Source organism: Vitis riparia, chromosome 7 (assembly GCF_004353265.1).
Source record: "Vitis riparia cultivar Riparia Gloire de Montpellier isolate 1030 chromosome 7, EGFV_Vit.rip_1.0, whole genome shotgun sequence".
Classification (NCBI taxonomy): Eukaryota; Viridiplantae; Streptophyta; class Magnoliopsida; order Vitales; family Vitaceae; genus Vitis; species Vitis riparia.
Window position 1 is genome coordinate 1,295,765 of NC_048437.1, and position 60,948 is coordinate 1,356,712.

Consider the following 60,948-nt stretch of genomic DNA (forward strand, 5'->3'; position numbering starts at 1 on the left):
TCATCAGAATAAAACCCATGCTTCGAGGAATCATACTTCTCTCCGTCTCCCCAAAGGGCGTACGCTTCCTCCCCGTGCACGGCGTCGTCGCCGATCAGCAGCTCCTCCTCCGGCATCCTCAGCGGAATCACTAACTTCACCACTATACATATTATGGAAGTCATCACTACGTTCCACGCGATGATGAAGGCGCCGCCGGCGATCTGCTTGAGGATCTGAATGCCGCCGGAGCCGCCGTAGACAGCGCCGCGGGAATTGGTGACGGGGAGGAAGAGGCTGCAGAGCTCAGGCTCGGCGAAGACTCCTGTGAGGATGCCGCCGAGGTAGCCGGCGATAGCGTGGGTGTGGAGGACTCCGAGAGTGTCGTCGACGTGCTGGAGGAGAGTGGAGCGCTTGTGGAGGATCATCATGGTGAACCATGGAACGCTGCCGGAGAGGATCCCCATTAATATGGCCGCCCATCCTTGAACGAGTCCTGTAAATACGAATGATTTATTTATTTATTTGTTCATTTTTTTTTTCTCCAAAGAAGAAAATGGAGAAAGAGAAACCTGCAGCAGGGGTGATGCAGACAAGGCCAGTGATCATGCCCTGAACAGCACCAATGACAGAAGGCTTCTTGAAGAAGATAACATCAAGCCAGGTCCAGACGAGGAGGCTGGTGGCGGCACAGATGTTGGTGTTGAGAACTGCCATGGAGGAGTCGGTGTTAGCTGCGTAAGGGTCTCCTCCATTGAACCCTGCCCATCCCAACCACAGCAGCCCCGCCCCTGCCAGCATCAGCAGCACATTGTTTGGTGGAAACCTCTCCCTGTCCCTTTTGGATCTTGGCCCCACCTGTATACATCACACCATCTTCCCCATCACCTTCACAGTCTCTATCATATACCACTACCAGGTGAAATGCAAAATGCAAATTCAATTTTTCCTTTTATTTTCAAAATAAAGCCTTTTTCAAAAAAATAAAAAATAAAAAAATCTAATGATGCGTATCATCAAGACTCAAGAGTAAGTGATCAAAGTTCCATGATCACGACCAATAATGGATGTGAAAAAGACCATTATTCTTGCTTTATCCTATTAGGGAAAGATTTTCAATCATGAAGATTCCATTAATCAAGAAAGAAGAAAAACGCGATTCAGACTACGAGAAAAATTTCTTGGAAACAAAATGATTTTCTTAGAAAATTAACAGTGAGCAAAAGAATATAAACAGTTTCTCCTTTCTTTAATATTTTTTTTTCTCTTTAATCTCTTCGTTTTCTTTCCCTCATAATTATTCATGATTCCTTAGAAACAAAAAAATAGCATGCATGAATGAATCATCTTAAAAATGAAAATTTATGAAAATAGTTACGTCTAATGATCGGACCGGGAGGGAAGAAAACAGACCCAGTAAGCAGCAGTGAAGCCAGCAATCCCAGATGAGACATGAATGACATAACCACCAGAGTAGTCCATGACACCCCAATGAAACAAGAAGCCACCACCCCACAAGCTGAAAGCCCCAACAGTGTAGGAAAATGTCAGCCACAGCGGCACAAACACCATCCACGCCCTTATATTCATCCTCCCCAGCACCGCCCCCGCCAACAGAATCACCGCCACCGCCGCGAACACGCCCTGGAACCATACCATCGACGCCATCGGATAAAATGGCGTGATCATCGCCGTTTCCACCGTGCCATTCTTATAGTGATGCGTTGTCGCCGGCAGCGCCGCTTGCTTTAGCAGGAACTTTTGCCCCAGCGCCGCCCCAGCCTTGCCCCAGAAGGGGAGGAGCTGGTCGCCGAAGGACATCCTATAGGCCCAGCTCACCCAGCAGAGGATCACCGCGGCGAAGCCGTAGAAAGTCATGAAGGCCGAGTTCACCGCCCACTTCTTCTTCACCACCCCACCGTACAGTATCATCAGCCCCGGAATGCCCTGCAAGCCCACAAGGGTGGCCGATATCATCTGCCATGCGTTGTCGCCCTTGTTCAACCAGTCCGGCACTGATGCCGACGTATTGCCCTGATAGGCGATCGGCACCGTAGTTGCCATAATTCACCAACCTAGATTTTCCTCAAAAAAAGAAAAAAAGAAAAATTATAATTCCTGGAAACACTTCCTGATTGATGTTTAGCTTTTATTGATGGAAGAAGAAACGGTAGAAGGTGCAGATTTGGGAGGGGCGTTGTGGTTTTGTTGTTAAAGAGAGACAACTGTAGGTGGGTTGGAATCTGTGTGAATCTTCTCCAGAATTAGAATCTCATTGTCGTATGGAATTTTTTTACGCGTTTCTGTTTGATTGGGAATGCAATCAGATCTTGATAACCCATTGTGTGTAATACTAATATAAGGAAAGAATACAAAGATTTTTAATTATAGAATATTATTTATTATTATAAAAAATTAAAAATTCCATTTTTTATTGTTTTCAATTTTTTATTTAAATTTTTTGCAATTGAATGGATGCAACAAATTGAATGCTAAAAAAATACAAGGCAATAGTTTGATTTAATGATATATATATTAAAATTCAAATTTATTTTTTCTTAAAACATTTTTTTTCTTTTCCTTCACACTTTACCATGTTCTTAGGCTATTTATAGAAAGAGTGAGGGAACATGTCAAAGGAAATCGATAAGAAAAATAGAATGAAAAAGAAAAAATAAAAATAAAAAATATATTTAAAATCAATAAATTATTTTTACATATTATTTTAAATTCATTTTTATTGTTTAATATAACAATTAAATAATTTAAAAATATATAAATTTTTAACTTATTTTAATTATATTTGATTTTGGGTAATATTTTACATACTACAAACAAAAAATGATAAAACAGTTTCAAGATGTATTTCCCATGAAACATACATTCTTTTTTGTTTTAGAAATAATAATAAAAATCAAAATCCATTTAAAATTACCACAATACCCTGTCTCTTTTCCAATGTTTGGTTTTTGTTTTTGTTCCCTTAGATTCTTCCAACTTTTTAATAATAATTATAATCATTATTATTATTATTACTGGATTTGAAGTGGACTAGGTGCTTATAATATAGAAGAGAAAAATAATAAAATAAGTGGTATTTATTTAACTCAAAAGAAGCCTATATAAAGCTCCCTTAATGAACAAGGGTAAATTATATTTAAGTTTGGGAGGAAAAAATTAACTCTATAAATTAGTAAAAAAAAAATCCATAAAATCATTGAATGTAAAAGAGTTAAATTAAGGGGTGTTTGATAAAATTTAATACTTGTTACTTAATAATTTAAATTGATTTTAATTTTAATTATATTTAAATTGTTGACTTAAAACTTATTCTTTAATTTCTACTTTAAGTATTAAATTTGTTTGATAAAATTAACTTAAAATCAATTCTAAACATCAAATTGACATACTCATCCTCATAAATTATAATTAGGGCAAAGACGGTCGGGTGGAAGTCGTGGAATAACAAAAAAGGATATTGTGGGGGTAATTAAGGTAAATGAGGTAAAAATGTAAAATGATAATGTTGATTTAAGAATAAATTAACTATTTTTACTTATTACTTAAAATTATTATTTTATTTTAAGTCATTCCATTAATGACTTAAAATTTATTTATAAAATATTCATATTTAAAATATTGTAGATATATGAAATTATCATAAAAAAAAAAAAAAAAAAAAAGAGTTATGGATGTGAAATCATAATTTTAAAATATATTGTTACTAATGTGGGAAAATAAGATAAGAACAAGTTTAACTACTTTTACTTGATAAAAATAAATATGGGTTAGAATTCAATGAGATAAATAAGTTAATAATTTAAAATAAATTTAAAATTAATTTTACCAAATAACCTTAATACTTAAAGTAAAAAATAAGTAATAAGTTTTAAGTTAATAACTTAAGAACAATTTAACTTAAATCATTAAATAATAAATATTAAGTTTTACCAAACACTTACTAAATCCAACCGATTTAAGTTAATTATTTACTTCTTTAAAAATTTATTTCTTCAATTTGATTAAAAAAAAACAAAAATTATTGGTTTGTCTTAAAACAAAAAATCTTTAAATGTCATAATTGAATGGAAATAAGTTACAAATTTTATTTTAGTTTTTTTTTTCTCTCAAGCTAATATTAACTCATTTCTCATCTTTTCTTTCTCACATTTTTTTTATTACAAAAATTGCAACATATTTTTTAGGTTATGAAGTTTATGTTAGATTATCATATTTTTTTCTAATATATACAACCCATATTTAGTGTTTTGTATTGCCATTTTTCACCAAAATATATGAGCAATTTTTGCTACACCAAATTGAATTGATGCTAAATCAAATCGGTTGATTCAATAACTAAAATAGTTCTAATGAGTTTCAATTTAATCAAAACTAACCAATTTATTTACTATTGATCTAAATAAAAGGATGCCACCTCAAATAACTCATAAGGCCCTTTCAAATGGTTTTTTTCTCCTTCCCATGAACCAAAATCCCTTATATGTGTTTCTTTGACTCAAAGATATAGCCGAAGCTAAATTTACTGTTTTAAAAGCACAATTTTAGTAATATGAAGATTTTATTGGGTTATTTCGAAAAATAGGTCAAAATACTCAACAAATTGCAAAAATGACTCTTTTAATAATTTTATGGATAACCGATTAAAATGGACAAAATTCCCTTAAAATTGCAAATGCAACCTCCTACTTTTAATAGCCTAAAAAATGACTCATTTCAAACAAAAATACCTTTATAGCTATCTTTCAGCCATTTCAGCCCATTTTCCCTCAAATTCTAATTTTCTATATGTGCCATTTCCTTAACTCTCAAACTCGTTTGTTCCATGCATTACCCTACAAGAAAGAAATTGTAGAGGACATTTCCATTCATTCTAAGAGAAAAGAAAGCCAACATGTGAGCGAGAAGCCAATATGAGAGAAAACACAGAGTAAGTTTCATTGTTTCCTTATTAGATTTCGGTTCTTTGAACTATGAATATGAACTTTCATGCATGAAGTGAGAAGAAACCCTAAGTGCCCTATTTCAGTTCCCTTTATTTTTTAAAATCAAACCCTATTTTTCATCTTATTAATATTGTGGGTTGATTTAGTTTATAATAATGGTGGAAGAAGAAAATTTGTTGATGAAGAATACCAAACCAAAGAGGTATAAAATCCTAACAAAAAAAAAGGAAGTGAGAGAAAACGATGCTCTAAAACCTCGTCATCATCATCATAAATGAGAGCAAATCAACTGAATTAGTAAACATTAATTTTCTATTTGAAATTTTGGGTTTGAAATATTTTTTATGAATTTATTTTTCATGAATTGATAATGTAATTGAAAAAAAAAAACTTCGATGGAATTGAAGTTGCAATTTTCTTTGTAAGGTCATAGTCCAAGGTGTGAAGTAATATATGAATGATTAGAAAAACTAAACTTAACTATTATCAAGTTCACTATCAATATGTTTTAAGTTGCTTTGGTTTTGTTTGAATTTTTTTTAATGTATTTATTTATTATGAATTGATAATGTAATTGGGTAGAATTTTTATAGAATTATTTTAACTAAATATTTAGAATTTTGATTTAAATATGTTAAATACTTAATGTTTTAATGATATCTTTATTTTTTAAATATTTTTTATTTTCTCAATCTTTCACTATAGTTCTTGATATTTAAGCCAATAAAACTTAAAAAATGAAATTGAAGTCAAGGATTAAAATATCGCAATGTTTTGATGATTGTAGACATAAAAAAATTAGTAGATTAAATTACCACTAATTTGGTCTTCAAAATGAATAAATAAATAAATAATAATAATAATAATAATAGATATCCTCTTATGCATAAATTTCCTTAATCTACAACTATAAAAATGATAATAATAATAATAAGAATATTATTATTATCTTATTGGTAAAACCTCCCCGGGAAAAGAAAAATTCCTAAAATCAAGGAACTAAATTCTCTATCTTCACCTATAAATAGAGGTGTCTTCTTTCAAGAAGGGGGGGGGGGGGGGGGGGGGGGGGGGGGGGAGGGGGGTAGAAAGGAAAATCTTAGAGATAAAATCCAAAGGCGACTTCATACGAGAAAAGAAGTTTCACAACAAAAGAAAAAACTTCATCAAATCTCCCTACAAGTTCAGTAAACACTAAAAGAATTGCTACACGCATTATTCACCATTGAACGAGTTTATTCGAGAATACGCCACTTGTGGCCTTCGATTGATCTTCGAAATCAAGAAAACGTCATCGTAGTTCTTTAAGTTGTGGTCAAAGCGAAAGAATCGGAGGAAAATATTCTTTTATAAAAAATATCATATTTGAGATTGTACTCACAATTTTTTTTTTTTAATTCCAATAAATATTTTGTTCGTATTATTTTCCTATTTGTTTTCTGCTAATTTTGCAGAACCATTTATGAAATTTGTGCATACAAATTTCTGGCACGCCCGATGGGACATCTCTGCCTCACATCTCTTTTAATTAAAAGATTGATCTCTACTATGTTGATGACGCCCAAAATAACTCAAGTGGTGCATGCTAACAAGGGCAATGACAAGATCATCATTGCGCAATCGACACACGACATCGCTACGGGCCGCATGACTCGTAGCAAAGCAAAATCAATATCTTCACTCTCAACAAAACAAACAAGTGAGTTTACTTGTTTGCTAAAACTGGTAAGAAAGCATGATGAGCACCAACCACTCATCACCTTGGTCTATCTAGGGGCAAAGAATCATAGTCCTCATAGAAGAGGAAAACTCCCTTCAACACTAAAATACTTTGGGGATAAATCTCTTTGCTCTACTACTGATGCCAACTCCAGTAGCCACTCACACTCTAGATCACCAACTGGAATGTCAAGGGAGGAAAACTACTCCAATTGTTCTGACTCTTTTACTTTTCCATTTTTGATGACTATGCCAGTAATGGCAACAAACACTATATCCATAGAAGAACAATTAGCAAAGATGACTCGCGTCATTGCCAAACTCATCAAGACGGTCGAGGAAAAAGATATGCAAATAGCCTTCTTCATAAACAAGGTTGAGGCACAAGTACAAAATACAGGTAAGTCAAGTCAAGGACTCAACCACCTTCCGAATGTTGCATCTCCTCTCGATGATGCAACACATGTGTATAGGATAGTGCAAGTCGAGAGACAAACAATGAAATCTGCCTCAGTGGTATCATTATTTATCCAACAACTTCAGGACATGATAACTAATACCATTAGAGTGCAGTACGGTGGACTCTCACAGAGTACGCTCATGCACTCTAAACCTTACACTAAGAGGATTGATAAGCTACGTATGCCTGTGGGTTATCAACCTCCAAAGTTTCAATTATTTGACGGAAAGGAAAATCCAAAGCAACATGTTGCCCATTTCATTGAAACTTGTAATAATGTAGGTATAGATGGTGACTTATTAGTTAAACAATTCGTATGTTCTCTCCGAGGGAATGCTTTCAATTGGTACGTAGACCTTACACCTGAGTGTATCGATAGTTGGGACCAAATGGAACGTGAATTCCTCAACCATTTCTATAGCACCCAATGAATTTTAAACATGATGGAACTTACTAACACTAAGCAATAGAAAGACGAGTTAGTTGTAAACTATATCAACCGTTAGCGTTCATTAAGCCTTGACTGCAAAGATAGATTATATGAGGTATCAACCGTGGAGATGTGCGTACAAGGAATGCATTGGGGTCTCCTATGCATTCTCTAAGAGAAACGACCCCATACCTTTGAAGAATTAGCTACTTGAGCACATGACATGGAGCTCAGCATAGCCAACCATGGTTCTAAGAAGGTCTTTACTATTGACCAGCAAAAAAAGAGACATAATGAGAAAAAGAGTGACAAGACCTCGAAGAAACCCATCCAAGAGTCAATGATGATAAACACGACTCCCGTCAAAATCTCAGCAAAAAATAAAAAGAAGGAAGTAAAAAAGGGTGGACCAACCTAGGAAAATGTGAGGCGTTGGTTCACCTTGAAGAAATTAGATGAGAAAAAGTATCATTTTTCCTGACTCTGATGTGCCTAACATGTTGGAAGACTTGCTCCAAAAAAAGGTTATTGTGTTACCTGAGTATAAGCGTCCAAAAGAAATGAGTCGTGTTAATGATCCAAACTACTGTCATTACCATCAAATAGCCAGTCATCTTATGGAGAAATGTTTCATTTTAAAAGATCTCATAATGAAACTTGCAAAACAATGAATAATTCATTTGGATCTAGATGAAGTAGTATAGTCAAATCATGATACGGTCACATTTGGGTCATTTGATCTTGTTCCATTACATGTTCCACTTAAGAAACTGGGGTCATGTGCCAGTACTATTCAATGCGAGTCATCGAAACCAAAGCAAACACAAGTGTCATGTTGAGATAGTCTTCTTCGCCTTTGCTCTGATAATAAATCAATGTCATATGACGAAGAAGGTTGGACATTTGTGACACGAAAAAGACTTTGCAAAAACAAGTGTCTCATTCATACTCTAACCTTCCTAAGAGGAGACGACATGAGTGGAATACTCGTCAACATTTGAAGAAGAAAGAAAAAAAAAATCCTAAAAGAAAACAAGTGATTAATTATACAAATAGATGACCTTTTGGTCTAGAAACTCATCACCCTTATCACCCTAGGGGAATACTTTCCCCTAGGGTTCTTTGATAAAATGGTGACAATATCAACTCATATGGTTTCTTGCAATGAGACTTCAAAAGAAGAGGGGTTAAGTGAAGATGAGGAAAACATTCTTGGTGTTGAGTCAAGAAAAACTAAGGAAGAAGATGGGGTAGTAGCAAGCCTACAACACCTACCCTCACTGTTTAGTAGCCACGAAATGTCACAACTTCCTAATGAGATGTGAAATGCGTTGATTCAAGTACTTAAGAATGCAACACTTTATGCCACTAAAATAAAGATGACAAAAAGACTTCGGGATGAAAGCCACAGTTGTGCCAAATGTTGTGCAACCATCACCTTTATCGACGAAGACCTTCAGTTAGGGTCAAAACCACATAATCAACCCCTATTTGTTACCGAGTACATATGGAAAGAAAATATCACTCGCATCTTAATTGATGGAGGGTCTACAATAAATATCATGCCTAAAGCAAGAATGAAACGACTCGGGATTGCTACGAAAGAACTAACTCAAAGTCGCCTAATGATCCAAGGCTTTAATCAAGGGAGACAACGAGCTATTGGTATGATTCACCTAGAGCTTGTTATAGGTGAGTTGAGTTCGAACACATTGTTTCATGTAATCAATGCAAAAACATCTTACAACGTATTACTCGGGTGACCATGGATTCATGAGAATGAGGAAGTCCTTCTTGCGATCATTCCCTCCACTAGGAAGGCTAAACTTAAGGGAAAAGTTGAGTAGTGTAGGTCAACATTAGCAGGAAAAATCTCACAACCAGTGATGACTCGAATCAAAGAAAAAGAGAAATTCTAAAAAGAAATCGACATTGGACTTTATGAGTGTCACTACTTCCCTAATTTTTAGGTACATTCCAAGATCTCGATGAAGTGAGAGTCAACCACCTTTCATAGACGACAAAAGCGAAGTGCGACCTTAAAGATTGGAAAATGGGAACCTTTAGGTTTTGAAAGAAGATGCGACCATTCCCCTTCCAAACTTACAACTTATCTCTATGGATGAGACACAAAAAATATGTCAAATCCTCAAGAGATCAAACAAAGCAAGAATTCTTCCACAAGACTTTATGTCCTAACAGTTATGTCCTAGTATAGGGTCATCTTAGCAATCCATTAATAAGAAGGTTATGCCTTAGTATAAGGTCACCTCACATTTTCTTATCTATCATGCTCTAATAGAAAGATTAGAATGGTTATGCCCTAGTGTAGGGTCATCTCAACAACCCATCAATAAGAAGACTATGCCCTAGTATAAGGTCACCACACATCTTCTCATCTATCATGATCCAAGTGATCTCTAACTAATCTCAAGTATTGTCCATTTGTGAGCTATCCAACATAATGCACGAAATCATAGCCTTAAGGTAGCCTTCAGACCTAGGATATAATGTAGGCTAGGGTAAAAGGGTGAAAAAAGCAAAAGGAAATAAGCTCAATAATCCCGATGGTATAATCCCCATTCCTCATACGTGAGATGTAATGCATAGAAAACCTCATGAGTCATGGACCTAGGGATATCCTATATGAATACAATGATGGTAGATGAATGAAGCATCAAATGTCAATAGGGTAAGCAAGAACAACCTATGAATGGTAAATGTAAGTTGAGCATCGAGCAAGATGAGAAAAGAAAGAAATCAAATGTGGAAGAATGAAAAGAAGTCATGAAACGAAGATAAAGGCAATCAAAGAGAAAGGAAAGTGAATGGTTGTCTACCTATATTAAGGCATGGAAATTAGTCACACTAGAGATGGATGGAACAATGAACAAGGCAAAAATCAAAAGACCTAAGGGAAAGATCACTCATTACTCTCTTAAACGTCAAAATGGCTCACACTCTAACCCAAAAATATATATCAAGATGGAATCGAGTAAAATGGGGATCTTGGGAAGCTCACATATGAACTCTCATCGACATGTGAACCAAGTGAAATAAATCTTCACATCCATATACGTGTTCCATGGAGAAAGGTATAATGAACATATATACAATGTGTCATTTTTTTTTTGTTTTTTTTTCTTAAATATAATTTTAAATTTTTTAGTAATCCTTTAGTAAAATATTAGTTCTTATAAATTAATTAAGTAGAGTTTATTTGAACTTATAATTTTACTACATTAAATAACTAAAAATATAAGATTTGTTTTAAAAGAAATTCAATTTTAACATTTTTAAATTCCTAGACATCAACTAAAACAAACTTTTTTAGAATTTTAGAATTTTAATTTCTTTACATCAAGGAACTAATAATAAAAAAATTAACTTTGAAAATACACATTTTAGTATAAAATTATTTAATAATAAAAATCTATATTTTAGAAATGGATAAATATAGAACAAAAGTTATAAAATTTTAAAATTCACCAACCATATTTATCTATAAGTGATTAGTCAAGTCCCTTTTACTAAACAAATTAATTTTTTTTTGGGTGGTAGGTGGGTATGTTTTCATAAGGATACCACAAGGATCTTGATTTGTATTGGAGAAAAAATGATCATAATTGTGTTAAAACAACCAAGTTAAATTCAATTGTAGATACAATTTCCTTAATTGGAACACAAGATTTACATCATGGGTTTCTAAAGCCTAATTAAAACCTTCAAGTTAAAATTCCTGTTTAATTAAAATGAATTTTTGAATAATAAATAATCTATACGCTTAAGCTAACCTTTTTGTAAAAAATAAGGTATTGAAGTGATACCTATAGAACTGAAATTTCAATGTGAGCTATTGATAAATAATAAAATATGAAAAAGAGAAAAGAAAAGAAAGAGATTTAGATAGAAACTAATTAGATCAAATTACAAACAAATAAGATCTAAAGTGTGTTTTTTTGCTATATAAAAAAATTAAAATATTTTGTTTTTATAGTTTAGCTAAAAATAAGTTGTTGATATTAATAACATAACTAAACTAAACCTATTGATAACAAGTTCACTTTAACTATGTTGATTGATATCAACATGTGTTACTTTTAGCTAAATAAAAAAAACCAAATATTTTGACTTTTTCTATTCAACAAAAAAATAACACCACCCTTACGAGCAAATGAAACTATTTTTTTGTGTGAACTGAGGCCCAAACCGAACTCTGAGAGTTTGGGCACAAAAGGAACTGTACATTGCAAATGGCTAATTTGATGAACCAAATTGTAATAGAAGACGGAAAAAGAAAAAAAAAGTGCAACTTATTAATAGTTTTTCAATGCATTTCCTGTGGTATCTCAATTGGCTAAAAATACAAGCATGGGAGACAATTTTGTGGTATATATTTGGGAAAAAGAATGGACACAACTTGACAAAAATAATACTAATAGTGATAATAATAAAAGAATGGAGGGGCTCTTCAGCATTTTATGAGTCCAAAGTATGATCCTTGTGAACTTGGCCAAAGATATCAGGACATGATTCCCACTTCCCAGCTTCCCTGGTCTCCCAATAACCGCCAACATAGCGGTATGCATTCTCACCTTTCTCCTTCGCAAACCATCTCGGCTTCCAACCTCTCTCCTGCATCTTGCTGGCCTGCATTACAATGACAACATTGTGTATTGGTATCCACTGCTTTTATCATGAATGGTATGTATGATCACAATGCAGATGCAGGTTCACATGAGTATAAGCAAAAATAAAAATGGAAAGTAAAAGGCAAGCGTTTTTGTGTAATGCGTATCACCTGACGCTGCTTTTGCTCCAGCCTCAACTTCTCTGAATTGGCCATTTCATATTGCCCGTTCTCTAAACATCTCTGATCAGGTCTGAGCCTTGAGTCTGTTGGCGGCAGCTTTTCCTGTGTTTCAAAGTTTTTATGCAAACTGAACATGGAAGGAAGGCTTCCACTTACACTTCCACACCAATGCAGATGAGTAAGAAACATACCTCAAGTCCTGGGGTGAGCTCGTTTAGGGTCATAGAAAAACTTGAAAAGTTATATTTAGTTTGGAATTTGGATGGTTTGCTCCGTTTCCAAAGCAATTGTGCCTCTGATGATGGATCTGATCCTTTTCCTTTCCCAGAACAGTCTCCATTCATATAATGCATGCTCTCATCCCACTTCCCAAACAATGTTGCTACTGTTTTCCCTTTCCTGTCTTGAACTATGCCTTGTACCTGCAATAATACTGACTCGGGTTACAAGAGTTCCATTACATGCTTGCAGAGTAAAATTTATGCAATGAAAATTCCAAAGGATGTTAAAACAACCTGTATAACACACAGGAAGCCTGAGCATAAGAACAAGGGATATGAGAGACAACAGGTAGCATTCATGAGAAGGCTAGAATAGGTGGCAGTGAGATACAAACCCAAGCTATTCCATTAGATGAAGTCTCTTTCTCCACAATTCATGCACAAGACACAGTGCTCATGACTCATGACTTTATAAGGCCTCCAAGGCTAGAATAGGTTATTGCTCGTTACTATTCATCTTTATTTGTAATGTGAGGTGATTACGACATTTCCTTATGAATTAAGATAACCTGTTAGTCATGCCATTATCAATTGGATGCCAATTCCATGGTGAGGAAGTCACATAATGGCCCATGGAAAGTCATCCCTGATTTGCCAAAGTTGATGCATTGTTGGTGATGGATTGAGAATTGAACTGTGGGAGGATCTCAAGCGTGGCTGCCCACCTGCTTGCCTCGCTTATTTTCTCTTAGTCTTTCATCAATTTGAGACATCAATTTCTAACATGCTCATTTGTTTGTTTGTTTGGTTTTTTTTTTTTTTAAATTTACTCATAATCCCCTTGGGAGGATTCTCCCAACTCTCCTCAATGCATGTTTATTAATCACCTGCATTCATGATGAAAGAGTTTTGGTCTTTGTCTCCAACCCAAACCCCTTTGGAAGACTAAGAATCCGTTTTGCAGTGATTTTAGAAAGGCTTCTAACCTTTCTAGTACTTGAAAATTTTCATCAAAAGAAATGTTTTCAAGTTCTAGAAAGGCTAGAAACATTTCCTAGAATCTCTACCAAACAAGCTCTAAGACTCCTCTAAAAATTAGGGCTGCCACTTGGTTAACAGGCAAATGAAAAAAGTGAAGAGTTGACACGCAGCATAGTGTTCAACCTTGACCCTTCACTTTCCACCATCTCTGTGGAAATCACAGGTGTATGGCATTAGCTGTTGATAATGCTTTTATTTTCTCACTACATTTAAACAAAAATATCAGCTCAAAACTAGGGCTTCCAGGACTGATTCTGCCTCTCTTGTTCGAGAGAAAAGGTTGAAAATCTAGAAAACCCAGCTCTTTTCCAGCAAACACTCTGAGTAGAGCCTTGAGGTTAGAAAAAAGGGTAAAGCCTTAGTACAATAAGGCGATCATTGACAATCTTAATGCTTACGTCCTGCTTCAAATTAGGAAACACTGCAAAATTATTAGCTTATGTATGAAGTTGGTAGCCTTTAGACAGCACTAGCTTCTAAGGCCTAATAATGGCAATTTTAGATTTGCAACTATGTAAGGTAAGACATATTACATAATCATGTCTTATGCTATTTTATTTTTTCCCCAAGTGTGCATTGTACAAAGTATTTCCATCAACATGCATCACAAGAATGAAGCCCCTTCTTAAACTTGCCGAAAAAAATCACATAACAGATCGGTAAATATATAGCAAAAGCAGAAAAAAAATATTAACGGCAAAGTGTGTCCAGCCATTGACCTTAATGTTTACCCATTTGAATAGCAACTTAAATTATTAAGATAAATGTAGCATAAAAGAATTATTTTCAAATGTTGATAGACGAGGAATTTGCTGCATGAAGAATATTTAATTTTTCCTAAAAAGAATGAGAATAAGAAAGGGCACCTGATGAGGATTTCGATCAACAATAGATTGCTCCTTGAATTTTATCTTACAAGAGTAGTCACGATTTCCTCGTATATGCATTGTGCCATAATGTTCACAGTAGAGTTTCCCTAAAATCAGGTTGTAGATGGATGTCGTTACCTGATATTAGAGTGTTCACTATTAAGCAGGAATGTTACAAAGAATGGAAGTTCTTCTGTTGTCATAAACATACCTTCCTATACTGAAAAACTTCTCCATCATCAAACTCCAAAGTCAAAAGACCTACAGGATCAAGCTGAATAGAACGGCCCCAGAATTTACTTTTTAGGTTGCTGTCTCCCCATAGTTTCCAACCATGACCCTCACAATGGCATGCAACAATCATAGGGTGGTGACTAACCTATATCAAGATAACCGAAGTGTAATTATTTAACCAGTATTACCAATAAAATAATATGGAGCATATATATATATTAAAAAAAAGGGAGCCAATCACTAATTTCAGTTACCCAAAAACAAAGTGGAAAAAAAATTAAAAAATGCTATATGGGAAGAGATTTCACTAGAACAAGCATCATACCCCTCTATTAGGTGAGATAAGAGTCCGGTATCTCCAGAACAAAATGCTCCACAAATTTATGGTGCCAGCAATAATGATTTGACCCATGGTAAAGAAGTTAATACTAATAGAGACCACAAAAGGCTTTAAGGCTTCCACGATTGCATTTAAAACAGACTAAAGTATTACAACCACTTGTTAATTCTGTTCAATATCTTCAATATTTGAAAGATAATTAGTCATACAATTTTTCCAAACATTCCAAACTTGTCTCCCTATTTTTGCATATGGTGTGTATGTAGGCAATATTTATTTACACAAGGACAATTGGGTAATGTCACCAGATTGAATTCTCCTATGTGCATGTCAAATGTCATATCTGTAGTTCATTCTGTGATCAGACATTTTATCTAACAGAACTTAATTCATAACTTTTTCCAAATACAACCTCAATATAGTAAAACAAATTATTAACTCAACATAAATGAGATCATACCAGATAGGCAACAGGTGAAAATGCAGTCTGTGTTATTTATAGAGTCATGATAACTATAAGATCAAGGTGAATTCTAAGAAAATAAGCACACAGAAAAAATTGTTCCACAAAGTTGGACAAAAATGAAAGAAATATGTTTTCAAGAAGCTTCTAATAATATATGTGATACCTTCTCTGAGATAAAACGCAGGCCCATATCTGGGTAATCAGCCTCATATGTCTCCCCCAATAATGGATTAAATGGCTTACAATTTCTACCATCAGTACAAGCATAGCCAGATACAGCAAATGCTGCTACATTTAGGATCCTCAGAAGGCTATTACCCTACAAAGTTTTACAGAGAAGGTTTGTAAAAAATCAGAAAAGATGAATACTCAACTTTGGAATTAATTGTAGGTAACTAAATAACTTAAAACTTGACACTTCAAAGTGAAACAAATTCCAAGCATATTTATAATCATATGAAATTTGAACAAAATACAAAATCATAACTAGAACAGAAATGTCAAGTACAAAATGAAATGACACATAAAACATTGCAGCCTATGTTTCTAAATTATGAGGAAAGAAAAAAACAAATTTACTAAATCTGTAGTTTCCCTCAAGCTCATTCATTTTAGCATCCTCAGATTTCTACATTAAGTTTCTTATTTAATTGAACATCATTTACCCAAGTTTTTCATAGAGTTTGATAAATAATACTATTTAAAAAAAATGCATTGCATAGAATAGGGGATCAGTTAGCATTGGTGAATCAAAGGAAACTTGAACAGGAGGTCTCTTGCACCATCTTGCTGCTTGCATTTTCTAGTCCAAGATATGTCTAAACAAAGCCAGCATACATCTTGTCTCCTGCTACAAGGAACAAGAAGCCGGTTCCTCAAAATAAGGATGATTGCATGCCACCAACTGCTACCAGATTTCTAATACAAAAATGGAGTGACCTGCATATCTTCGATCAGGTTTTGCCTTGCGAAGTACTTAGATATTCCCCAAAGAAAAAGGAAAAAACATGATTTTTTTTTTTCCTATATACTCCCAAAACTTGGAGGTTTTATTTAAGCAAAAATAGTAATTCAAGATTCTTTAACAGGGGGAACAGAATTTAACATAACTGAAAAGGCAAGCAGAATTGCTTTCCAATCCAAACGGACTGAAATCCTCCAATCATTTATTTCCATATCTCAACATTAAAGTCAATTAATAATTAGATTGAGGATGAAAAAGAGGTTTTGGTCAAGGACAGATGCAGCATATGCCAACATTATTTATTCCATAAGGTATCCACATAGTAATAAAAAAAACTATCTATACTGACTAGCACCAGTAGTGAAGTGGATACACCGGAGAAAGGGGCCTTTTTCCTTTTCTTGTAGACTTTTGTTTTATAAGATTCCTTTTCTTGTATTATTAGAGGTATTATTTTGCAATTTCCATTACTTCTGCAATAAAATTTCCCACTATTTATTTCCTTTGAAGAGTGAAAAATACCACCAGTTATACATACAAGGTTGATCTTAAACCCACCAAACAACTGTGAGAAAGAGTTGAGTTTAAATGAAAAATGTAAGTTAATGAAATGGTATTATATTCAAACAAGCTTGATAACTATGCACATGATTATCTGCACAAGTACAAACCCCATTTGGGTATTTCAAAGTTTGAATCCCAAACACACACACACACACACAGAGAACAAAAAGAAAAAAAAAGAAAGAAAGAGAAATTATGACAAACCATTCTCAATGACATCTTGATCCATATTCCTGAGAACATCTAGATTAACAATATCCAATTATTGGTATTACATTAAAAAGACGACACACACACTAACCAGAACTTGACAGCATTTATTATTGGATATAATCTTATTGAAATATAGTAACTTACTTTAACTAATTTGGTGAAGTAGATTTATTATAACACAGAGATAAGATATTTTGATGTTGAATGACAAAATACTTAAAGGATCAACACATGTGATCCGTGAGCAATGCAACATGTGTTTGATGCCATTACTAGAAAAATGTATTCACAAATGTCAAATATAATATAGAACAGAAAATTTGCTTTGATAAAGTGAAAATGAAATCCATATAAGTACCCTCTCCCTGCCATAGGTAATCCATAAATGCCTTCCCATCTCAAAGTTTATAACTTTATATAAGCATGGAAATGGCAAATAAGACAATGTCCACTTTAACTTTGATTTAATGTAAAGAAGAATATTTATTTATTTAAATATAAAAAATGTACAGACCTTGAAAATTGGTCAATCTCCAACCATAAATCTTCCTCTCACCATCAATTTCATTTTTTTTTAGAAACAAAAATGACATAAAGACAATATTAAAAACTTATAAATTTAAATCTCTATCTACTTTGCATTTATGAATTAATAAATTGTACAAGATACTTCCCCTTTTACTGATTAGGGATTTTCATTTCATCTTCTTCAAATTGCCTATGTTTGACTAGGGCATCACTTCATTTTCTTCAAATTTTCTGTGTTTGTTCTAGCTCACAGTATCATGTTTGCTTTTAAAGTGTCAAAAAATAAACACTAAATAAGTTTATGCTTTGAGATTAACCAACCAAGAAAAATGGTTCTTGATGGTAAGTGGTAACCAAGTATACTTTCCCAATTAACCAAAAAAAGGAAAAAAATCTTGTCCTTTTACAATATAGCTCTCTGCTAAAAACATAGTATCATTTTATTAACCTTGGGAATCTTCACAACCATCTTATCAGACAATTTCTATCCCTTGTTCATCTCTCCATCATCACTTCGTCCCAATTTATTTATTATTACATAACATATTAATTAAATCTTCCTTACTAGTAGCGGTTATGATCTCTCTCATAATTTCTCACAATGTCCTTACTGAAAAGCCTCATAACTTTTGAAATTACTCCTGATAATGATTTTAAAAGAAAAATGAGTCAAAGTTGTCATTTTTAAGCTACTAAATCAGATAAATCATTATTCTAATATCTCTTTAAAGACTTTCCCCCTCTTTGTCCCTAGGTCTCTAACAATATTTAGTGTTTCTTAATTTCTTAACCACCTCACTCTCCCTCCAACTTATTAATCATGAAATATTTTAGAGATAAGTTGATAAATTGACTGTAGTAAGTAAAAACTGACACTGTGCTGATAATTCCTCTTAACTTCTTTGTTGCTACCAAATTCTTACTAATCTAAAATCGAAAATAACAAAATTGCTTCTCTCTTGCATCTCTACCAAACTGTTTCACTCCTCTATGGTGTCTCAAAAACAATCTCTATCTCATGGCTTCCCCCAAAAAATGGCCTTTTCATTCTTCCCACTCTAATATTTAGTTATTTACTTTTAAGAGGATTTCTTATTTAGGCTCATATTAGCGTTGATATCCTTTCACGTTTTTCCTTTTCCTAACCTTTTATGTCAGTAACTTCATATGCCCCCTTGGTTTCCAATCAAAGTCTTCCTCCTGTTACTCAGAAAGCCAACTGTCTCATCACCTGGGCAATGTATAAGGCCTCCTAGGAATTTTACACCATTGGGACAACCTTATAGGTAGGTTTTCAAAGTTTTGGTCGAAAGAGAGCTCATCTCTCAACCATATATAGTGACTTCCTTCAATATTTCCTTGGGCAATAAAAAACGTTTCATGGGGTGGGGAGGAAAGAGAAGGTCGTGGTTATGTTTTAGATTTATTCTATAAAATTTTATAATTAAACTAATTAGAAGGATAAAATATAAAATTATACACACCATGTTCACCATTTTGCATATCTTTTTGTCCATAACAAATCTTCATGGGAAATTAAAGTTAAATCGATTATGTAACAATTAATTATTTGAATGATACAAGAGAGATGCATCATAAAAAAATAAAGTATTTTGTGAGGATGCTTTCATAAAATAATACAATGGACTTTACAAGAGTGGTTTGCTTTTATTTTATTATTATAGTTATTATTTTTTGATAGGTAATTTTTATTTTTATGTTTTTTTGGTCCCAGTTGGACTCAAACCTTGAACCACCCAAAACCCCAACCCAACTCCTCACCACTTGAGCTAGGTCTCTTGAGCTAAGAGTTTTACTTTGAGTCTTTATATACAATCAATTGGAAAAGAAGACACATTTACCACTTACTTGTAAGATGAAGTTCTCACTTACCATTAAGAACCATTTTCTTGCTTAGAAAATTTCAAAGCCACCAACATTTTCAGTTCCAATTTTTCTCAAGCAAAGAATGATACTATGAGCTTTACAATGAGTCTCAAGAAGATGAAGGAAGACCTAATCAAGTAAAGACAATTTGAAGAAGACTAACTGAAACCTAAAGTAAAAGGGGAAGCACCTCATACCTCGTATTGATTTGAAAATGAAAAGCAAATAGGAATATTCTCCTCTTCGGAAGATTTTGTAAGCAGCCATATGAATCTGCAACAAAATTCATAAAATGCTCAAAAAAAAAAAAAAAAAAAACAAAAACAAAAATCAATTGTCCAAAATTTATAAGCATACGTGCAATCTTCTAGGATATTTTTAAAAAAAAAAACAAAAACTAAGGATCTTTTCAAAGAATAAGTATTAGATTTGGAGTTGGAGTTCAACAAACATGATAGAAATGGATGACAAATTTACCAATTGAATTTCTTTGAATATGGAATTGAAATCCCAAGAAAGTGGAAACACTTGTAGGTAGTTGGAACTCTGAAATTTTTTAAATTTGGATTTGGGGAGTTAAGAAGATTTGAAAACATGGGAGGACAAATGGAAGTTTAAGGGTTTGTTTGGGCAACTGTTTTCAAAAACAATTTTCTGTTCTCCAAAACAAAAAAAAGGGAAAATACATTTGACAACTATTTTCTATTTTCTATTATTAAAAATAGAAAACACAATGTTTTCAAAGAACATCTTTATTTATTTTTACTTTTTTTTGGAGAGTTATTTTAAAAAATAATTATACAAATATGTCGAATGATTAAAAATAAAGCACTAGATATAAAATTTATTTTTAAAACATACCTAAAAATATTAAAAACATGTTAAAAACATTTCATGTTCCCAAACAGACTTTTGTTTTACAAAACATCAAAGAACAATTTGCAAAAACTGTTTTTAGAACTATTTTTGGAAATAGTTACCAAACAGGGCCTAAATTTTTTGTCGATTACCTTTGGAATTTTAGATGTTTAGGAAGACTATAATTGGTAACAGGATTAATTTTGGCCTTTCAAAAATTTGGAATTGGAGTTTAGAAGATGTGAAAAAGTAAGAAGACAGTTGGAAGTCTAAAATTTTTTGCATCGCCATTCACCTGTAGGAAGACTGCACCTAATTGTCTTTCTATAAGATAACTTTTGGTATTGGGTCTTTGAGACATCAAGTTTGTGTTGGCTTTCTATAAGATTACTTTTGGTATTTTAAGTCTTTCAGACATCACAATTTTTGTTGGATTTCTCAATTAGCATAGATGTTTTAATTATAAATGATGCACTACTGCTAATACTTCTCTCAAAATTTCATTTGGTATTTCCAAGTTTGGTATTACTTTCGGTCATTACCTCAAAACTAAAACCAAAATTGATAAATTGTGTATATCTCCATGTTTCTAGACCCTCAAATACACACACATATCATAAACAAAATATGTATTATATATGATAGTAAGTACATTAGAAGGATGAGGAATCCTACCCAAAAATACAAAAAGGGATTGAACTCCTCCATTATACTAAGGAGACCTCTGCATCCAAATTCTACCGCATGAGAATATGCAAATAAAGCATCTCATCAGTCAATAGGGTTCAGCTCATCTCCAACCAATAGAGACTAATAAATGCCCCTCTCCTTGCAATCCATACCCTTTTGTTCTACACACCGAGTTCCAATCGAGTTGAGCAACATTGAGAGGAATGCCTTTTAAAAGCAATGGTACAAGATGTCCATAAAGAGGAATAGAAATGAATTAGGTCCCAAAGAGTTTCAAAAGTTCTCCACTTATCCTCAAAGTTTCTACCATATTTTTCCCACCACACAATCCAAATCAAGGGGAGGCAAACCCTAAACCTCAATATCTCCATCAACATTAAAATTTAAGATCTTGGGTAACAAATATAACCTTCAGCAGTAAGAAATGTTGGGAGGGTTATGCAGGTTCGCGGAGAGATGAGGTGAATATTCCATTTTTGGCTGGACATATGACGTGGAAACTGGTTTGAGTGAACAATCAAAAATTCATTAGGACTTTCCAGGATGGGGAAGTGGTGGAGGAAATCTAACACCTCTTCAAGATGCTTCAAGGAGATAGAAAAGCAATGAAAAGAGGAAGATTTAACAAGGTGGAAGGCAGCAAAGGCACTTCACTGGTTAAATCTTATTATTGTGTTCTTTTGGGGGGAGGTAATGGATGGGATGGGCCCCATGGGAGGAGGTTTGGAAAACCCAAGCAAGTTGAAGGTAATCTTTCATTGAATCGTTTGCTGCTAAGGAAAGTGTTTTAAGTGATCAGACAATAATCTGAGGCAAAAGTTTTTCTAAAAGGCATTGCTTTTGGAACTGTGATGCAGAAATGGTCACCATTTGTTTGTGATTATGGGCTTAGCTTTCAAGTCATGATCTTTGGTGTTTTCTCTGTTTTGAGATCATCAGTGATGCTGGGGTCATTGTGAAAAATCTTTGCATGTTGACAGCAAAAATTTTCCTGTGGGGAGAGGAAGGAGGAGAGTAGAATGGTTCCACAATGATTATGTGGGGTATTTGGAGGGAAAGGATTATAACTGTTGAAGGCAAAAAGATATCTGTCAAGAAGCTGAAACAGAGGAGGTTGAGCATGATGGTCTATTGGGCAACAAGGAGTTACTCATTATCTTTGTAGGACTTTGGTGATGGCCATCTTGTGGTTGAATCTTAGGTGAGTGGTGTTTTTTATAATTCATTCTTCTTTTCTTGTTCTTGGGTGTTTTCTGTATGCAATGTGAATACTTGGACTCCACTCTGGCATGTGCTAGTGACTTTGCTTACTGCTTAAAAAATAAATTGTCAAGGAAACTTCCATAGCTATGATATAACACAACCAAGAAGAAAAAATATGTTATCAGGAAATTTGAATTTGATAAGAAATAATATTATAAAGAATGCTCTTGCTCTAGTAGCAAGCAAACCTACTTGCAGAAAAAGATGAAGATGAATCCTTATATACTATGTGAAAATTACCATTTTACCGCATTCATACGCTTGATCGAGAAGGTATGAGTATTCCAGATCTTCAAAACATTTTTGTAGGGAAGAGATGGGCTCATTGAAGTAAACTGGAAGACAAACTTTGGTGAGATCCTTGCCAATGTTATCTTTGATTATTGACCAGAGACTGACTCCTTTCTCTTTTTCAACTGCATCAGGCAATTTATTTCGGCGCCTAACATGAGGATAATTAGTTCCATTAGATCTAGTGGAAGAATCAATATCATCCATAGAATTGAGAGGTTCTTGGTCATCAGTATCAAATGACAATCTCTGAAAATCAGATCCTCTGCATTTTAAGGAACTTGATGAGAGGAAATCCTGAGTATCAAAGAACTCATCATCATCATCATCATCTGTGTCTTCCTCTGCAGCATCATGTCCATCATTGTCGACATCAGAGTCACTTGCACTTCCTTCTGAAATACATTTCAATGATAACAATAATAATAGCAACAGCAAGAATAATAACAATAACAACAACGACGACGACAACAAAAGAAATATTTATTGAAATAAAAATAGAAAACGAAGTTAAATCATGGTACCATCATCTTGGTGTTGCCTAGCAGTTGAAGAAGCCTCTTGCGCCTTAGATTGTCTTTGGCTCTCATCAACAAGTGTGTTTTCCAAGTCCACTTTTTCTGCCTAGAAGATGAAATATAGGTTTTAGTCAACATCCCAAACAAATATCCAGATCAGATATCTTATGAGTAATAATAAGATAGAATGCATGATAAAGCTTCAAATATTTCCAAATAGAAGTACAGGAAAATATATTCAATGAAGGTCATCACTAGGGATTGAAATTTGGAGATGTTATAGAACTCAATTTATGGAGACATAAATCACCTGATATGGAAATTTCCAAATTTGAGGATATCTAAATACATTATGTTGTTATCTAAGAAATAATTTGACTTCAATTTCAATAAATATTATCACTATTTTGAAAAGCCAAGTCATGTAAAAAGCTAAGTGGACACAGTTACTAAATCTTATGTAGATATAACATATCACTACCTACATAAAAGACAAGACAGTAACTTGTAGGTCCAAGTGTTTATCCAACAAATTTATAACCTGAACACAAAATTTATTATTAATTCAAAAGAAATTCCACTCATAACCATGAGCTCATAGTTTAGAGATACAAGTATGAAGCAGTGATATCATTTATCTTATCATAAAGACAAAACATAGGTTCAGGTTTAATTTAAAAAAAAATTAATACATGTGTTTATTTTCAAATATGGATGCACATTTGTGGAATAATACATACCTAAACAATCCCTATTTTCAAATAAACCCTGAAAAATAATTCCTAAAGCAAACTAGTATATACTTGAATACCCAGGACTAATAGCGAGTCCAAACAAGAAATCTCATTGTAGAATATACAATTCAAAAAACCAAAAAAATGCAATAATTGATTTTCCTCCATCAAAGACAAAAATGTATCTATTGAGTCGGATAAATGAATATAATAAAATAAAGACTATTTCCTACAGAAAAAATATCAATAAAGACTCATTGCAAATGATATGCACAGTTATCGCGGAGTTCTATTTGAATTACCTCTAAGTGCCTCAATGCATCAACAAGGATCACCTGCCTTTGCTTGAGAACCATAAGTTGGCTATGCATCTTGGTAAACTCGCTCTTCATGATCTGCTCACTGTCCTGAATTGCAGACTCGGAAATGCCCTCCTCTGACAACCGTTGCCTCAACTTCTCAGTCGAGACAACAACATTTTCAGAAGGAGCCATAAGCTCATTGTTTGACACGCGAGGGAACAGCTCCTTCATGGCCCGCAATGCCTCCATCCATAACATCCGATCCTCCCGAGTTTCTGCCCTTAAATGCAGCCTCTTTGTGCCAGTAAATATTGAAAACCTCCTGTCATCTGTTCTGCTCTCCCGTATAGAAGAAACCTGTGAAACATTTGCAAAATACAATCAATAACACCCACTTCTTCAATTTCTGTATCATAGTGGAGAAACCAATATTGTATTCGAAATTCTGTCAAATAAAACAGTGCACAAATTAACATTTGAATATACATACAATACATTCTGAAATCACATGGTTTGTCAAGAAGAAACCTACAATCTTTTCTTTAATCTCAATCAATAAAATCATTACAGAAATTAAAATTCAAAGAAATCAACAACACATTTACAAATCACAATCACAATAAAATGTACAATACATTTAGAAAATGGCAATCAATTATAGGAAAAGACTGATAACATATTCTTGAATTAAAATCAATCAACATATTCTTGAAAGCACAAAAACAAAAATTTCTAATACAATTAGGAATCGAAATCATAAAATAATCACAGAAAATCAAATTTGAATCACAAACGAACCCTGATACATTTCAAAATCACAATCATAAAATCATTACAAAAACTCAAATTTGAATCACAAATGAACCAGAATTGAATACCTTGAGGTGGATTTCCCCGAAAGGCTTGCACCGAGGTTGCGAGTGCCTAATTTCCCGGCTACATACCCTCCGGAACGACGCTTCTCCGATCACCTTGGATCCCCTCTCCGTGTCCTGATTGACCGTGATCTTATCACGGCCGTGAAGCTTATAATACGACATAACACCGTCCTGCAAAACGAACCAACGCCGGCGCCACCCTCTGCCGTAGTTCACCCATTTGTACAAAATCCCAGAGATTCCCTTGCCCACAATGTCGTTGATCATAACCGACATCTGCGGCTGGAGCGACGAGGCCGATCGGCGAATATGCCGGCGGTGATTGGGGGAGGGGGAATCAGAGCGAGGGGAAGAGAGGCGGAAGTTGTGGCGATGCTTGGTGGAATGGGATCGGAAGGAGCCTGCTGCGGAAGGTGGCATTATAGGATTGAGATTGAGAGGTGTTTGCATTCAGAGATATCTATTTACATGAAAGAACATGAAAATTTGAAGATAAATTATGATTTATGTATTCACATCAATGAATCATGAGAAATATATTCGTGGAATTCTTTCATGATTGGAAAGAGAAGCAACAATTGAATATAACCTCTTCAGTGTTGACCACAAAAAATATTTGGAGGTTATTGCAACAGGCTCAGAAAAAATTGGTGAGGAGGAGGAGGAGGAGGAATGACTGGGTAATTTAAACATTTGGGTTTTGGGATTCGAGAAATACGGAGTGACGGTTAGGAAGAAGAGAGAGACGTTGAGCGGTGGGCGTGGCATGCCATGTCTTCATCACACGTTCCCCGCGCAGAGTGTTACAGTTTCATGCTTTCCTCCTCTTATTTGTACGCAACCCGCTGCCCTTCCCATTCCACGTACATTCCACTCCTATCCTTTTATATCAACTTCCGTACTGTTTTGGAGAATGCTAACTTACATAAAAAAAATCGTCCTTTTGTTTACACGGAGGATCCGGTACCACTGCACCTAATGTTGTCTGCTCCAACTCCGGATACTCACGACTTTAAAACACGTCTACAGATTAGGAGGGATAATACTTATATAATATTAAAGAACATTTTTCTATATCAAATGTGAGATATCCCGAATACCCTTATATAAATACAAATATGATATATTGTATTTGTTGTAAGAAATATTAGGGTAAGTCATACTATAAAAAGACTAGAGTTTGCCTTGATTGTGGGAAACATGGACATATGATTCAGGATTGTCCAAATAACGAGAAGTTTATAATTTGGAAGCCCAAGAAAAATAAAGAGTTTCAACTGTCACTTTATATTTTAACAAAGTTTTAATTTTCAAATGTGGTTTCACCGTTAAACTTTTAATTAATATTTAATAAATTAAATTTATAAATATGTAAAAATACTAATAAATTAATATTTAATTTACCAATAAATTAAATATCTTAAATTAATAAATTATATAAATAAATAAGAAAAAAAAATTATAACAAAAAAACCATGCAAAAATGTGAAATTAAAAAATTCAAAAGTAGGAAATTCAATAGGACAAATAATTCAAAAATGAAAGTGCATTTATACTTTTAACTTCATGTATTTACATTTTTTATCATTTTATTTTTAATTTTGTCTTTACAAAATTTTTGAAGGAAGCGGAATTCATAATAAGGTGAAGTAGATTTATATAAATAATCATAAATATTCTCTTGAATGTAAATTGTATGGGTCGAAAGCCGATTCAAACCCAACTCAACCTCACTTTCGGTTGGAGATTCTCAACCCAATTTCAAATAAGATTCATAGGTTTCGAGTGGAATAAATAAACGATTTTTATAAAAATTAGTTGGTTTGGATCAGTCATAACATAACTTAGATAGAATTAATATGACTAGAATAATTTTTTTAAAATAGTGTACATATAGACGGAAGATGAAGTTATCAACATATCATAAAACCTTCAAGAGGTATAACATCAATGCCATATAATTATATATTAAAAATAATTTTAGTATAAATTAGTTTAATATCGTATTTATAATTACTATAAAAATTGATTTTTTTGTTCTATATTTAACTTCATTTATTTATTTATTTATTTTATTAAAAATGATAAAGTTAGAGTTCAATCAACCAAGAATTACTAAAAATATTCAATAAGATCATACATTTATTATAACTAAATTTTTTTTATTATATTTAAAAAAACATTAACTTTAAAACATATTTATAAAATATAGAATTATTTATATTAGATCAAATTAATAATATTCTCAACTCTTAATAGATTGTACTTCAATTTCAAGTGGTGGAGTAAGATGAAATGGTTGGATAATGTCATGATTGATGTAGAATTGGAATTTTTAAAATTCTAAATATGGAGCCTTTGAACATAGGGATATACAAACAAAAAAAATGGATTACAAAAATGGAAGGACATTGTAATTTATATTACGATTGAATGATAATCATAGCTAGTGGAGGAAATAACTTCACTCTTTCATAAGGTGCAAATTAACAATGTATTATGGTTCCACGGGCTAGACACTCGGTTAGTTGCACCAACACTATGAAGAAAACTTGTTTCTAATCAAACATGTGTTCTATTATACGTAAAATATTGTCATATTCTTGAATTAACAAATCTTGCCCATTGTACCAACACTATGAAGAAAACTTGTTTCTAATCAAACATGTGTTCTATTATACGTAAAATATTGTCATATTCTTGAATTAACAAATCTTGCCCATTGTAGTGCAAATTGGATGCAAATACGCAACAATAGATCTTGAGTTCTACAACACGTCATTTGATTACTTTTTCATCGCATCTCAAATAATGCATCTTCTCAAGGATGCATTCCTTCATGATGCATTTGAATTGCATATAAGAGAACTTATGCATGTAGCAATTGTAAGTCCATGACTAATCCATTTTGTTCATGCACCCTATAAACTCACTCCCTATCCATTATGCATACTCGATCAGTGAAGTTTGCCTTATTTGGAATATGTAAGTGGTCAGCAACAAGGATCCAATTTCTTCTAGAATCCATCTTCTTATTAGTAACTATATCTGATGATGGAAAATAAAAATCTTGTAATATACTAAACCCTTGTTATAAGCATACATTGTACAAGCTAAGGTTGTAGGTCTATATATACAACTCATAAGAGTAAGAGGTGGTTAATAAATCTTGATAATTTACTACCTTGATTTCATTTTAGCTTCAAAGATGACAACATAAAACTGGTTGTTATATGTGCCATTTTCAAAGTGACAAGATAAAACTACTTTTTGATAGTGACAAAACAACACTTTTGTCCATATCCTAGTGAGATTCATATATGTTGACAACTCCTTGATGACTCTTCCATATACACTTTGGTTTGAAATGACAACACACAACTACCTCACGGGATTCCATTGTTATACGTGTTAATTTCAAAGTAAAATTTTTCCTCAAACATCGTTAGTGTAGTAAGCATTTGAATTACTATATGTGTATTAAATAAAGTACATGAAATGGGTGTGTGATAGAGGAATGTGTGGCATGAGAGTGTGCAGTCCTTGGATAAGAAAAAAAAAGTTGTTCAAAATCAATTTGAATTATTCACGAAAGGAAGCGTTGTACACCTTTTGTACAGTCCGCACATTTGTCTTGTACAATTAGTTTAATGTCCTTGTATAATTGTGCAAATTCCATTCACATATATAAATGATGTGTCGACATAGGATGTATGAACTATGTTTCCAATTGTTTGGTTCAAAAAATGGTGGAAAACAATTTTTTTTTTTCAAATATCATTATTGAGGTAAGTATTCGAATTATCATGTGCAAGTTAAATAAAGTACATGACATAAGTGAGTGATAGAGGAATATATGGTATCATAGTGTAGTTCTTAGATGACAAGAAAAAAAAAGTATTTCAAAATCGATTGAAATCCTCCACAAATGACAACCTTGTATGATCCTTGTATAATTAGTATATTTGTCTTGTACAATTAATGTAACACCTTTATAATGGTGCAAATTTCATGCACATTCATAAATTATGTCCACATGGTGTGTGAACCATGTTTCTAATTGTTTAACATTTAAAAGAATTAAAAAAAAGTTCTTTTATTTTATTTTCATGGAAAACGTAATTAAAAATAAGACAAAAAAAATTATTTAAAAACTATTATTTCATTGAACTTTTTGATCTTTGTACTTTGTTCCTAAAGTTCTAGATTTTATAATATATCACAAAATGATTAAATATTATCACTTAATATTCAAACCTTTTAAATGATTATTATATTTTCACACATGAGTTTTTATATTAGTATTTTTTTTAAAGTGAAGTCAAACTATTAAATAATTTTAAGAGGTAAATTATTTAATTCTAAATATGCAGAAACTAATTGTAAAATGGCTTAAAGATTGAGATGGAACAGTTTATTTAACCATAAAAAAAAATAAATAGAAGACATTTTAAAAATTGGAATTTGGCTCAAATTTATTTATTTATTTAGTTATTTATTTTTTGCAATGAAGAAGAAAAGACGAATAAAAAGTTTAAATTTTAACCATAAAAAATATAAATAAAAGATATGTTAAAAAATAGAATTTGACCCAAATTTATTTATTTATTTATTTTAGTAAAAAATAAAAAACAAATAAAACGTTTCAACTTTAACCATAAAAAATATAAATAAAAAATAGAATTTAACCCAAAATTTATTTATAAAGCCGAATAAAAAGTTTAAACTTTAACCATATAAAATATAAATAAAATATGTCTTAAAAAAATTGAATTTAGCCTAAATTTATTTATTTGTTTTAATTTTATTTTATTTTTTTGCAATCAAGAAAAGGCGAATAAAAAGTTTAAACTTTAAACATAAAAAATATAAATAAAAGGTCTCAAAAATGGAATTTAGCTTAAATTTATTTATTTATTTATTTATATTTTGTAGTGAAGAGATATTTTTTTTTAATATTATTTGTTTCAAGACTAAGTGTGCATTTGACACTAATTTTTAAAAACATTTGTAACATTTCTAATACTTAAATAATAAATATTTTCAAATGTTAGAAAGATTAGAAACACTTTTTAGAATCACCGTCAAACAAACTTTAAGTACATTTTTTTATAATAATTTCTCTCTCGTTTACTAATTTCTATTGGACCCTTTAGGTCAAAGAGCCTCTTATGCATACAATTACAATATTATATATATATATATTTGATGTGATAGCTTAATGGGGAATTTTCGTCTCTTACTATTACATATTCTTTCCATCAATTATGCAAAATTTAACTCTTTCACACTAATTTTTAGTCCCATAAGCTCTTAAAGGATGATAATCTCTTTCAATAACTTTTAGAAGATATCATTAACATCAACCTTTTTATAAAACATTAAATCATAAGCTAGTGAACATAGTTGAGTTTTTTTATTATTTTTCAAAGGAAATTGTCCTTTTAGAAAAATATTTCTCCCATTAAATAATATAAATGTTGAAATGATATTTCCAAAATTTTAATAAGCATATTAGACTTATTTTTAATGCATAATTTTCTTTTTTCTTTTTCTTTTTTAAAAATGAATTTATGTGGTGTGATTTTATCTTTAATATTTTTAATAAATACATTAAAATCAAATTAATCTCACATTTAGCCCTTGTGAATTGGTACTAAAAGGTTAAAAACTCAATCTTAATCAGAATTTTTACATTAATCCTCCTTTTTTTCTTTTTTCTTTTTTGCCCACCTTAGAAAATGAAGTAGGAATCGTGTTTCAACTACAGGGAAACGATGGGAGAAAGCACAACCAAGAAAAGAAGAAACAAAACCTCCGCCTTGGGCTATGAAACTCAGAAAATGTGTGACATTTACAAATACATCTTTCTCAATTGGCCTTCCTTCTGATACAGGAAACCATCATCATCACTGTCATCGTCTTGGAGCTACAAATTTTCCCGGAAATGTTTTCTACGCACCGGGTAAAATACGGGGTCATAGTTTACACAAGCTTGAGCCACAAAATCATATACACACAACTCAGCACTGTATTGTTTTTAGATACCTGCCTTGCATATGAACCAAAGTAATGGAATCCCATCTTTCCATGCTACACAGGCTGCAATCTGCAGAATATGTGAAGCCCTTCTATCTGACAGTGTCTACTCTATCAATCACATCCAAAGCCTTCTTCTTGTCAATACCGAAATCAATGACGGGCAAGCCTGATGAGAGCCTGGTCACAGGTGCTAACTCCTTGCTTCCTCTTGTTGGGGAGTAGCTGCCACTCTTGCTCAGCCTGTTGTGTTTTCTTAGCCCGGTTTTCACTGAGTCGAAGTCCTGGCTCTTGCTGATTCTTGAGGCTCGTTTTTTCTTACTCATGTTCTGCAGCATTTCCTGGTCTTTTTCAGTTAGGATGGGTGAGGGTGCGTTGGTGGCTTTGTCATTGGGTTGTTGATTTGGTTTATGGGTGGATGAGCTTGTTGGGGATTTGGTAGTTGACCTCACACCTACACCATTGGTTCCATGCTGGGACCGGCTTGCCAAATGCTGAAGCCACAGTATTTGTTCAAGAATGAATGCTTCGGTTTTCTCCTTGTCTGCATGATGGAATGTTGCAATTTGAATCACATCAGTCTGCACAGCTGCCTTCCTGTTTAGTCAGAACTGTACGCATGAGAACCCATATTTTTTTTCATGCTTGCATACGTATCCAATTCCCAAAAAATGAAACAAAAATAGGAAAAAAAAAAACCAAGACCTAAGAAAGGAAGAAAAGAGGTTGGATATCACAACTCACCCTGTGCCTGCCCACTCTCCAACCCAACCAAAGCCGTGATGGGCTCTGATTTAAACCATTGGCAACCAAAAGAAAATAAAAAGTGATTATCAATGAAAAGGAGAGGTAATGAACCAAGTATGTGAAAACAACTGCAGAGAAGAATGGAATATGGCTGTTCACAGAAAAGGATGAGTTCTTACTTGGCTGTGTTTGTGGCAATTGGAACAAGCCACTGCAATGTTTTCTCCATCTCAGTTTTGATTTCTGTGTCGGTTAGCTGGGTGCAAACCAACAAATTACAACAATAGCAAACAAGTAACTGGAATTTTAAGAACCTAGAAATTCAATTGAAAACGTTTTATTTTCTTTGGGTGCAGGGAAAATGGAAAAGAAGACCGCCCTTGTTTGAGATTCCAACCTTTTCCACCTTCCTTCCTTGCGATTTAATTGAGTTTTTCTAGAAAATATAGCAGGAGGAATAAAAAAACAGGGAAAATACCTCTTCCTTGACATGGAAGGATTGTATCTTGGAGCGCAGAGCTGATTTTATACTAGGTGGCAGGTTCTGGTATAATGCATCTCTTATGCTTGGAGGCATATTACTTGATTTACCTACCTGAATTCATCAGAAGCTTACTCAGAAATAAAATAGAAACATGCATATATACAAATTGAAACACAATTTAAAACACTGCATAAGTAAACGAGAAACTTGATGAACTGAAGAATTAACTAAAGCAGTTAGTTCCATGATTATAATAGGAACAACCAAAGAATATAGTAAGATTTTAAGTACAAAGTGCCCTATATATGTGAAATGTAAGATGGTTGGCTAATCAGATTCTTCCAGAAAATGGATTTCTGATTTTTCAGATGTTGGTCACTTCAACTGCCCTTGATTTTACAACAGATATGTGGACAATCTTCAAACAGATGATTGCCGAATATACATAAACTCTGTTTCAAAGTGATAATCAATGTTAAAGTCCTTGATTTTATGAGAATAGAAAAATGTTGAATCAATCCAGGAGAAGTAAACCCAAAACCCAAATATGCTATGTACCTATATTAAGCCTGAAACTAATCACAAAGTATATGTAAATAATCCAATTGATGGATTTTAGATACAGTATAGATCGACATATTAATATTTACTTGAATTAATTTCAGTCCAGAATTCTCAATTTAATGAAGCCAGCTTCCATCTTGTGAATAAAGATTTCATGAATGGATGGAAGAGCCAGCTACAAAGAAAATTCTCTTCTATATATGCAATTACTTATGGAAGGATATCATCTATCGTATTTGAGGTAGATCCCCAGAACGAGCAGCAATTGTGAAAGCTAGGGGCTGGATCTCTTTTAACAGTCTGGATGGTAATTGTTGAAAGAGAGAGAGAGAAAACCTTAATTCTCATTCATATATTAACTTCTTACAATAGAGAAATATATATACAAGGCTAGGTTGAACTAACTACCATATATGTGACCTATATTAAGAAAGGAAAGAAAGATTGTACACTATAAATACATTATATTCAACACTCCCCCTCAAGCTGGAGCATATATGTCATATGCACTAAGCTTGTTACAAATGTATTTAATCCTAGGATCTCTGAGAGATTTAGTGAAGATGTCTGCTAGTTGATCATTTGAATTAACAAAACTTGTAGCAACACACCCTGATGTGATCTTCTCTCTAATAAAGTGACAGTCAACTTCAATATGCTTGGTCCTTTCATGAAAGACTGGATTGAATGCAATATGTAATGCGACCTGATTGTCACAGACTAGCTTTATATGTTCATCTTTTCCAAATCTCAATTCCTGAAGGAGTTGCCTCAACCATATGAGTTCACATGTTGCCAAAGCCATAGCTCGATACTCAGCTTCGGCGCTTGAACTGGCCACTACATCTTGTTTCTTACTCTTCCAGGATATTAAGTTACCTCCAATAAAAACACAATACCCTGAGGTGGAACGCCTATTTGAGGGTGAACCAACCCAGTCTGCATCTGTGTAACCAACAATTTGGGTATGGCCCCTGTCTTCATACAACATACCTTGGCCTGGTGTTCCTTTAATATATCGAAGAATCCGGATCACAACATCCCAATGGTTGTCATATGGTGACTGTAGAAATTGACTAACCACACTCACAGGAAAAAAGATGTCTGGTCGAGTGATGGTGAGGTAGTTCAGTTTTGCCTACAAGTCATCGATATCCCCCAGGATCTCTTAGAGGCTCCCCCTATCCTAGTACAAGTTTGACATTTGGATCCATAGGAGTGTCAACAGGTTTACATTCTAACATACCTGTTTCTTCCAAGATGTCTAAGGCATACTTCCTTTGTGACATAACCACACCTGAATTGGATTGAGCTATTTCAAGTCCCAGAAAGGACTTAAGTTTGCCCAAGTATTTGGTTTGAAAGTGGTTGAAAAGGTGTTGTTTTAGTCTTTGGATACCCTCCTGATCACTGCCTGTAATGACAATGTCATCCACATAAACTACCAAATAGATGCACTGGCTCGAAGAGTTATGATGACAGAAAACTAAATGATCTGCTTCACTCTGAAGCATTCCAAACTCTTGAACAATTGAACTAAAACGCTCAAACCATGCCCAAGGAGACTGTTTCAAGCCATATAGAGAGCGGTGTAACTTGCACACTAAACCAAACTCCTCCTGAGCAACAAAACCAGGTGGTTGCTCCATATACACTTCCTCGAGAAGTTCACCATGAAGGAAAACATTCTTAATATCCAACTGATAAAGAGGCCAATGACACATAGCTTCCATGGAGAGAAATAAGCGAACAGAAGCAATTTTGGCAACAGGAGAAAAGGCATCACCATAGTCACAACCATAAATCTGAGTATAACCTTTAGCAACCAAGCGAGCCTTAAGGCGATCAACCTGATCATCAAGACCAACTTTAACAGTGTAGACCGAACGACATCCAACTGTAGATTTACCAGAAGGTAAAGAAACAAGATCTCATGTGCCATTGGAGTGCAGAGCAGCCATTTCATCAACCATTGCCTGTCGGCACCCAGGATGAGAAAGTGCCTCACTAGTGCTCTTAGGAAGAGAAACAGAGGATAAAGTAGAGACAAAGGCAGAATAGGATGAAGATAATCGATGGTAGCTCAAAAAATTATAAATAGGATGAGGATTACGAGTAGATCGATTACCTTTCCGAAGAGCAATAGGCAAATGGTCAGTAGATGACAGGGTCGAGGTAGGAGAAATCGGTGGGACAGGAGGTGAGTCATTAGGTACCTCAGCTGAAGAGAGAGGAGGAGCAACAGCACGATGTCGATGATGATAAACCTGAAGAGGACGAGAGAACGCATCTGAAGGGGGGGATATATAGGGAAGTGGCAATACTTCAGAAATGGGAAGAGATTCAGAGGATGAGAAGAATGAAGAGTTCTCAAAGAAGGTGACATCAACGGAGAGAAAATAACGATGAGTGTCAGGGGAATAACAACAATAGCCCTTCTGAAGTTGAGAGTATCCCAAGAAGATGCATTTCGTAGCCTTGACGGAGAGCTTGTCTTGTCCAGGTGTGAGAGTATGAACAAAACAAGTACAACCAAAGACACGAGGAGGAAGGAAATAAAGAGGTTGGGTAGGAAAAATGAGGGAATGAGGGATTTGGTCATGTAATATAGATGAGGGCATACGATTAATCAAGTAACAGGTTGTAAGAACAGTATCCCCCAAAAAACGAAAAGGAACATGACTATGGAGAAGGAGGGTACGAGCTGTCTCAACAAGATGTCAATTTTTACGTTCAGCAACCCCATTTTGTTGAGGAGTATGAGCACAAGATGACTGATGGAGGATCCCATGTTGGGACATAAAAGAAGTAAAGGGTGTAGAAAAATATTCCCGAGCAAGTCCTCTCCGAACCCTACTTTTCCATTTTTTTTGGCATTTCAGCCTCCGCAGGTCTTCTTTCAACCTTCTCCAGCCTCCAACGGCAGCTCCCTTCCTTGGCCGAGACCTGTGTATGCCTTGGGAAGACCTCTTCTTCATCTCCAATCACTTTTCTCCTTTGTTTGGGTCCCGACATACCAGTTTCTTCTTCCATAGCTGTGATCCGACCTCCCTTTAGGGATTTCTTGGATCCAAACGTGATTCAATTTTAGGTGAAATGGATATGGCGACTAAAAATCCTATTTTTACATCCGTCAAGATGGTGTCGAACGAGCCTACTGGTAGAAGCTCGGCACCAGAAAGTGGGCCACGCGCCCTCACGCGCCAGCGCATGGGATTCAGGCCGTTGGAGAAAAATGGCGCGTGGATCGGTTTTTGGCTCCAGTGCATTGAGAAAAGTTACATATCTCCTCTTTGCGCTCCTGATGATGTGGTCGGTGTCAAAAAATATCGCCGGAAAAGAAAAAAAAAAGTCGCCGGAAAAATGTTGACGGTGATGAGGGTTTTCTGACCACGATATGGCTGACCGGAGGGCTTTGGGAGATGGAAAAGGTGACCGGAATGAAACACGGTCACTGGATGGATTCCCGAAATTAATTACACGGGTAAACCAGAAAGAATAAAGGTTTCTCCCTTGGCTCTGATACCATGTTGAAAGAGAGAGAGAGAAAACCTTAATTCTCATTCATATATTAACTTCTTACAATAGAGAAATATATATACAAGGCTAGGTTGAACTAACTACCATATATGTGACCTATATTAAGAAAGGAAAGAAATATTGTACACTATAAATACATTATATTCAACAGTAATTGGCACTCCGGTTCAGATGTTGGCTTTCAAATGGGAGAGATGTTGACTCTGAGACTCTGCTTCAACTCCACTCCTCTCTCCCAATTAGATTGATTCAGTTGACCTTTGCACTATTCTTGAACAACTTGGAGCCGGACCTTCATTTTGCACTACTACAGATACAAAAATAATGGGAAAATTGGATTTAATTGTCAATTGCTCCTATCGGAAATATGATTGAAGATTCGAGCCATAGCACATGGTTTCATAAAACCATGTTATTTTCCTAATCTAAAGATGTTGCAAAAACATAGGTGATGTCATGTTTTTTCAGGTTGAAAACAAACTATCTAAAGTGGTCTAACACTTTGTCTGATAAGGTGTCTAAATCTAACTTACGAGCCTTTAGGCTTCAAAGCTGTATGTCGCCAGCCTAGGTACCCACGAGCAAGCACTTGGGCTATGTCAAGTTAAGCCATTGCTCAGTTTGTCTAGACAGTGGTACAAGCATCCCCCTATTGGAAGACCTACTTTCAGATGCAGAATGTATCAAGCTACAAATCTGCAGACCACATTGTTTCCAGTGGAAGTCAATTGATTTCTAGAGTTCCACTGTTAGTAAACAAGAATAAAACGTATTTATAACCCACTCGTTTGTTTAAGACAATATCCATGCCGGATGGTAGGGGATACTAATATAAATCTGTCTCTCTCTCTCTCATATTTTAAACTCCTCAAAAACATTTAGCACAACAACATGGCAAGATTTCAGAAGAGGATGTGAAAATAGAGTTTGAGCTTGAGGTGCCCACATGGCAATTATAATACTCCAATACTCCAGTGAATCCAATAATATGCAAAGGCTTTCTCATGATCTATTTCTGAAAATCAGACTTATGACTTTCTCAGTTTTAAGGGCTCCTCCCCAGAAACTCCAGCTCAGGACTAGATCTCGATATTGACTATAATATCAACTATTTGGGTCTATGACACATGGACTAGGATACAAGTATCAGGTATTGGTTTCTGTCTGGGTATCAAATTCATTTAATCTGCAAACCTTAGGACATTGGGTATGGCTTAGTGATCCAGTTACAACTTTCTTTTTCCGCTTTTATACCTTTGGCTACATTGAAGTGTAAAAAATGACCAAAATAAGTCAAGGTAACCTAAAACAACTTAGGATTATTTTCTTCAATTATTATTATTTTTTTTTGGTTGGAAATGTTGGGTGCATATCTAACAAATAGGTAATGTCAGAGACATACCTGTAAGGAAACCCTTGTCATGTCATGTCATACAAGGGCAGTTCACATATTGGAGTCTTCATGTAATATAGGTTTGGATATGCCAAATATAGACAAAATAGTTCAATTATTACCGTAATTTTTGTTGGATGGTTGCACTTTTCTTGTGAAATTAGATTACATGAAAAGTTATGAGGCATGGCCAATTTGAATGAAAATTATAGAAGTTTGTAACTGCCTAAGATACAAGAAAATAACTGAATAAAAGAAAGTACATGCAGAAGAAAATATAAGGAAATCAACAGAGATCTTATACTCACAAGGGCATCAATTTGCATAACAATATTTGCATAATGCAATGCAAGACCAGCAGGTCCCAATCTTCGATGATCACTCACAGATCCATTTACAGGTGTATCACTATCTGCAGGTTGCCCATAAGGAAACATTATCAGATGTCTTATTTCTTTTATAAGAACCAGTGGCTCTATTGACATTACCTAGATCCATTTAGGTAAGGACAAAATACTAAAGAAAAAGAAAATAAAATGAAGGAACCTTGACCAAAAGCAACATCTCTCCACCATAAAATGTAATTCGGGAAATGAAATAGGCTTGAAAACAAACCAAAACTAGAGCAACCATGCCATGCAAAGTCTAGCAGGAGCAGACATAGCCACGCAAAACTAAAGAAAGATAGTTGATATGCTCTAATGCGGGCCGATGTCTGCTACTAATAAAGCCAAAAACAGCAAGCTTCCAAAAGGCACTAAAAGTGGAAGATGTGATCAAGTACAACCCAAATTTACACATCTCAACAGAGTGCCAGTCAATGTAGAACTCAAATACAAACCTTCTTGAGGTGGGGAACTCACATATCTCAAACTGTCAGGATAACTTTTGAAAAGAAAAAGGAAAATAACTTAAACTTCTAGTTGAAGAAAAAGTTAACTACTTTCAAAAGGAAAAGTATCATTTTCTCCTCTCTACAACTAACATCACCGACATACCACCACAATTACAATACAACAATTAACACCCATCACTGACACCACCATCCTCATTACTACCACAACTGTTAGACAACCATGCACAGCTCCTCCCCTCCTGCCACATCCAGCCTTTTGTTAACCATACGACTAAAAATGACATTGCCCCCATAAAAACTGCATGCTTGGCAGAGAAAAATAAAATATTGATATGAATTCTCTGTTTCTTTCTTTTAAGAAACACTAGGCATGCCCACATGCAAGGAATGTGACCTGTTATTTAATAAAGTTAATTTTGTGTACAACCTATTGTTTGTTTTATATATCTTAAAATATATTAATTTTGAGTTTAATTGCATCATGTGTATTAGGAGTCCATAATTCACTTGAGGTGACAAAGAATAGAAAATTTTAAAATGTAGATAATTTTATATTACAAATCCATAACTATATTAAAAAACATATTTAATTTGTTTGATATAAAAATTTAATATTTTTATAAATTGTTTAAAAAATCAAATATTTTTTATCAAAAAACTATGCTTAACGATATTTCAAAGAATAAAAAAGATCTATAGATAATGATAATTTTTTTAAAAAAAAAGATAAATTTATAATTTTATTATCTTTCTATGATATAAGTTAATAGAAAATGTATTTTTTTAGTTTGATTTTTTTATTTCTCTTTTGACAATTTATAGTTATTTAAAACGTCAAAATTTTCCCCACCTTAGAGCAGAAAATCTAGGTCTAACTAATATAATTTATAAAATAAAAATAAAGTTATAATATATGTTCGATATTATATAAAATAATACATTCAATAATGCAATTATATCAATTTAATATGTTGGAATTTGTCAGATGTTACAAAAAAATATTCAAGTGCAAATATTAAATTATATAATAATAATTTCATGATGCATGCATCGTTTCAAATTTCACATACCAATCATTAAAAATATATTCAAGGTTATTGGTTTTTTTTAAAAAAGAAAAAAAAAACACTAATTTTAGTTCATTCAAATAATTGGTTTTTCAAAATTTTGAAAGTAATTAAAAATCTATACTTTAAAATTTGGCTATCTTGAAAATTAAGATAGGCTAAAAGAAGAAATTGTTGAGATTCATAGACTATGCAGGCTTCTTATTACCAATATTTAATATTAGAAAATAAAATTACAATATGATAGTAAGATGACAATGTAAATATAGTGACTAACATTGTTGCAAATATGGCAGCACAACATTTTTTTTTTATCAGAAACGAAGAGAAATATATTAATAGAAGGAAAGATACATGAGAAAGAAAGAAAAAAGAACCAAAAGAAACCACAAGAAGGATGAGAGGTCCTTCCTACACAATCTGAACAACATAAAAACCCCCAACATTAGCTAAAAACAAAGAGAAACCCCCAAACTCAAACTTTTGAAGCGCAAACCTCACTCCAGTTGAGTTGTAACACATTTAAAGGAACTCCTCTAAAAGCTACAGAACAAGAAGCCCAAAGAGAGGAATAGAACAAAATCAAATCCCATAACGTCTCTTCCGATCTCCCCTTATCCTCAAAAATCCTATTGTTTCGCTCTTGCCACACTATCCAAACCAAAGTGAGGCAAGCAACTTGCCAAAGAGTCTTGCCTCTTAAGGAGTTCCCCAAGCCTTTAAAAGCAATAACCAGCATGTCCACAAACCTCCTTGGAGGGACCCAAACCAGCCCAACTAGCTTGAACAGCTTGTTCCAGAGTCCAATGGTAACAGGACAATGAAGAAAAAGGTGATCAATCGACTCCCCATTTCCCTTGCAAAGAATGCACCATTGAGGACAGAGGGACTTGTAAGGTCTTCTCAACTGCAACTTGTCATTGGTGTTCACCTTCCCATGAGCTACTAACCAAGCGAGGGCCTTAACCTTTGAAGGGGCTTTTGAACTCCACAAAAACTTGGCCGGAAGGAACAAAATAGGATTAGAGACTTTTGACAAGGCCAAGAAAAAAGATTTCACTGAAAACATGCCTGATGAAGACAAAGACCACACTCTATAATCAGCCAAAGAAGGAGAGAAACGCACTGAACTGAGGGAGGACATTAATCTCTGAAGGAGATCAATTTCTGAGTCGGTAAGATTGCGGCGAAAATTTAAATTCCAAGCCAAAGGAAAGGAATTGCCAAGGACATTTGAAACAGTGAGGTTTTTCACAGAAATAACTCTATAAAGATCAGCAAATTGCGAGCACAAAGATTGGTTACCCCACCAAAGATCTTCCCAAAAGCGAATTCTCTCCCCATTGCCCATCACTAGACGAACAAAAGGGGAAAATTCCTGGAAAACTTGAGCAATAGCCTTCCAAGGACATCTGTGTGACCATCTAACCACCATGTTGGCGTCCCATCCATTAGGATGTGTCCCATATATACTCACTATAACCTTATGCCAAAGACCACTCCTTTCTCTAGGGAACCTCCAAAGCCATTTCCCTAAGAGAGCAATATTTCTCAAAGAAATCTTCCCAAAACCCAAACCTCCCAACTCCTTTGGTCTGCTAACAACCTCCCATCTGACAAGATGATCTTTCTTCCCTTCCCCTGCCCCAGACCACAGAAAATTCCTTTGCATCTTCTCAATCTTTGAAGCAATTGAAGCTGTGATTTTAAATAGGGAGAGGAAGTAACTAGGGATGTGAGACAAACACGACTGAATTAAAGTAATCCTCCCTCCCAAAGACAAATAGGCCTTTTTCCAACCATCCAACCTTTTCGAAATTCTCTCAACCACTGGGTCCCAAAAGCCTATTGTCTTTGGGTTCCCTCCCAAAGGAAGACCTAAATAAGATAAAGGCCACTCAGACACTTTGCAATCAAAAACCGAAGCCAGACAAGACAATAGCTCCTGCCTAGTGTTAATACCAACCATGGTGCTTTTCTCTAAGTTGATTTTTAAACCAGAAACTTGCCCGAAAACCAAAAGGATAATTTTGAGGTTTTGAAGATGTTCCAAAGAGGCTTTAGAGAAAAAGATAGTGTCATCTGCAAACTGTAACAAAGACACTCTTGTCCTATCCCTCCCCACAGAAAAACCCTCAGTAATCCCAGTTTCCTCTGCTCTAAACAACAATCTACTTAGAACATCTGCCACTAAAGTAAAAAGGAAAGGAGAGAGAGGGTCTCCTTGTCTCAAACCTCTAGAAGCCTTAACCCAACCCTTTGCATTCCCATTAACCAGGATTGCAAAACTAGAAGAAGACAAACAGCCCCTTATCCATGATCTCCATTTCTGGCTGAACCCCTTCCTTTGAAGCACATGATCTCAGAAGCCCCAATCCACATGATCATAGGCCTTCTCAAAATCGATTTTGAAAACAATTCCTTCCTCCCCTGACCTTCTTTTCTCATCCACCACTTCATTGGCTATCAACACAGCATCTAGAATGTGTCTCCCTTCAACAAAGGCTCCTTGAGAACCAGATATTGTCTCATGAAGAACTTTGCGTAAACGCCCTGCTAAGACCTTAGCAATAATCTTATACAAACTTGTAACCAAGCTAATCGGTCTATAATCTGAGATTTTAAAAGTTTGACTTCTCTTAGGCACCAAAGCAATGAAGGTCGCATTTGTACTTTGGTTTATCACCCCATTGGTGTGGAACTCAATAAACACCCTCATAAGATCCTCTTTTATCACATCCCAACACTCTTGATAAACTGCAATAGTAAAACCATCAGGACCAGGGGCCTTTTCCTTATTTAATTGGAAAACTGCCATGCGAACCTCCTCTTCAGTAAAAGGCCTATCCAGCCAAACTCCGCTCTCTCTAGAAATAGGGACCCAGTCTATTCCTTCAATCCTCCAAGACTCACCTACCGGTTTGGAATAAAGATTCCCAAAGAAATTAACAATCTCCTCAGAAATAACCTCAATGCTGTTCAAAGTCTCCCCCCTCTCAGAAATCAGAGACTTAATGAACTTCCTACTTCTCCTTCCTGTGGCCACTCTATGAAAGAATTTAGAGTTACAATCCCCTTCTTTAATCCACTTAACCCTAGATTTTTGTCTCCATTGAATCTCTTCCTTTAATAACACATCCTCTAACTCCCTTCTTCTTAAGGTCCTTTCTAACACCAGATCAAGATTCAAATTCCCTTCTTGTTCAATTAGATCAATTCTACCTAAGTCCGTCAGAATGAGCTTTTTTCTCTCTTTTAAATCACCAAAGGCCATTATATTCCACTCTTTCAACTTTGACTTAACAAACTTTAATTTCCTCATAAACTTGTGACCTTCCCACCCTTCACCCGTACATTCTTGCCACCAAACTCTAAACCTCTCCTTAAACTCTGGATGGAGCAACCACATATTCTCAAACCTAAAAGGAGTCGGACCCCACTTTAAAGGATTTGTTTCCAAACAAATAGGGCTATGGTCAGAGGTCCATCTAGGAAGCGCCTCTTGAAAACTTTGAGAGAAAAAGGTATCCCACTCAGAAGAAAACAAGAACCTATCCAATCTCTTACAAATAGGATCAACTTGCATATTTGACCATGTAAAAGCCGCATTCCTTAGAGGGGGGTCAAGCAAGCCACTCTCCCTTATAAACTCATCAAAACACCTCATGTTGAAAGTTAATCTGGTCCCACCCAATTTCTCAGATATCCTCCTAATAACATTAAAATCCCCTCCTACACACCACCTTGGGGATGTTAGACCATATAGGTCTTGAAGCTCCAACCAAAAGTCCTTCCTCCACAACGGATTAATCGGGCCATACACTGAAGTTAACCAAAAAGATCCTTCCTCACCAGAGTTAAACTTCACGGTTACAGAAAAGGATCCTAACACCTTCTCTGTACACTCAAACTTACTAGAATCCCACAATATCACAATTCCCCCTAAGGCCCCACAGGCTGGAAGAGCAGCCCACTCCAAACTCTTGCCTTTCCACACACTGCTCATAAACCTCCTGTCCCAAGTTTCCCTCTTTGTTTCCTGAAGCATCACAATATCTGGATTGTGAGTACTTAAAAACCTTCTAACAGTCCTCCTTTTCTTCTTGGATCCTAATCCTCTCGTATTCCAGCTTAAAATCTTCATATAAACCAAAAATAACCCAGTACAACCAGCATCCAAACCTAATCCTCTCCTCGGTTTCCAGAAGCATTTCTCCTTTTCCTTCTGGAATAAACCTTGTCCGCAAGAGAATTACTCTGGTTTTCTTCTTCCGCATCTTTTCCATTTTCTCTGACTATTCTGATCCTCAAACTCTCCAAAACCGACTGAACCTTGACCATATTTTCAGGCGTGAGTCCCTTAACCTGAAAACCTTCCAAAGGGAGGATGGGAGGTTCTGGGTTTGGGGACGGAGCCTTCCCTGAGGCACAAAACTTCTCTCGGCTACTTAGAGCATCCTTAGATAAAGGACAGTCTTCAGAATTTCGGTTAGAGGTTTCTAGAGGAAACTCCACTCCTTCAGAACGGGACACGCCAACATGACGACTGGGTTCAACAACAGCAAGTTTCGGAAAGGGGCTACGCTGAGAGACAGGGCTTGATTCCAAAGGAATCGGAGAAAAAGCCTGACATCGAGAAGGAAGAACCGAAGAAACAAAGGATTCGGAGAGAATATTTGGATTAAAAGCCCCAGCCAAAGGAAGACCCTTCTCAGAGAAAGCTAAGGAAGGAGGACGAACCTTTTTTACCCAGTTGCAAGGCGAGATCCCTTCGTCTCCCTCTGTCCCCCCGGTGAAGTGTCGGGATTTTTCTGAAACGGGAGAAAGGGCGCCCTTCTTGAATACTGATCTACCCCAAATAAAGCCTCGATTTGCTTCCGGTGCGTCATCCCCATCTAGGTTGCTCTTTGGGTCAAAAGACGTCACCTTTAGGCTCGGCGGCCAACTCCTCGCCTTGCGTCTTACGGTAACTGATTTACCTTCTAGCTTTGCTGACTCTTGAGAATGTGTTTTCGGCAACACCTCCTTTGCAGAGGTTCCTGTTCGCTGAAGCTTTGAAGACGAAGGCGTTGCTGGGCCATCGTTAGAAGACCCTGCTTCAGTTTCGTGGACTGGACCCGCACCCGCAAAAGGCCCAATATTCTTCTCCTCAAAATGGGCCCTAGAAAAACAGCCTTTAAAAATGGCTTCTGGATTTGTTGGCCCGTCAACACTTCCCGCCGTTGGGCCCAAACAGTTCTTCCCCCTTCCTTTCTCCACTTTAGTAGCTGAATTTGAAACTGAAGACTGAGCACGAAAGCACTGACGAGGCCTCCATCTGTGGAACTCATTATCCCTAGCAGTAGCTCGTAGCCCTTCAACGTTCTTTGGCCTCTGGTAGACGCAACCTTCCACTGACGTAACTTCGTCCTTGCTGCGATTTGACTCTGGCCTGAGAATAGCGTCTTCTTCAGCTTCTCCGATGACGGAAACTGCAACCGTAAATGACCAGGCTCCATCTTCCACCTCTAGCAACGCTGGTAGCACGACATTTGGATTCATCTCCACCCACATCTTTGCCTTCGACAAGTCTACGAGCTTCAAAGTTTCCTTTGCCACCTTCGTTACCCTCCCCCATTTCTGCAGAATGTACCTCAACTGAATCTCATCCCATAAATGGAACGGAAGGCCTCTCAGTTCTAACCAACCCCTTCTAAACTTTCCACCCACAACCGAGTTTTCTTTTGGCGACCATCTCCTCAACGCAACAACCCCTCCTCTCGCTGTTAAACTCCCTTGGTCTTGAAACCATATAGCTCTTCTTGCAGAATCCACAAAAAAGCATCCCTTGTATTCGGAAATGGGAGTTACCGACACCATCCCTTTCGTGCCCATCATCCTCGCAATACCTTTCCCTACATCAAACCAATCAAGTATTTTTCCTTTACTCTCACAAATTACTGCTCTTGCCCATTTTCCAACTGGCACCGAAGCTCGGTTTCTATGTCCTTCCTCTGCAACCACATCTGCATAGGACCGCCCTTCTCTGTACATTCCTTTGCTCACCTGAGTCTCATTATCTTTCACCTTCGAGGCTCTTACAGCCTGATCAGACACATCTTGGACTCGAGAAATCGCCTTCCTAAGGGTTTCCCACCCATTGCCTTTAACACCCTCAGGAACAATTAGCACTAGAGGTTTTCTTTTTGCAACAATTTCTGTGATTTTCATAAATCTCCCTCTACCATTGATGCAAATCTCCATCAAATGCGTCCTCGTTTTGCCCCTCATCTTCCGAGTAAAACCCCTGGAAGCCTCCAAATCCACAGCTTTCTTCAAATGTTCCACCAACCAATCCATCTCCTCCTCACCAAAGCCTAATGAGACAGCATAACCTCGGCTTCTCTCTGTTATTGAAATCCACATTCCCCCATTGATGCCTTCAAACTTAACCTGAAAAGCCTTTCTTTCCACGTCAAATCTTTCCATTAATCCCCGAATTATTCCTACTCAGAGTCTGTTGTTATTCAGAAGTGGAAAGAAGCCATGGATGTTAAGAGCCACAGTTTGCTCATTCCCTCATCTCGTGTGAGATCTCCAATTTGGTCCTTGACATCCGGGAAAGTATCCTATCTCATGATTTTGCTTTGGACAGCCGTGGGGTGGGCAGTTTTTTCTGTGGGTCTATTCGGATTGATTTTTGAGGTGTCTTCCCTCTTCTCCAATGTGATTAGTAATATGGCAGCACAACATTATTGTAAACATAGTGAGTGGCATTGTTGTAAATACAGCAAATGACATGATTGTATATATTTCATGAAATGAGGGCATACAGGAGTGACAACCATAGACTACTGACAAAACACTATTCATCTCCTCATTCCCACTTTCCAGATATTTAGATTTTGAAACATCTTAATCAAGCACTGTCAGAGTCAGTTATGCATATACATGTGAAGAGGAGAGACAAAGAGTGGCCCTATTGCAAAAGTAAAGATATAAACATGTAAGACAAAAAATTTCTTTGCTTTTCTTTCTTTTTCCCCCCTTTTTGGTGTTGAATCCTAACATAATCAACTTTGATTTGCTTGAAACCGTTAAGGAAATAATATAGGATGGGATAGCAGCAGCAATCCTTGCACATGTCCATTGGAAATTATATTTGTGATTTAGATACTCCTTTCTAATGAACTACCCAAAACTCTAAATATTACAAGAGGTCTATGTGTTCAATGACATATGATTTAATGGCTTGGGAAAAGATGATGAGACAAGAATAAGCATATATTTTTGCTTGAGATATGCATACATACCTACAGTGCCAAAGGTATTGTGTATCTCCAGATGTAAAAAGTGGACAATATCTACAAGCTTCTCCATCACCTGCAGTATGCTCATGTTAGATCTCTCTCCAAGAGATTTCAGATTCTAATTATTTACTAATTCACAATTTTCTAACGATGACTTTCCAGATTGTATTCAATAGTGTCCTCTTCTATTCATAGAAATTGGCATTGCAAGGCAATTGGAAAAGAATAAAGTTAGCCACATAACAAACAGTTCATAACTGTTAAAATTAATCAAGACCAAATAAGAAAGCTAAGAACCATCACAACTGCAGTAAATGCTTGCTAAATGCATTATAATTAATCATGTGGGGGTTACTGTACATTTAGGAAAAGGAAATCTCCAATGGAGTCCAGTCATAGGGTTTTCTCTTAGCCACTGAAGCTGAAATTTTAGCCTTACTAGAAGGTAGGTGGCATATTCTTTGGGCATTAACAATCTTTCGATGGATGATTCTGCTGTTGTTATCTCTTGGGTTTCTCGACCCAAGAGAGAGACTTGGAGATGGGATGGCTGGTTCCACAAAATTATTAATATTTGGAGAGGGCATTGCTCCTTCACATGGATATCTAGAACAGCCAACTAGACCACAGTCAATATGGTTCAGCATAGAGCTTTAGTGCAGGAGAATTTTATCAGGGATTTCCTTTCCTCTTGAGCAGGTTTTTCTTAGGATCCCTTTGATTTATTGTTGGTTCTCCTGTTGTAATTTTTACTTTTCTTTTGGCTTGAAGGATAGCTCATCCTTCTCTTGTACCTTTCTTCAATACTAATGGAGTTTCAAATTCTTATGAAGGACAAAAAAAGGCGGAAAATATACACTTTTGATGATTTCCCTAGAAAAGCTAATAAAACAGTACTGTTCAGCTACCTCTTCTAAACTCCTGGACCAGAGTGACTTCTTCTTTAAATTTCGTACTTGCTTCTTTTGGTTTTTCAATTCTGACCTCAAGATTGCAAGCCCCCCACCTACATGACAAAAGAAAGATCCCAATTAAATATCGAGGGTCACAAAGAAAGTATTTTTAGGAAATAACATTCAAACTATAACCTCAATAATGTAGTAGAGCATACACCATTGCCTATTATCAAGTTCCAACAAAAGCTTACATCAATAAAATCCATCAAGGCTATTACCATTAGAACATAGACAACCATTGAAATATATAAACAGACATTAACATGTAGTGACCTAAACTCAATCAACACAAAGCATGCCATCAATTGCCTTTAAGCATAGAACATAAAATCCCATAAGATAGAAACTAGAACCATGCGCTATTGGGATTGAATCCCTAAAAGCAAGACGTGATATAACAAAGTTAGACTTAACTATCCCCTCACTATCCCTTTGGTGTATTGACATTAATTTGAGCATTTAACCCATATCTTTTACATTGTACATGACTTGGGTGCATTAGGAGTTGCACATAAAATACAAGTCATAGGTTCCTTGTAAGTAGATAAATTGTTCTCAATTGGTGCATGGATTTGGGCAATCCAATAAAAATTATAGTGCACCACCTCCAAATTAGAAGGATGACTTGTCTTGGTTGTCAAGATGAGTTTCCCATGGTGAGTGCACTAATGTATGTAATGCATATTGGATAGGACCTATAGTGAATCATGATGCAAGGATATCAATTGTCATGATTCATCAAGTTATTACACTGCATGAATTCTCAACCTTGGAAGGATATTAAACCTGTGTCAAAATCAATAAGAGGTTTTGACCTATTAGTGAGATCCTAAAGTGGTCACATATCCTTATGGATTGGGTCACTATTAATGGAGGCTAATAGTAATAGGTATTCTCAATAAAAACATCATGTTATCTCATGGAATTGAGACAGTGTGTCTCCTTGGGTGGCCCAAAGAACATGTGATCATGAAATCTATAGTGTCGCAGTAATTCCCTTAGTGGAATTTGGCATGCTCCTTGGAGTTAGAATATGTCAGTTAATCACATAATAAGTAGGATTTGTAACTCAAGAATTGGAGAAATAATCTTGATAGGAGATAACACTACCTTGTTAGATTACGAACACCAATTCATGGGGAGTCTACATGTAGTGGATAGTAAGTCACGGACCTAAACTTTGTCTCGTGGTTATTTACATAGAGTACTACAGTGCAGTTAATTCTCTTTAGTGGAATATTAAATCAAGTTCAAAATTGGATTCAGAGAGAGCCAGTACTCCTATGGGTCCCAATAGTACCCGCTTGAAGCTCATATATCATGATGACACGGTTTATGAGGGTTGAATTGACTCTAGGTTTATTCGTATTGATAAGGGCGTTTTGGTAATCACACAAAGTTGCACAAGGGATAATGAACAAGGTCTTTGGATTAGGCTAATTGATTAATTAGATGACCTTATATAGTTAATTAATTAATTAAGACTCGTTTTGAGCTAGATTAAATAACCTAAACTTAAAGCCCATGATCTATGTTGTCAAAAGACTTTACAATATCTGACTTCATTAGTTTACCGACCCAGATGGGCTCAAGTCATTTAAGCCCAATGGGCAATCCTATAAATATCCCCTTATGAATTAAGGTTTCCTAATGACTTTAGTTAGTTGTCTTCTATCTCTAGAGAGACAGAAAGTCAATGTTTCCACCCTTCCAAAGCCCACACTTTGGAGTGTCAAGATCATGGTTCGAGTCATCAGACAGAAGATCTTGGGTGTACGAGATCTCCAGACTATTCAAACATGTTCTTCACCGTAAGGAATTGATCTAAGAACATTCAAATCCAAGTATGGGGTTCAAATTTCTAAATTTTTACTCTAAAATGTTTTTATTATCATTTTATTCCGCTACGATAGATTTAAAGATGCCTAGGGATAGATACATGTACCCTACGAGATCCAAGGCATGGGAACAGAGTAATCTAAGGTTCCCAAAATGCACAAGCTACACCGCAAGTTCTGAAAATATGGCAGTCTATTGCCTTCTTGATATGCAAAATGATGGAGAAATAGCATATCCTCTATTATCATAACCAATCAACCTACCAAGACAAATATTCAATACCAGATCATCATCCAAAAACTTGATAAATGAATTTTTTTCATCAAAGAAGTGACTAGGAAGGATTGACGGATGAGATATAAACCGTCGACTAAATCTTGATACCCCTCACAACAATACATTTTGTTACCATGTATATTAGCAGTTGCAGATCATTTGATCATGATGAAATTCAAAACAGGCTCATGACATCTGTTGGTGATATGCTTAATTGCTACTATTTAGCCTTTGCCACATTCTAGGTTTTCACATGGATATAGGATCATAACATGCATCACTTGTTAACAGAATCTCTCCTTGATGGCAACAAAAATTGTGCTCTTACCTTGTGCCAAGAACAGGCAACTATTGAATTTACAAAAAGTTAATTACTTATTCAGTGAACCTTTGCTCTTACATTATTCTTGAGGCTAGTAGCACAACTATCTACCTTTTATACAAATGGAGTGAACTTCGATGTGCTAAGACTATGGTTGAGCTACACCAACCAAGAAAGACTTTTGGTCATGGGGAAAGTGCTATTTTTTCTTTGTTTTAGGGGAAATAAAGAATACTCAAGCCCTGAGGGACAAATTCTACAAGATCATCATCAAGTTTGTCTTCTGGGGAGGAGGTGACACAAGACATAACTTAGAACTTCAATATGTTGTCTTCACTCTCTATTTTTATTGGTGGGTCAAGGTTTAGGAAGTTTTTGGGATTTTTGGATATGGAAGCCAAAGAATATAGCCTAAGGACAAAGATTACGAATGTAAACTTTCTATAATTCTTAATAGGACTCAACTAGGCCTTAAAGAAACCAATCCATAGTCAAAACTACTAACTTCTCGATTACAAACATTCCTAATATAAAATTTGTAACACACCTTTCTTATGTATTATAATAATTGTAAATAAAGAAAATCCCAAATAAACCCAAATTTTCCTGTTCCTGTCAATATCCTTGGCATCATAAGGACCCCCTGCAATAGGAACAAGCTTCAAAGTCCTTAGATCCCATATTGACAAAAAAAAATCAGCACATCAGTTCCCTCCACGTAGTACAAAGCTCATGTTGCAGTTTGAACCAAGGCCGGCCACACAGTCCTAGAAAAACAGAATCGTTAGAGTCCAATTTAGGGTTTTCAATAATGATAGCATGTACATCTGTTTCACAAATAACCTCAAAGAATCCCTTTTTTTGCAAGCAAGAATGGGGTGTTGCCTAATGTCTGCAAGCTCCGTCATGGTGGTAAAAGCCCAGTCATCTTTGTTGATCATCCTAGTTCAAACTAGTGCCAATGACCATCCCCCAGTTCTCTTAGAATAACCATCAATATCTAAATGACCCATTGATGAGAAAGATCCAAGAAATGAATATAAAGTCCGAAGGAGATTTTTTTTTTTTTCTTTTTTTTTGAGGATAAATTTCATAGTTTCCTAAGAGTAAGCCAAAAAAGAAGGTGGAAGGTTAAAAGGGAAAAGGAGTATCATTGAATATCTCCGTATTTCTTGTATCATTGCCAAATAGGAACCTTGAAAATTAATTTCCCAGGAAGATCATGAGGCTTGAGAGAAGAATCATTTATAAAATTAGCATACAATCAATTAGCTAAGGAATCAACCAAGAAGGTTTGATTCAGTGAAGGATGATCAAGTTGGTACAAAAAGACCCTATCAAAATGGAAATTGTACAAGTCATGGAGGGTATCTTCAAAACTAGCCAAAACTCAATGGTCAAGAGCCCTCTATTCAAAATTTTCTAGAGGAAGAATTAAAGCCTTATGCCCTAAAGCTTCCAACCCCTTTGGCCATTTCAAAGAGGGAGGATATAACTAATGCCATTTGGTAAACATTGGAAAATCTGATTTGGTTGACAAAAGTCCTTCCAAGTCTAAACTTTGTATCATAGTCATGGGGGGGGGGGGGGGCACTGAGCACCGAATCACTTCATTAGCACCATCAGTTGGTAACAAATTGGAAATCACTCCTACCCTAACCACCATCATCCCAAATACAATCACTTACTTGAGCATCAAGATGATTGAAGATTAGTTATTAAAAAAAAATTAAATGATGGATTCAGACCAAGCAACTGTTTGGTCTGAAACAGATCATCAAAACCATCCTTATTATCTTTAAAAAATCTCTAATGGAAGTAATGCTCCTCCACAGGAGAAGTACCTGATAAGAATCATGAGATTAGGTGTTCAAAAAATTTATGTACTTGGGGCCCTTTTCCTTTAATGTCATATAGCCCAGGGGATGAGCTCAATTGTCAATTTCCATGTTGGCTACGAAAGTGTTACTTGGTTTTTAGTTTTTGTTGTTTGCAGGCCCAACTCACCCTTCAAATGGGGTTACACAGGCATGTCTGCAAGAGAGAGAGAGAGAGAGAGAGAGAGAGAGAGAGAGAGGAGAGAGAGATGCTATATCCAAGATTATTTTGGTTCTATACAGATCAACTGCTAAACAACAAAAATAGCTACTTTTAACAGAACTCAAAGATTCAAATGAAGGCATTTATATGAGTGAATGATGAAATCACCTTTAGGACCAACTGAAATAGCGTCTTCCAGACGCTTGTGCTGATAATCTTGTTCGTATCTGTCCAGCATACCCAGCTCATGGTATAACTCCTGTGGCTCAAAGAGTATAAATTTTTCGTTCTTTTAAGCTTGAGGCACACAATTATTCAACAGGCTTGCAACAAAACTCATACATCACATGGAAACAAAATTACAAGCAAACAGTTTTAAGAGGTAGTCTATGAAGGAGAAGTGATGAATAATGGTGAGCATAAGTGGGGGTAATACACATGTGAAGAGAAGGCCCATTGAGGAGCCTAGTTACTGGTATGGAAGTTGAAAAGAATAATCTTGAGATCCCTTTTTGTGGGTGCTGGAGGTTATGATGGAAGGGGAGTAGGTCTTTTATAAGTTCATTGATAGAATGGGTACTACCTAACTGAATCCTTCTCTTTTTGGTTTCCATCTTTTCTTTTGGGCAATCCTTGTATGTACTTCACATGCATTTGGGATGTGTCCCTAATTTTGGCCTTTTTGAATAAATTAGCAATCTCCCGATTTGCACTTCTAAACTGAAACTTGATAATTTGAGGAGAAGACAATTCATAGATTTTGGCCTTTTTGAATAAATTAGCACTCTCCCAATTTGCACTTCTAAACAATTCAACTATATGAGTTTGTGTGTTGAATGTTAGTTTTTAAAATATCTGTAACTATTTAATTTATAAAGTTATAGATTAAAAGAACATATCAACATGCATGCACGCACATGGGTAAGTGCACAAATACACAAGACTATATGCATAAATACTATTTATTCATGTATACTTTTTATTTAATAAAATATCCTTTTACCTATAAAAAATAAATACTATTTATATATGCACAAAGGTCATTACCAGCCTAGCTCCCATTTCCTGACATTCTGGGAGCGGAGCATTGCAATGGTAATGAACCAAACATTTAGCATTTTTGCATAAAGAAAATCAAACTTCTTTCTTCTACCAGTACACCTCTTAAACTCTGCAATTATATGCAACAGTTCAACTGGTCACTGACCCACCCCTCCCTAGGGGTTGATGTTTGGTCCAAGTGATATAACCATGGAATGCTCATCTTCTATGGGATATGTTTTGCTAGCATGAAAGGGCAGTTCTTAAGAGATACTTATCATAGGTTGTTACCTACGTATCTTTGTGACTTTGTCAACTGTCAGGGTCATTAAATAATCACCCAAAGATTTAGATCCTTTTATCAAGATAGCTTATTATTATATGTTTTCTTGGTTTCAAGAAACAGTTTATTTTTCTAATTTCAGCTCCCAGGAAAGGTCCAGGATATTTGATTGATTATATTTCCATCACATCCTTCTAAGCATCTTCTCCAGGATCATTAAGGGAAATATTACCTCAGATAAATCCCCAAGCAATAAGATCTCTTCATTGAAAAGTTCTATTAATTACTTTTCTTTTATCAATCCCCTTCATTTCACCATAAATAGATATGGAAGGATATGTATCACATTTTCCATTTTACACAACTCCATATTGTCTGGAAAAGATGCACAATATGATTACAGAACTGGGTTTCTTGAATGGAACTCCAGTGAGTGGGTTGCATGGAAGAATTTTTCTGATTAAGATGAATTGGTTGGTTTTCAGAGAACAAGTATTCCCAGTAGTCTTAGGAATTTATGGCACATGAAAAAAGAATATTGGAGTAAAAATGGAAGTTATTTTTTACTTACGTGCATGATAAAACATTGTCTAGATGCAAAAACTAAACAACTTTCAGAATTACAATGGCTTTGGATGATGTAGGTTTGTTTTTGAGGTAAAAATGCTAAATACTTTCTTTTACAATTTGATTTTTCCATACATAAAATACACATTAAAATGCTCTGAATATTTCTTAAGGGTTCAATTTGATCTATTGGATAGTAGATGGATGTTTGATAATGTCATTTTAAGACAGCAGAACAACACAAAAGGTTATTGATCACCATCCTGATGAAGCTTATCTATTTCAAAGATAATTGAAGCCCAGTACAGATAAGTTTGTTACAGAATATGTTGAACACAACACTTCTGAAGTAAAGAAAGTGCACTTCTTGTACAACTATTACAACAGTAAAATCCCTTAGTAGAACAAAGAATCATACTCACAGCTGTATACTGAACCAAGGTCATTAGTTGCTGCATCACTGTATCTGCTTCTTCCTCCAACCGCTTCTGGAAAGTAAGACCTCTGCTGTGTCTGGAAAATGAAATAAGTAGGCACTATATTAGAGACATAATAAACATATCCGACATCTAAACTCAATAACCAAAGCAAGTAAATGGTATAAACATTACTTCTCAAAATAAAGGTCCAAGTTGTGCCACTGAGGATCTCTACAATGATTTCCAAAACGAACCACTTCTCCCACAAAAATTTTCAACTCTTCCCTGAAAACATAATACCTTAAATCAGCAAGGTTACCACTGCAGAAATGAAATAAACACAATAGCAACCATTCTGATCAAGCACATTGATGGCAATATTAACTATTTAGCCAGTATCCATTAGTCCACCTCTTGTCCGCCACGACAATTCTTAGAAGTTCATCCATATCTGTTGATACTAAACGTTGTACACCTTCCGAAGGAAGCACCACTTCTTTCAAATGTCTCATGCTTCTTTTTGAAAGGAATTGCATAAGGTTGGAAGCCTTAACAATTGTATTTGCAACCTCAAAAGCTAAAATTGACATTTCATTGCCTTTAGTCCCACCCCCAGAAGCAAATCCACCGGTAGGGTTCAAATTTATCACAGTACTACTAAGTGTGTCCAAGACCTCCACTGCCTTTCCAAGCCCAAGACTACCAGCTTTACCTAAACGTGTGCTAACTTCTGAAACCTGCAATATTATATCACTTCTTAGTAAGACTGTTAAATAATAAAACTTACACTGAGCAGTGAAGTTTCATATTAAGCTGACTGTACTAAGCAGAACGACAAGAGTATAAAAGTTAAGACACCAAGAATTTGCAAGTATAATTGCAGTATGCATACTAAATGTACCTTAACAGCATGAAAAAGCATGATGCATGAAAAATCATCAACAGTTTGTCAATATAATGCATCTAAGAAATGAAGGATGAAATAGAAGGTCCCTTGACCTACGAAGAAGTGCAATATTTGCATATCTTCTTTTATTCACTGTAGGACAACAACATGAAACAAACTTCCCTTGTTTTCTGCAACCTCAATTATGACAAGGCCATATCTGCTGGTCTACATTTGCATTTCAGATTAAATGGTATATGTATTGTTGTTGCGGAATTAATACCAATAGAGTGCCATTAAGGTGTATAAGCAGACCAAGAGAGGGCTTATCACCCATCATAATACATCAATTTTGTGGACCCAGGAGGAACCAGCCCAATGTGGGATCTGATTTGGTAGCCAGCCCCTAGATATTTATGTTAAGAGTTTTTCTTCCCTCTATTTTGATTGGTTAACCCATCTGGTAACTTAAGATCATTCAGAAATTACGGTTGGATCAAAGTTAGGCTTATGCATAGGCTTGTAAACCTCTTTTTTGATCGGTAGAATGATCATTACAGATTCTCTGCTGGGGTCCATGCGACAGAAAAATCTACACCCTTATAGAGGTTATGCCTAGGTCCTAGTACTGTGGTCATAATAGGTATATATTCTTTCTTTTACTTCCCTATTATTTTCTGTTCAATTGGAATTTTTAGTTCTTTTAAATAACAGGAACCTCACCATGGCAAAGGTCCTTTGGGTCAACCCATGCTTACCAAACCCTAGGGCTAACCTTGTCTGCCATAGCCAACACAGGGTAATCAACGATTCCCAGTGGCAGGAATTGATCCCAAGACCGTGCGCCTCATCCACACATCCCAGCACTCACCCTTACCTCTAGGCCACACCCTGACAGGCTTCTTCTGATTGGAACGTGGCTGTTATTTACCTTTGATCTTCAACATTTTACGTCAAACTTGGATCTTGTCCAGCAGCCATTGCACCTATTTTTCTTTCTGCTCTCATCCAGCTATAGTCGTTACTACACCTAGCTGTTGTCACATTTAGGTATCCCTACTTTACATAGCATCCAGACATACTTTCAATTCCCATGCACCCTTCAATTAATTCCTTCCTTGGCAGGATATTAAGTCTACTCTCAATCCTAGCTGCTATCACGTCCAAATTTAAAGTATAAGCCAACCATTTGTCTAATCAATTAAACCTTCATCCAGACCCACCACTACAACCTTTAGCCTTAAATAAAGTCCTTAGAAAGCCTTAATCCCTATCATAAGAGCAGTGTTAAAACTTTATCCTAATGGTAAGCCTATTAAGCCCCAATTAGCATTCATCTACTTCAATTACTCTAATTTTCCCTAATTTTCTGCCCTTACCACATAAATCTTTTTGAACTAAACCTTCATGACAATGACCTTAAAGTTGATCCCTTATATTAACAACCAACATATGTGTAATTGACCAACCAGTTCAGAAACAACCTAAGCTTTGTTTGGGAAATATTTTCGAAAACAGTTTTTCATAACAACTTTTGAAAACTGTTGTTTGATATTCTGTAGAACAAAAGTTTGGGAACCTGAAATGTTCTTAGCCTATGTTCTATGTTTTTAAATATGTTTTAAAAATAACTTTTATTAGTAGTGCTTTATATTTAATCATTCTTCATATTTGTATAATTATTTTTTAAAATAGCCCTCATAAAACAAGTGAAACAACTAAAATTAACTAAAAAATGTTCTCTAAAAACACTCAGTTTTTTTTGTTTTTTATTGTCAAACATGTTTTCCTTTTTTTTTTTTTTCTTTTTTGGAAAACAGAAAATTGTTTTAATTTTTAAATAACAATTGCCAAATAGGGCCCTTGTCTTCAAAGATATCTATCAGCAACAGATGCTATATTTGAAACAAAAGGGTCAGAAATGACTTTTTTTCTTGTCTTCCATTAGCTTTTGGTTACTAATGCGGACACTCAATGATGAATTAAGACTGTGGTCTACCATGTTAGATGGTACCAATTGTCTCTTACCTTTGTTGGCAAACTCCACAAATCAGATGATCTAGAATTTTCTTATCACATTGATTCACAGCATACACAAACTCTTTGGAGACGATGGCAATCCACCACTGCCAATACACCACATGCTAGCTGAAGTGCTAATAACTCATGCTACAAAAAAGACATTGGTGCAACTGCCCAAGTGCATATAGTTTCCCTCTAGACACAATGCCTACCTCCAACCTAACAAATGTAAAAGCTGATCTAACTAGATGATGAAATAAAATCAAAAGAAAATCTAAATCGAAGATAGGCACATAGGCCCTATTGGAAACCTAACAAAATCTGTTTCATTGTCAGCATAGCATCTGAAAACTATTTTCCTGCCTTGGACAATATAATTTTTTTTATTGACATGGGTGGCCCTTCCTGATATTCTACTGGTTAAGGAACTTTAAAGCATTATGAACACAAGTGCATTCGTTTGCAACTTCCCACTCACAATTGATTTTTCCATTCTTTCCAGCTTAGATATTCCATTCAATACAAGAGAATATCAGCCTCAGATGCACCTACCTTTGCAACCGCCCCCTGTGACCTTATTGATCTAGATTTCAGAGATCGAGCCCTTGTATATCGTGGAATCCCATCATAGAAATCATCCATGTTGTTCGCATATCCAGGCATGCCTTTCTGATGATTTGGAGATGGTTCTCGTGATTTTTTCGGTTCTGACACGTCCTCTGATTCTGGTAATTCCTTCTCCATGTTTTCCCTCACCTGTGGGCTCATGCCACCTGAATTCAAGGACACCTGAGTCGGCTGATAAGCCACACCAGATCCATAATTACCACCACGGCCAGCAGCATATAAGTTACTCTTATCAACTCTTTTTTTGGAACAACACCCTCCCATTGCCTCTCAGACTACAAAATACACAACAGAACCACATAATCAACAAAAACTACACAAAATTTCACCCTCCAAGCACATAATTGCATGCTTCCACAATCATCCTACTATACTGGAAAACCCAACTTCAAGAATGACAAGCATATACAAATTTGAATGCAATTAACTCAAAGTTAGCATGAAATCGTATCAAAATCGTTCCATTGTATTCAAACGCACAACTCAGAAATTGAGAAATATAGACAAATTTGTATGCAATTAACTCAAATTTTAGCATGAAATTTGTATCAAAATCATTTCACTGTATTCAAAAACCCAACTCAGAAATTGGGAATTATATACAAATTTGAATGCAATTAACTCAAAACAAACATGAAATAGTACCAAAATACACTCCACTTGATATATACAAATCTAAATGCAATCAACTTGAATGAGAATACAAATACACAAAAGAGCCAAATAATCAACAACAACCACATTTAAAATGGGCCTCCAACCACATAATTGGAACCTTCTAAAATCCTTTCACTATGTTCAAATACAGCTTCAAAATTTAGAAATATATACAAATTTGAAAGCAATTAGCTCAAATAAGATGAGATATTATCCCATATGATATTCTCTTCAATATATATGCAATGCTTTTATTGATAGGCTATTCAATATTTACACAAATTTGAATGTAATAAAGCTCAAAACCAACATGAAACAGCATCAAAATCAATTCCACAAAAACCAATCGCCAAAATCAAGAAGAGACAAAGAAATACAGATCTTAAGGCAATTAACTCAAAACTAACAAGAGAAAATATCAAAATTAAGTGATATTTGATTCAATATATGTACAAATCTGAATGCACTTGACCTCAAAACCAAAATGAAATTCCACAAAAAAACTCATGTCCAGAATCAAGATTAAAAAGGGAAATACAAACTAGAATTCAATTAACTTAAAACTAACCTCTTGCAGTGTCAAATCAAATGATACTCCCCTCAATGTAATACAACTCAAACCAACATGAAAAAAAAAATGGTTCACAGATGACGCATGTCAGGAGTCAAGATGAGAAGGAGAAGTACAAATTAGCATTTCATCCACTCCAAACTGCCATTAACCACTATCAGAATTAAACGATACTCCAGTCAGTAGAATACAACTCAAAACAGCATAATTCCACTAAAACCCAAGTCCAGAACCAAGATGGAAAAGAAGAAATACAAATTAGAATTCAATTAACACGAAACTAAACAAATTAATACCAAAATCAAATGATGCTCCACTCAGTATAATACAAATCAAATTCCACAAAAACCCATGTCCAGAATCAAGATGGAAAAGCAGAAATGCAATTTAGAATTCAATTAACTCGAAACTAACATGAACTAATATCAAAATCAGATGATACTCCACTGAGTGCAGTACATCTCAAAACAACATGAAACAGCATCAAATTCAAAGTCCACAAAAAACCCATTTTCAGAATCAAGACAAAAAGGGGGAAAATCATTTGAGATGAACCAAAACATCAAAGGGAGAGGGTGTCTCACCAGAAAATGGCAGGAGGAGAACAGGATCTGTGAGGAGATGGGTGGAAACGAAAATGATGATGATGATGTTGAAGAAGAAGAAGAAGAAGTGAAGAAAGTCCACCAGCCAACCAGAACCCCTCCAGAAAATAAAAATAAGAAAAGAATGCATACTGTAGAAAGCGAGGAAGGTAGCTGCTCCGACTAACGGCTTGGAAAATTCAACCATCCCCGCTGACTAACTATTACCAGTGCTTGGCATTTGGGTAAAAGGAAAAAATGCTCGAAAATGTTGATGAGTTTCCGGAATTGCGCGGGCGACCATCCTTAAAGGAAGGATTGGAAAAATATTGCCGCTGATTAAGTTGAAAATTTTGTCACATTCGTGCACTAATTCTGATACTATTTCGTATTTACTTCCTAGAATTTTCCTCTTCCATGATCAAGTTCAAACTGCTCAAATGATTACTTAGGCACGGACGTATTACAACTTTACATGATTAACTTCAATGTCCTCAAGTGATTATTTAGGTGAGTCCGTGTTAGAACAGTATGAATATTTAAAATAGAATATAATAGAAATTTAAACAAAAATATAAAGGAAAAAGGTAACAAAAAGTGGGGTAAATATTCCAACATTTGGATGGTCCCATATATTTGTTGTTTTAATGATT

General features: G+C 35.2%; 3 protein-coding genes across 6 annotated transcripts in view; all 3 read right to left on the reverse strand.

The window, feature by feature from the left end:
- Nucleotides 1-2,043, reverse strand: part of LOC117919268 (ammonium transporter 3 member 1-like) — a 2,129-nt gene extending 86 nt beyond the window's left edge. The window contains exons 1-3 of the mRNA XM_034836401.1: nucleotides 1,393-2,043; nucleotides 552-837; nucleotides 1-475 (exon numbers count right to left, since the gene is read on the reverse strand). The exon at nucleotides 1-475 is cut by the window's left edge and continues 86 nt beyond it. Of these exons, the coding sequence (XP_034692292.1) occupies nucleotides 1-475; nucleotides 552-837; nucleotides 1,393-2,043 (1,412 nt within the window). The remainder of the gene's footprint in view (nucleotides 476-551; nucleotides 838-1,392) is intronic.
- A 9,804-nt stretch (nucleotides 2,044-11,847) lies between these two features.
- LOC117917322 (oxysterol-binding protein-related protein 1C-like) lies at nucleotides 11,848-26,059 on the reverse strand. Of its 2 annotated transcripts, none has more exons than XM_034833558.1 (10): nucleotides 25,227-26,059; nucleotides 24,349-24,705; nucleotides 23,319-23,418; nucleotides 22,744-23,186; nucleotides 15,700-15,855; nucleotides 14,708-14,875; nucleotides 14,494-14,634; nucleotides 12,557-12,787; nucleotides 12,354-12,467; nucleotides 11,848-12,202 (listed from the first exon to the last, which is right to left on the reverse strand). In XM_034833558.1, the coding sequence occupies exons 1-10, from the start codon at nucleotides 25,674-25,676 to the stop codon at nucleotides 12,032-12,034; spliced, it is 2,331 nt and encodes a 776-aa protein (XP_034689449.1). In that variant the 5' UTR covers nucleotides 25,677-26,059; the 3' UTR covers nucleotides 11,848-12,031. The 2 variants fall into 2 exon arrangements, with proteins under 2 accessions (XP_034689449.1, XP_034689448.1); XM_034833557.1 differs by having other exon boundaries at nucleotides 22,744-23,189; nucleotides 25,227-26,058.
- Nucleotides 26,060-31,027: 4,968 nt separating this feature from the next.
- LOC117918649 (protein PSK SIMULATOR 1) lies at nucleotides 31,028-60,700 on the reverse strand. 3 transcript variants are annotated; one of them, XM_034835444.1, is made up of 13 exons: nucleotides 60,296-60,700; nucleotides 58,409-58,758; nucleotides 55,360-55,685; nucleotides 55,141-55,233; nucleotides 54,952-55,042; nucleotides 52,807-52,897; nucleotides 48,114-48,211; nucleotides 47,209-47,278; nucleotides 38,302-38,405; nucleotides 32,491-32,607; nucleotides 32,192-32,268; nucleotides 32,010-32,054; nucleotides 31,028-31,862 (listed from the first exon to the last, which is right to left on the reverse strand). In XM_034835444.1, exons 2-13 carry the CDS (start codon nucleotides 58,745-58,747, stop codon nucleotides 31,358-31,360), a joined length of 1,956 nt encoding a protein of 651 aa, XP_034691335.1. In that variant the 5' UTR covers nucleotides 58,748-58,758; nucleotides 60,296-60,700; the 3' UTR covers nucleotides 31,028-31,357. The 3 variants fall into 3 exon arrangements, with proteins under 3 accessions (XP_034691335.1, XP_034691336.1, XP_034691337.1); XM_034835445.1 differs by lacking the exon at nucleotides 60,296-60,700 and adding an exon at nucleotides 59,709-59,803; XM_034835446.1 differs by lacking the exon at nucleotides 58,409-58,758 and having other exon boundaries at nucleotides 60,296-60,695.
- Between the last annotated feature and the right edge of the window lie 248 nt (nucleotides 60,701-60,948).

Coding starts and splice junctions, on each gene's coding strand:
- LOC117917322 (XM_034833557.1), bottom strand. CDS start 25,676: ATGCAAACACCTCTCAATCTCAATCCTATAATGCCACCTTCCGCAGCA. Junction 23,419..24,348: donor ATGCATTGAGGCACTTAGAG/GTAATTCAAATA, acceptor TTCATCTTCTAG/GCAGAAAAAGTGGACTTGGA. Junction 12,468..12,556: donor AGCTCACCCCAGGACTTGAG/GTATGTTTCTTA, acceptor TTTGAAACACAG/GAAAAGCTGCCGCCAACAGA.
- LOC117918649 (XM_034835444.1), bottom strand. CDS start 58,747: ATGGGAGGGTGTTGTTCCAAAAAAAGAGTTGATAAGAGTAACTTATAT. Junction 55,234..55,359: donor ATTGTCGTGGCGGACAAGAG/GTGGACTAATGG, acceptor TTATGTTTTCAG/GGAAGAGTTGAAAATTTTTG. Junction 48,212..52,806: donor TATTTCAGTTGGTCCTAAAG/GTGATTTCATCA, acceptor TTTGTCATGTAG/GTGGGGGGCTTGCAATCTTG.